The 64314-nt window shown below is 39.6% G+C and overlaps 1 protein-coding gene across 2 annotated transcripts; it reads left to right on the top strand.

Annotated features, from left to right (window-relative positions):
* Positions 1–30028: 30028 nt before the first annotated feature.
* Positions 30029–63707, top strand: arhgap31 (Rho GTPase activating protein 31). Of its 2 annotated transcripts, none has more exons than XM_066699138.1 (12): positions 30029–30659; positions 47999–48101; positions 49550–49694; positions 52930–53012; positions 54147–54254; positions 54620–54780; positions 55105–55306; positions 55611–55732; positions 55823–55882; positions 56113–56835; positions 57055–57311; positions 57621–63707. In XM_066699138.1, exons 1-12 carry the CDS (start codon positions 30560–30562, stop codon positions 59934–59936), a joined length of 4380 nt encoding a protein of 1459 aa, XP_066555235.1. In that variant the 5' UTR covers positions 30029–30559; the 3' UTR covers positions 59937–63707. The 2 variants fall into 2 exon arrangements, with proteins under 2 accessions (XP_066555235.1, XP_066555234.1); XM_066699137.1 differs by having other exon boundaries at positions 55608–55732.
* Positions 63708–64314: the final 607 nt, after the last annotated feature.

The following is a 64314-nucleotide window of genomic DNA, read 5'->3' as shown; positions in this document are numbered from 1 at the left end:
GAACAATCCTGTACAAACAAACTAACACAAAAACAAAAAACAAAGCAAAATACCTTACTTGGAGTGTAAAAAGCCATTCCAAGGTGCAGGAGTATTACAGATACATAGAATATGAATTAATTAGTTCGACCAAATGCCTTATAATATAGTGTATCTGTCCCTGTAACTTATGATTTCATCAATTCACTGAGGCCATTTGGTGTTCAGTTGAACAGTTTGCAACTCAGCCTGACAATGAATCAATTATAGTCTAATTGCAGAGCCCTTGGAGCTTCCGTTTTTTCCATGAAACATCAAGTCATTCAGATGTCTCAGAAAGAGAAACTGAGTATAATTTCCTATGAAGACAATCAACTCATTTACCCATTTGAACAACAACAGTAATTTGCCATTTGCTTCCCAACTGGGATATTTGCTTCCCAACTGCTTCCCAACTGGGATATGGCGATAAACCATGAAAACTCCAAGATAAAATAATAAGTTGATAATTTTAAGTAATATTTTTTCTCTCATTAATAGAGTTCACACTGATTACAGTACATATATTTTGCACTGCAAGACCTGTTTTGAATATTATAATATTAATTTCAACATTTCATATAATTCAATTTTGATTTGTTTTGATGTCAGCTTTAGCTTTGGGTGTTGAAGATGAACATTTGATAGTAGCTCCCTCAGGCAGAGCAATTTGGTAACCCTAGTTATTGACCAGTATCACTACTGAAGTACGACCACAATACAATACCTACAGTACATTAGAGACCATTGGTTATCATGGCATCTCATGAGAATTAAAAACCACCTGTGAGTGGAAGTGGATCCCCAAGTTGGAAACATTTGGGAACCTCTGCGTCTGCACCTACTAGAATGTACTTTTTACTGTTGGTTTCCTTGATTATAAAGAAAATGTATCAGCCTCAATTCAGGAACCAATGGTTCACATTTTCTGCCACCTAGCCTTTAATCAGATTCTGAACGAATGAATCAAACAATGATTTATTAGGATACAGCAATTCCGACAGTTTGGAAAGCAGTCCCAAAGGACTTAGAACCATTATGCTTTGGATATTAAAACAAATGACACCAATGACATGCTGGACTCCGATTAATATTAGATAAAGTATTTTACTTAACATACAAGAAAGGAATGTAATTTCATGAATACAAATCTAATAACAGTGATTATTAATACAACAGTTAACTGTTATTGTAATTACACACAGGAAAAGATCAAAGCAGATTTAGAATAGCTGTGAATAACAGTAAAATAATAATTACATATAGACAACTATGATATAATAATAATAATAATAATAATAATAATAATAATAATAATAATAATAATAATAATAATAATAATAATAATAATAATGAATGGTTCCACCAAAAGTACATTAATAAACTCACAGTTTTTATGGAGACTAAATAAACAATTCTTATATAAAAATGACTGCTATAATTTGCAAGTAATATATTGCATTATATAATACTTTTATGCACCTTTGTTATTTGTTATAAGATGATATCAAAACAGGTGAATAAATGGAAACTGTCATTGAAAGCGATCCAGTGCTTGTGATAGCAGTTCATTGAAAGTGCCTTTCAATTAACATGTCAGTCATTTGCAAAATTTGTGCCACTGTATTTATGATATAACCCCATGGAGCTGAATCAGTGGGAGCATAATAAAAGAGAAGGATTTAATGTGCTGTCTACTCCTAAAATGGGATGATAGTGGTTATGACTGCAAATGAAATGTAAGTTCTTTCCCTTGGGATAGGAAATGTGTCAAGATGGGCAGTCATGCCATCAGCGTGGTAAAGGAGAAGCTGAAAACCAGGCAGCTCTTTATTCCTCTCCATGAGAAAAACAGGTGTAAAGCCCCTTGGATTCACAAGAGTCCTGATAACTATTACAGGATTACAGGAATGCACGCAAACGTTTTAAAATACCACAATAGTACACTTTTAATTTGAAGTACATTAGTTTTTAATGGCCTTGTGCTGCAGAAATCTATCAGCCAAGTTTTTTATCTGAGAATAATTTGACCGTTTGGAATCTGTGCAAAACACCATTACATTACAAAGTCTAACCTTTTAAGAGTACCATCGTATAATCCTTGAAATAAATCCATAACTGGGTGGCATTTTTCTATCAATATCTCTCCTAATTAACTAAAGAATTCTGCTGGCAGAGATTTAATTGCATCAATAAATCAGCCTGAAAACACAAATACTGTTCCTACCATAGTATAATGTGGGTAATTCAAGATGACACATAATCTTTTCATTTGCGGCCTGTGAGAATTCTGATGGTGCAACATTGCAGAGGATGTCACTGGATTTAGAAATGGAAAAATCCTGCTCTCACACACAGGTGTCATGGAGCTGACTATAACACTGCTGTGTCTTTTAAAAGTAGCAGACTTTCTGTTCTTGAACCAAACTATTAATACTTGTGGTTAAATTGACATGAAATGCAAATATTTTGGTGAAAAGTAAACACGTAGTAAAGTATAGTTTACCATGGAAAAAATATAGAATAATTGTGGTAAAAATTTGATAAAAATCATGGGGGAAATTCGGTAAAATCATGATAACAACACAGATTGTGGTTACTATGGAAGTAGATAATCCAGAGTACACTACATTTTACTGTGTTGATACCACAGTATATCACACCGCACTTTACTCCAATTTTACCTTGGTAAACTAAACTATATTGAATGTGCTTTTACCACACATCACCAAACAACTTTTTCCTAGGTTTTTATCACAGTACATCACAACTACAGGTCTCATTGCATAATAATAATAATAATAATAATAATAATAATAATAATAATAATAATAATAATAATAATATATTTTTTTAGGAGTGTTTATTATTAGTAGTAGTAATCATAATTGTAGCAGTAATAGTAGTAGTAAATAAGTGTTAATGGAATACGGATAAGGATTAGTATAAAGAAAGGAGCCTACGTGTCTGACAAAGTTTCATAGCACAAAAGCTGAGAAAGGAGTGATTTTTGGAAGTAATAATAATAATAAAAGTGTTTAGGTGCATTTATGATTATTATGAGTATGATTATAATTTGATATAGTAGTTGTAATAGATATACTTGTAGTAGTAGTGGTACAGCAGTAAAAATGAACACAATTGTGCTGTTGTGTGTTCAGCCCCCACAAATAGTGTTTAAGTTTGGTAATTCTGAGCTAAATAACCATAAATAACCAATTTTAACATATATATATATATATATATATATATATATATATATATATATATATATTTAGAAGCACTTTTACTTCTGATAATAATGATCTTGCAGGAGAACAAGACTGCATGTTCTCTCAATGAAATCTCGTTGTGTTCTGCACTGTTAACCCCATCCCTTCATGCTGCTGTGCCGTGTTCTCTACAGTATAGGCAGGGTGGAATTTGTTGTTGCTCAAACATTTCTAGGATTCAGGGACTGGATCTGGACAATATCTTGCATACAGTGAGCTCAGGGATTGTCAGTTTCTTTCACATCACAAAATAGAACTGCAATTCTGCATTACTGGAAATGTCAGAAATGGACTGAATACAACAAGTTTTGTTGGAGGATAAGAACAGTGTGGATTTTTTGACAGGAGTTGTCTGTGCCCTGGCTCTGTGCCTCAAATTAAGACCTTACTTTTGCTCCTCACATTCACATCCATTATAACCATTAGCTGCACTTTAAAGTATCATATCACAGTAAACAGACCAACGCTTTCTTGGTTATTAAGTGGACTCTGTGTACTTTATCAATGTGCAAATTTAGGATACAAATGTTTCCTTTGCCAAGGAGAGATTCATGGCATTAGTTTCCCAAGACATCTGCAAACACCTCCGCCAGCTAAATGAAGTGTTTAATAGTGTTACGATCGTCTCCTTCCTAAATAAATGTCAGACAACCATATTAAATTCTATTTAAATGTCAACAGTCTGTCTTGTTACATGTTGATGATGGATTATTAAACTATGAGAAAGTGAAAGATTAAAGAGCATAGTCATAAAAAATGTCATCTCACCAAGATGCTAAAAGCAACCCCTTAAACATGTTCTGTAGCAGTAGAGAGATCAGGAAAAAACAGCAATATAAAAACAAACACAAAACATGAAGTGAATATCAAGCTACAAATGAAGAAAAGCAATGCTTTGTTTTTAAATAAAATGAAAGAGGACGGTTAATCAAAAAAGTAATTGCTGTGTAATTGAATTTCTGTGAATGATATTGATCGTGGATTCACTCAGCTCTTAAATATCACATTCAGTCAACCCTATCTCATTCCAATGAGAAAGATGAAGGCTTAAACCAGAAGGACTGAATCCCTAATCACTGCCATGCATGTCTTCAACTCTGACAGTCTGTATCTTTTTATAAAGTTTGTATTCATTCATAGAAACGTGATGTCCGCCACTCTATGCCGCTGTGATGGAGTTGCTTGACAATAGCTCTTGACAACAACAAAACGGGTTGAGGTGTTTGTTTGGGGAACTTTTAAATAACCTCATAAACTTATTCAGACATAAAACAGACACAGACAGTGCAGTCATTTGCTCTTATCTTTTTCTTTTTAAAGGAACATGACACAATTTCACTGTTAGACACACACCACTAACCTCGGCCAGCAACTGCATACTGTTAAGTAATAATTTAAGCTCAAAGTCTTTAAGGTGAGATGTTTAATTAACCCAAATCAACACCTTTCATGCTCTCAGAAAGAAGGTTTGAAATAATTGCATTGGGTGCCTCAGGGCTATTAATATTCAAGATGCAAGTAAGGAGAAAAGATAAAGATTCCAAACAAAAATCTATGAAAACAGTAATCATGCAATGGGGTAGTGCAGAAGTGTACCATAGCAGTTGAGATTTTACTAGCTGTACTATGTGTAGTTGTATGGATTGTAATCATATTGTAATACCTTTGTAACTGCTGTATAATAAACCATTGTAATAATTATGTAACTGCGGTGTAATAAACCATTCCTTTACGTTACATATGCAGTTTGCCTTTTTAATCTTGCATTGAGGGTTAAATTTAAGGGATGTCTAGTAGTCATGTGCCTACTGCTGTCAATCACTTAGTCAGTTTTAAAACAGTTTAAATTATATTCTCTGTAAGTGTCCCAGTGGTATTTTGTACATGCATGTCTCAAATCTCTACGTGTAACCAATACGACCAATAGCTGCTGGTATGTGAAATATTTTTTATGAGGATTAGACGTATTTGTTTTTGCTGCATTGCACTTTTCTGGCCTCCCAGCTGCAATTATTCACAGAGACATCAAGAGGCAGTCCCGACACAGATTAATTAGTCATAGGTGTGCATGCAGGGGTGAGGAAGGGGGCAATGTGTGATGTGAGGGGAATTAAAATAATACAATACAGAAAATAAATGGAACGTGGGTTGTCAAGAAGATATTGAAAGACAGAAAGAAAGGGAAATAACAATAAAAGGCAAGATACAGGCTTCAGCATTTATCTCTACCTCAAGGTCGCTTCTGTGTGTGCGGAAGTGCCTAGAGATTGCTCATATTTCTTCCTGGTGACAAGAGGGCTGGCTATCTGGCAGAGAACACCAAGTCAATAGCTTTTCATGCCTGTAAGCTCTGGAGCCTGTGGTTAAGACCCAGTCTGCAGCAGGAATTGAATGAGCCTGATGTTCCTGACTTTGCCCCCAAAGGAAAAATTAGTGCAACTTCCATTTTCAAGACAATTAGAGCATCTCTGCTTTCAGAGATCGCACTGCAGACTACTGTGCAGGTTGGATGCTCCCACACGCCATCTGAGTGCGGCTCCCACTGTATCTGGTGGAGGAGAATGCAAAATGAGCAGTGAAGAGTGGTCGGACCGGGCTAGGTAACGGAGCACTGTAGCGACACAGAGTCTGTGGAAATATAACCTCAAAGTCACGGCCCTGGTACTGGACATGCAGGGTTAACTTACTTTGGGGTAAACTTGTTGGTTGTGTATCTCTCCAAATCATGCATTTTGCAAATCTCAAGAAAAAGCAATATTTTTACAAAATTGCAGCCTTCAGAAGATGAAAATGAGTGTTAGATAGAGAGGAATATATTTATATAATTGGAAACATAAATGCTTAAATGTAAATGGGTAAGAGCTGGAAAGCATAGTTTTTACTTATTGATGCACAGAATGGCATTCTCTGAGCTGCAGTGTGGAGGCTTCCTCCCAGCTGAGCGTGCCGTAGTCAGTGAAGCCAGTAAAATGGATTGAATTCTTACAGCCTTTCCACTCTTCAATGCTTTCAAGGCTTTTGTTAAAATTGGCTTGAATTCCTGCACACAGCAGGCTCAGTTCTGCTCACCTTCGTCCCGCACCCTCGAAAAAGCACCAGCTCGACAGCCCCCTCAAGGGAATCTCTTTCATTCAAATTCCTGAAGCAAAACAACATTTCAGTCTCTGTGAATCCCGCGGAGAGAGTCACCTGTTCCAGTCTTATTACGGCACTTTAGAAACTGGCAGGATTTTTGGGATTAAATGTTCTGCCTGTGAATGCCTAACATCTGCACTTTATGTACTTTACCAAAGTGTAATTCAATAAATAAATTGAACATCAAAGCCGAAATGTGAACGTATGGGTTATACTATTAATCTCTTGTGCTGTTCACTTAGAGATGTCTATTATTTAATTTAATGATTGTAATCCCAAATTATTAATACTATATATAGAGAGATTGGTGGATATTCATACAAATAGAGAGGTAGATACATAGACAGACAAGTAGACAATTTATTGGCATGAAAGTGTTACTGTAACACATGCAACATATACTGTAGCTCTCAAAAACCTGAATTAGGCTGTTCGATGTCTGGAGTTATGTCACAAACAAATGGGTTGTGGAGGATATCCATTAACACTGAGCAAAAACCTTGAAAAGCCTCCCCCGATTGCTGTTTTTGTCAGTCCTCTTGCTACTAAACCATTGCAATCTGCGGCCCACTTGTTTTTCAATGTGAACTTACATGATTATAATTGTTTTCCCAGGGTGGCAGAAGAGTAGGAGGTCTGAGCCAGTGGGGCGAGAGCCTGAGTGAGCGCTGGTTTGCTGGTGCAGCCTTGCTGAGGAAGAGCCTTCCCTGGACTCTTACAGAACAACGCCTCTGGCTCAGAGAACTGGAAGAGCTTCTTGTGAATAATAACTAGCAGATGAAACTGAAGTCTTGCACAAGGTGAGACAGAATGTTCTTTTTGTCGAGCTCAGGTGTCACGTGACAACTGGTTCGATGTTGAGATACTGTTTGGGCACTGAAACTGCACCTACTCATTCAAAGCACACAGACTTCACATGGCACACTCACATTCATGTGAAACAGCTTCAAAATAATCTTAATCACTGACCCCAGTGATTATTCAGACATATATCTCTAGGTCACACCTGCAAAGTATAAATATATATATATATATATATATATATATTGAATTTGACTCTCATTTGTTTCATTGTTCCATTGTTCCACTTCATTTTATGTTTTTCCTCTGCTTCATTATAAATTGAAGAGGGTAATTCCATCCTCAATCTGTTCAACCCCTTCATTAATTATAGATGAGAAGTCTCTAATTATCTGTAACATAACTTTTTTTTGTTGCTGTTTTTGATAGTCATTATGTTGCCTGTGCTAAGGCCAATATGATAAACTCCTTTTGGGTTTAATTATTCATCCCAGAATGGAGCACTCGCTACAGTAACAGGACTCGGTGGGGAATGCAGGTGTTGCTCCAACTGTTGTTTTGGATAGCTATGAAAAACAACAGCACAACAAATTATTTGCTGAGAGATCAATATTTCAGTGTTGGATCCGTTTACAGTAATTGTGTGTTGACAGTTTGATATGTTTTCTATTTGACAAGAGACGGATGGGACAGATGCCTGATTTATGTGTGTCATGCAACAGCACTCCATCACTATTCTGAGTTAAGGTCTACAAGAAAACAAATATGAAAAATGTTAAAAGCAGTGGCTTGGGGCTGAGGAGGACACTTCCACCTCTCAATGCAAGTCCCTCTTGTTCTTTAAGCTGGCGGCCAACACCGCTTCAATCCAAGTCTTCTGTTATGTTGATATAACAACATTGCAATGGAGTTATGATGCAAGTTTGATATAAGTTGTTATAAGAATATATATGAGTTCACGAGTTTCAGAATAATAATTGCAGCTTGTTTCTTTGCAGGGATATTAATGATCAGATGCCAGATACAAATAGGGGTGAGGAGGCAAGACCACAGCTGTCTTTCCTAAGGGTTTAAACACCAATACCTCCACACAGATGGCCTGATATCTCAGCAGTGTTGTTCAGAAACAGTCCACTCTTTTACCCCTTTCTGGGGTAACCAGACGTCATAGACCTTATATTTCCATGGCAATTGAAAGGTTACACATCACCACTTAGTTTGCAACCCCACAGCTATGTAATCCCAGCTTCCATCCAGACACCGTTGTATCTCACTGAATGAACAGACACTGAATTAGCCTGGTATGAGACGAAATCAGACGAAAGACTTTTGATGAATCATTCGGATACTCAGGTTTCATAGAACATTTTCATAGCGGTGGTAATTTAGAAAGCCTGCTCTCTACTCCTATGTTTTTTTTTATTTCTTTCTGCCCTGATGTAAAGCATTACTGCGATACTATCAACAGATGTGTAATCATGTGCACAACAGCAGTAGATGTGTAGCGCTAGGGAGACACTTTGATTGCTGGTGGCTTTCCCTGTGGTGGTGTGTCAGGTCTCGCTGGTGAGAGCAGAGTTTACGTAGACGTAGCAAGCAAAGATTAATCATGACAACAATATCCAGCACCTCTACGTGGGAGGTGAGGGCATTGGAGACAGATGTAGAGAGGTTGAGATTGGTATTTGGTATATTTGGCATTTATCTTGACATATGACTCCCACACTCTAAGAACGCCATCGAGTACCATAATGCTCTGTAATGAACTCCCCAGCTATCGAGTGCCGTATCGGTGTTCCTGTCACTGCAGGCGCAGAGCCTCGCTTTTTCTTGTAACCCTGACAGCATGACTAGAAACAGGCAAAACCAATACTCACTCTCAGCCTTAGATACAAAGCTAATAAGCTGCTATATGATACAGTTTGTCACTCGTGGAACACATGGAAATCTGTTCATTTTTCTGTTTTGTTTTTATTTTGGAACAAGAGCAATGGACAGTTTGTGAAATCATGCTCATTTTTGCATCTTTGATCTTTTTAACCAGTAATTATCCTGCCTTTCCCACTTAGGAAGGTACAGGGACAAATTACTGAGAGAGAAGTGAGTGTATGCCTAAGAGATGCAAGGGGATGAGCAATGCTGACTACCCACAATAAAGCCTTTTGCATTATGTATGATTAACATATCTATGTATTATGTATTTTTCATAAATTGCACTACGCTGAAGCACTGATCTGTGAATTGCAAAAACCATCAGAGCAGAAACAATAGGAGATCAACCCCCCCTTTCACATTTCCTCCTCAGTGACGCCCCTGGTTCATATAAATTAGCTGTATAATTATTTATACATTTCCTATGAAGCCTAAACCTATAAACAGTGCTGAATATGACTGTATTTCCACAGCGGCTGGAACTACACTCACTCATAGCAGAAGATCACATGCCGAACAAATCTCCATCTCCCCATCATTGGGTCACCTCATCACACAAATTACGGAGGAATGTAATAGTTACAGCATCTAGCTGCAGAGGGGATTAGATTTATTGATGAGTCAAATGATTACTTGCATGGGTTTTGTGTATTCTGCACAGGGATGCTAAGGATTAGGGTTACTTCAACTATTTTGATTGCTTTGAAGCACAGACACGTCTCATGTGCACAGTTAAATACAGATCTAATAGTGATCTGGAGCAACACTAGTAACAAGATGGGATTGAGGAGAAGGACTTCATGAAAACAGTTTTCATGGTGAATAGAATTATAATTCACCGATTATAACCAGCATCAATCGAACAGATGATGCGCATCACATTTTAAAACAACAACAACATGAAAACAAGTTTAATGACTGGCAACAAAATCCCTTTGTTTTAAGGTTTGTAACAATTCAAGCAGTTTAATGAGCATGCTTTGACAGATATTGCCCGTGCGCACACCATTTGTGCTAAATGGCTCATGTAGCATTCTCTCCCCATCAGAACAGGGAGGTAATTGGCCGGTTGTGATCACATTACCATGACTGTCTGAAACCTTCTACAAGGGACATGAAAATGTAATATTTTATTCAAGGACAAGATTTTACCATTAGAAATGAATGATTTAGGTACGTTAACAATTTATTTTCCTATTTAATTGTCATCTCCTATTATATTCCAGCTATTATCTTCCACTGTTAAGGTCATTTTTAAAAGAGGAACGAATGGGTCTTTTGTCCTGGACATGAAGGACTCTTCAACAGAAGATTTAATTGAAACACAAACACAGATACACCTCAGCACACATGGATTATATGTAGCTCAATAATAAATACATGTTTTCTTATAATTAGATTGCTGTGTTTTTTTTTACTTTTTCTATAGCTTAAGGAGACAAACAATTTGTTAAAAATACTTTTGGCAATCTTATAATTAACAGTTAATTTTGTGGCTCTTGTTTGCTCAGAGGGGGACAGAGAAAGAGAGACAAAGAGGGGGGTTCCTCAGAGCATCTCAGTGGTATGTTCTTGCTGTGTTATCTTTGTGTTACATCCTGCCCATTTCTTCTTACCGTTGTTCCCTTGGATACTGCTGGGAAAGTCTGTGGGCGGTGCAGTGCTGCTGTGGCATCATCGGGGGGTGGTGGGGTGGAGAGGGGTTTGGGGGGATTCCAGGAGTGGGGAAAGTACGGTGGCGCCTGGAGAATTTTACAGAACAGTGCAATCAAAGTTGTTTTGGATTAATGGAGGAGCCATGCCAAGCGCTTCACTGGCACATGCTGAAGCACACGTTTAATACTAACTTCCCTCTTCCCCACCTTTATCTAAACCCGCCAGAAAATCCAGAGGTCACTATTTAAACATGAATTTCTTGAATTTGCAATATCTGGGAACATTATTTTTTTCCCCTTTCCACACATGACAGTTGCTTGAACAACCCCAACTACTAAAGACAACAAAGTCGCTACATGGCATGTTTACTTTTGTCTGACTTTAATAAATCAAAATTGTATTTCCCTCCTTCAAGGGGTTTAGGATTGCTGACAGGAGCAACCTTGTTCTTTTGTAATTAAAGTATAGTGCTTCATCCTGCTAAAACAGGGAAACTCCATTAGGAACACATTGATCTGGGTCTTAACTAGATCCCGATGGAGGCATGGTTCTGATGTATTTCTGTTCACAGACACTTGCACTGACAGCACGGTAACATCAGGGGCTCCACGGAGCAGGTTTTATGTGTGCTATTAATGCCACTGTCTTCACAACCTTGCACTCTAACTTCTGAATTCATTATGGGATGAAAATAAATATTAATATAAATATACATTTAATGATACAGAAAGTGCATGGGAATAACCAACTCATCCAGAAGATCATTACAGCAAAACTTGGATATTGCTTTTATAAATGAAAATATAACACTATGCTCCTTCCATGTTGATTTTCGCTGTAGGCCTTCACTGCCTACACAAGTAAAGCTCTATGCACATAACAACCACAATCACACTTCAAGAGCCTTCTTTTGTTTTAGATAACACAACAAAACAAAACAAAATCTCATTTATGAAACGGTAACAGTGTACTGGCACGTATACACAGTGGAAAACCAACAAGAGCTTAAACCGTGCTTGTCATGTCAATAATCCTGACCGCCAGCACAGACAGTCTGGGTTTGCACATTTCGTGCTGGCAGTAGGTGAAGGAAATAGGCTAATTCTGTTTAAGCATTCTGCAAGAAAGGTGACATACAGTACATATGCTTGAGAGAGGAATGCATGCCGTTTCTAGGCAGTTCAAGGCAGGACATGCATACATACAATTTATTTACGCGATAAAAGACATAAATGCTCATGCTACCATTTTAGGACTGTCAGACTCTCATTGTCATGTCAATCACATTGGCCATGCTACATTTGAACTACATCAGACGCTGTAAATTGATTTGTTCTGGCAATTTTTTTTTTTGCTAATGTACTATTGGTAGAACTTTGATGGTCTATACTAATACATGTATAAAAATATCCTGGTGAATCCATAACATCCATTAGGTTGTTCTTTAGCAATTTCTTATATAACAAAATTCACAATTATCCAAGTCATTCAATTCGTTTTTTAATTATTGATGATGATGGTAACATCAACAACAACCACCATTATAATCATAAAATGAATTAAAACAAACAGTAAAGAGACGTTAGCTTAGCCTAGCTAGAACAGGTCCACTATCCTGACGAACGTAATTTAACAAACTCCCTCTCGAGCCTGTGTAATACTGATGGCATTTCAGAAAGGCGATACTGATAAATGGGATTAATAACCAACAACCTAACAATAAGCTCCCTGGGGTGTCTTACTGTGTGGATGCAAATTCCACAATAAATGTAGTTTGGTTCAGTTTCTGGATGATTGTGTGAGGAGGCTTTATTCATATTTGTAGTGGCTTCAAAGAAATGATTATGAGACCTGCACTCCTGGTTTTAATGAATACAGGCATGAGTAACGAAGGTAGAAAACATTGTTCAATAACGGCTGCTTAAACGAGTTCAGGTCATATGCTTTCTTACATATGAGCATTTTGGTGAGTGATTTGTCATCATTAAACAAATGGAAATCAATGTCCATTTTTGTTTCCCTTTTTTGTGTGCATCATCTACCTACCTCTCTTTTTTTAGTTAAAACACTGTCCCCTCATTTTTTATAAATCTATTCCAGGGGGTGACTGTATTGGAAGCATCTTTGCTGTTCTTGGTACTTTTTGCAGTCTTTTGCAGATTTATGCAATTTAAAGCTGTGATAAATGTGACACATTATCAAGACATTTTTTAAATCCCTGTTAGTCTGCCATTCTCAAAAAGAAAAAAGGAAAAGGAGAATTGTAATGTTGGAATCAGCAAAGCTCTGAAGTTTTCCAGATTAGTAATGTGAACACACAGAGGAGTATTCAGAGACAAGCTGAAAGTTATTTCAGATCACCACTACAAAATTTGAAGATAATTACCGTAAATTACTTTATTTATTTATTTTTCATTTCATCTAAGTTCTTTTAAATGCTAATGATCTTGTATGTGACCAGACAGTATTGTCCAGAGTATCAGTGAAGCTAGACTAATGCCCCTGTTGTGCACTCAGAGCGAGTCACTAAGGGCCGAGGTTTTCACTGAGAGATGCTAATATTCAATACTCGAGTGAGAAATCGCCTCCCTCGCCCTGCATTGCATTGTGCAAAACAGTTCATAAGGCAGTCTAATTAGTGACCTTATTTAAACAAGCAACACTTCTGTTTTTGTAAAGCATAAGTTATACACACAACAACAAAGTGAAAGGTTTTATTTTAAATTATCTCTGCACTAATTAGATGTGTTTTTGTTTTATGTCTTGATACTGATAAACACACACACAGCTTCATATTACTAGTATACACACACAAACTCACACACACATACATACACACATATATATATATAGGCCTATTTGTTTGTCCTGCTGGGTTGTGGATTGTAGCAACATTAAAATGATGAACTGTAGTCATCCAACTGTATCTTGCTTTGTTTGTTGTTTTTTTTGTCTTTGGCTGGGCTTGTCAGCAGTGTTTGTTCTTTAATTTAATTTATTGAGGAGCAATTGCAGATGGTCGATTTGCCCTGACCTGGCTCTAGTTCTGTGTCAGCACTTTCCCCTCCTATTAACTAGGTCAGTCAGTGGGAACAGTGGGAGAAAACACACAAATAAAATGGACGTGCCCTGTACACTGCTCCAAATATTTTAGCCAATAATAATAATAATAATAATAATAATAATAATAATAATAATAATAATAATAATAATTTAAAAGTTCAGTAATAAAGTTTGTTTTATAACACACACTTGTTGTAAAACTGTAACATCTACAGTAACTCAGATCTTTAGGTCCACGAAAAATGTGTTTTATAGTAATGGAAGGGAAAGCTACTCTGGAAAGCACTGTTTACTGGAATCCTAGTGTAAAGCCCATAGATGTTATTGGTAGGTTAGTTTATCAATCAATTTTGATGTTTGGTTTTCTCCAATAGACTCAGTTGCAATCTGTAGATCTGGAGGTACAATGACCTTTCGAGTCTCAGATGTGGGCTGGCCTTTTGGCAGTGCTGTGTCCACTGAACTGAGAAGACACTCCTGCCTCTCCCTGATTCTCTGAAGGCCTCTGCGATCCAGGCTGCTCCAGGTTGGAGCCTGCCCTGTCCACCACTGCCACAGCTGTGTGGCTGCAGGCTTGTGCGACAGACTCCAGCTTCCTGAGAGCGCACAGCGTTTCTCTCAGAATAGATATCAGAGGCAGCAGAGTCAAGGAGCAGGGAAAGAGAATCGGAGTGCAGTGTCCATGTCCGCCGTTCCAACACTAGTTTGAGGGTTGGGTGTTTCACACGTCTTGTGTCGGTTATTGTGTCTGTTATAACTATAGCTCAAGGTCTTGGGTGCAGTGGTTAGTGAAATGTAGATGGATACAAGAGACTTGGTTCTGCCCCAGAGTCCTGTGAACTAGTCTTTATCTTTACACTTCACAAGCTCTTGTACCTTTACTTAATACTGATACCTTCCTGAACGAGAGTACGCATTTCTGTTACAATATAATTGATTCACATTGGGAAATGCTTCAATCCAGCTGGAGGTATCAAGAAAGATGGACAGAATTAAAAATATGAACCACCGTGCCTTGAGGAACAAATGACTCACCTGTGTGCTGTCCACAAACACGGGACTCAGTCCAACACACATCATATTTGCATTCTAGCATGACATTAATCTGAAGATCTGTCTCCAATCATTAAAATAATTTTCACAGAACCTACGGGAAGGCTGCTGATATCCGTTTACTGCTGTCAAAACAGGAGCATTTTAATTAACACTCCCGCCACGTCTCTGTTGACAATCTTGGTTTGCGTGGCAAGTGTGGAAGGGAGGGCCAGCTATAAATCAGCGCATCCCCAGGGGGTCCCTTGGACGCACCGGGTGATCCATCAACTCCCCCTTTTATGACTTTGTTCTGTCTGCCACTTTGAGATTCTTATGTCACTTTGTATACTGTCTTTTTTGGTTTTAATTAAATTAACAAGCAGCTGTTAATGATTCCAAACAGGCTTGATTTAAGTCGATCAGAAAACTGGAACCAGAACCCTTCAAGACTACAGAATCTTGGCAGAATGTGAGATTCCTGCAATTAGTAAGTGATGATGCAGGAAAGCTTCTGTTATAACCTGTATGGGACACTTTGTGTGACTTTCAATCTGGGAAATACCTTTCAAGCTTCAGGCCATATCAGACTGAACACTTCAGGGAGTATTTCAAATATCTTTCAACCAAAACGAAACAACTCTGTTTGATTCCAAGACTTAATATCAAAGGAGGATGCTGTATCAACATTTTGACAGAGTTGAGATTGGAGCAGCGTGTGTGTCTGTGTCTGCAGGATATATTTTGTTGACATGGGTGCTTTGAAAAGTTGTGGCAAAGCAACTAATTAGTGGAAAACAAACAGTTGAGGGTCTTGTTGGAGGATATGGCAGGCAGGGTCCCAGAGCAGACATCTACTGGATAACTGACAGGATTTTGCTTTGTTAAAGAAACTTTACAATCTGCGCATAGAAAACTCAATTCGCTGAACAAGATATTAATAAACCAGTGGGCATTGTTTTCTTCAGGCCAGCAAATCAGTTGTGATGTTCTATCAGGGATAACACAGACAGTGTTTTCAAGGTTCTCATGAGCTCCAGTACTGTGGAAATCATAAAAAATCCATGAAAGAGCAATAGTGTAACTGTAATTGTAATGGGTGAATGAACATATAACTAAAGTAAATTCTAGTTTAATTTTCATATAAGCAATCAAGTTCCTGGAATACTAAGCTCCTATTACTCTGCCCCCATACAAAAATAAACACAAGAATGCAATATCTTAGTGTATTCATTGAAACAGAACATTACATTTTAAAGTCTATGATGAATCACCCCCGAGAAAAAGCTGGTAGGCTTCCATGTATGAGTCTGGTGTTACATTTCACAGTGGTACAAACTAAATAAGAAAAGCTAAATATGAGAAGTATGAAATTCTACAGAGTCTTGGGCTTTATGAAATTAAACAAATTGGTCGGACGACACTATGGTAAGAAAATTAAAAAGCAAAGCAGAGTAGTTGTTACAGTATGCGAAATCCATCGAATTCAAGTCGCTTACCTGGTACTCCTGCCTGTACATACTGCAGACCGAAATGGGAGTGAAGAATAATCAACTGAAAAATTGCAAATTAAATAGTGGAGAGGGAGGGTGGGAACTATTTTAATCCTCATTAAGAGTTTTAAAATCAACCACATTTAATAAGCTTGCAATTATTATTTAGATTTTCTGTGGATTTGTCCATGACACTTAATTTAACACCCCTACTCTTCGGGAAAAATGCCATGGGACCATCTCATTTAGGAGACATTGCATTCCACAGCACTGTACCACCTGGCATGTCTGAGAGGAAGTGTGCCACCTACTGGTGGTCTTCCAGCATCAACCAGAATGTCCTTCAATGAAACCTTAGCCAAGGACTAACAATGCCAAGCCTTGCTTCACTTCTAAGATGTTCTAAGTGTTGTAGCAGAAAGTATCCAAGTGGATTGTTGGCTAAAGCTCTATAAACTTTGATTGAATGCCATGTAGCTGTTGATCATTCACTTTCTTGAACAGCAGTAAGTGATCAAGCACTGAAGGTACAATGTGGTGACTGGCAGGTCATCATAAAGATTCCTCTAAACAGTGTAGGTCGAGTGAGACGCACAACAGAGTGGTCTATGGCTCAGGAACCTGCCATTCGAGATAAAACTGATCCATCCCATCCTGGCAAATCGAAGACAAATTAAACCCAAGGTTGCAAATTCATAAAAGCAAAAGTGTCTCAAAGCCAGAGATTTGAAACTCTCAGTAGTGGTGTTCCGAATCTAGAGAGTTCCTTGAATGGAAAAAAGCGGAAGGAGCGAACAAAACCATCACATCAACGCAATTAATGATGAATGAGATAAGGTTTCCTCTTTTTGCCTGGTTGAATGGCTCAATGAATAAGAGTGTATAGTGCACAGTACTGTAAGAGACACTATCTGCTTGCTGTGTAGATTATAGCATTTTATTCAGACTCAATCCCATTTTAAGTGCAGTTGATATATGATGTTGATGATACAGATTTGAAAAGTGGAGCTGCACCCTTATTTATCAAATAAAGCCAAATTATATATTACGCTGTTGTCCACAATTACGTTCAGATTTCTCCACAGAACTGTTTCCTACATTATTATCCAGTAGTCTTACCTTGTAAGTCTTCACATGCACTGCGATTAAATATTAAGATTAAAATAGTGTATTTCCTTTGATGGAGATACAGGATTAGAGCAGGTCAAGGACAAATGGCAAAGCCAAACGATTCAACCACACTTAGCAAACGTGGGAATGTTGCATCAACTGATAAGGTTATTTCACACTGCAAAGTGTTCTGTTGGCTCGGATTTATGATTGTTTTCAGGGGATATTGATTAAATGACCACCAGGGTGAGCCAATCCATCTGGAACAAGAATAACCTAAAGGTTAACATACTGTCCAGCTCTTACAGCTGCCCATTTCCCAGACTTATACTGTAAGTGAGATCGATTGTTTATTGTGCTTTGAATAGTCTGCCCGCTCCTTTTTAGTTTAATTAACTGAATCCATTCAAGACCTGCACCACTCTGAACAGAAAGACCTTTCCAGTCAGAGACACAAAGCCCAAGAGACCACCCTAGTACAATTAGAATATGATTTTTAATGCAGTCTGCCCTCATCCTGTAGAGAGACAGACACGCTTCAGTGTGCTTTAACAGTGGAAATCCACCGTTTAATTGTTTCTTCAGAAAGCAGCGTCTGCCATGAATATAGCTGAGGTACATGAATTGTATTTCAAGTGTAATAGTGAGTTTAATCCTATACAATCGGTGAGTATTTTGATTCTTCAACTCTTTTGAATCAATAGCCATTGTGGAGTTGACTGATCTAACCTCATGCACATGTTGTGATGCAAATCAAGAGTTGTGCACAGCTGGTTAAAATGCATCAAACTGACTGAGACACTTTTAATCAAAACTTAAATTAGATCAGCATTAGTGTTTAAATTGTTCAACATTAAGTTGCATCAAGTGGTGGAAGTGGGAGCAGTACTTAAAAGAGTGTGACCTGCAATTCTCCAGAGCATATAAACACACACACTGTTCACACTTCTGCTTAACTAAACTAATGGTTCTCTGTCCAAAGAAAGTGTCATTTTCACGGAAGATGATGTGGCAGCTGCCAGCCCCTGGGCAGCACCAGAAAGGGAGGAGTCAAGCCCTCACATCTGTGCTCCAGCAGGGCCATTCACCGCACACGAGCCCCAGACAACATGCGTGGGCTGTCCTCCCCAGACCTCGGTGCCATTGCCCCAGCAAACCCCTTTAGAGAAGTATACGTGGATGCAGTTATGCTAGCTGTGTCTTTTCAATGCCTTTAATCTATGTCATTCAGCAGCCACCAGAGGGGAGTCATCAGCCACCAGAGTGAAGTGCTGATCTGATGGCTGAGAGGGCGGCTCAGAGCCAGAGGACGGCAGGTCCGGTGTCAGTGCAGCAGGCTGGGCACCCTCCCCAGCTGGTGCACCTGGGTGCCTGGGCTCTGCAGAAGGATGTGTGTAACAGTGGTCTCATCTGTTCTGCAGACTCAGTGTCCCTGGAGGGCAGTGGTCAGAGAGCAGCAGGGCCCCATCGCTCCGGGTTTCAGACCCTGCTTTACATGACAGCAACATGCACTCTGTGCACAGAAAGCTGACCTGAATAGAAAAACACCTCAGAGGGTCGGAGTCGCCAGTGAGGGGAATGATAAAATCACAGGTAAAATGTCAAACTGCAGTTAGGATACATTGGCAGGAGTTTCATACAAACTTTAAGAGGTGTATTTTTATTATCATTATTTCATTTTCTTTCCTTTTTATTTTACTGTGCAACCGTTTAATTAAATCTCTTTATCAGCACTGACTGACCCTCGAACCAACATCCATTGTAAAGCTTTGGCAGATCCTTTATTGAAGTCATTGCTCAAGCCCTTGCAACTTTAAGTGTTGTCTTGTCTCAGAGAGGTCACAGAGAAAGTGCTCCTGTGTTAGACTGACGATGATGCAGCAGCAAAGCATTTATCTACAAGATCAACCATGTTTGTCTGAATTTGTATTTGACCCTTGAATGACTCACTTCAGCAGACTATTCACATCAGTGTATGAACGAGAAATTAGTAAAATGATTGGCAGTTGTGTTTGCAGTTATAGGAAAAGCCACACACAACTGTATGTTTCACCCCCTGAGCATTCGAAGTAAAAGCAATTTAGAGATGAATGTACATCAAGAGAAAAACTTGTGGAAAAGAGAAATGAGAGAGAGAGAGAGAGAGAGGATATGATAACCCACAGTAAGGGTTTGTCAGGATCTGAAACACAAATCACTGCTCACAGGACTGTGCTAGAAACACAGGAAGCAGCTGACGTCTTCCTGTTGTGTTTGAGTGTTGTTTCACAGAGACTATCCTCTCCCATGGTTAGCCTTCCTCTTTCCGCAGAGGGCCAGGGTGTAGCTCGCACCCCCCCTGCGTGGCATCCCTAGCAGGCAGAATTCGCATTTGGAGGCAGCCTGAGTTTTGCGTGAGGAGCTATCAGACCATCTCCCACATCTTCCTGCCTGCCAGATCTGTATCATGGTTGGGTGGATACAGAGTGGCATTGACAGGTGAAACACACAGATTACTCGTCTCTATAAATAAACATGAAGGGATTCGAACAGTGAAGTACAGTATCTTTTTTAGACTTGCTGTCTTCTTGGCCTGACAGTCCGGGAATGAGGTCTGTAGTGAATTAAGTATAAGGGCAGCTTTGACAGAGTTGCATTCAATTTTTAGACTCAATAAATACGAGTTATCTTTTTTTCCAGATGTATGTGCAAGCACAGGGGAGCACAACTTGTATTGTATCACAGGAGAAGATCTTTAAAAGCTTGAAACCTTGGTAATTTGACAGTAACATAATGCAGCCTTTCACACAAATGCTAAGGTTTGTATAAAGCAAGCATGACTAATTTCTCTTTCTCACTTAGATGCAACAATTTCCTAGAGGAAAGGGTATATGCATAATTCCTGATACATTTTATATTTTTTTAACACTCTCACACATGTGTTTCTAAACATGCACAGACACTGCACTGGAACGGCAATGCTCACAGAAAAACAACACATTCCTAGAGACTGACATTGAACAAATTAAATGTTTTTTATTATTATTTGTATAATGTATAATACAAATAATGTAATATGGATCTCCTCTAATCCTCTACTAAATAATTCTGACTTGATTATCACGCATGCCTACATTGTTTATCAAAGTTTATCAAAGCTTTAAAATTTGTCTCTGTAGATTTAAAAACATGTTTTTTCTCCATTCATCCACTAGATGGACATTTGAAACAGTATATACTTTGACTGAAAGATGCAAATTAAAACAAAATATAAGTATACATTTTAAAACTCAAATATATACAGTAAAATGCCATACTGCACAGTATTATTTTGCCTCAAATGAACATGGTTCTTATACAAAAAGCAATATGTTTCGCACGAAAGTAGAATTGAATTAAATAAAATTTCTACTAAGGCTGTCACCTATGCCTGCAGATACGCTGACCTCCCCCTATGAGAAACCATGATCATCGTTTCACGCACAGATATAGATTACAAACAGACTGTGACACATACAGGTTTCTGTGTTTTCCCCGTAATTAATGGGCTATTAACTTATGGGTTAAGACCACGGGGGAAGAATGTAATGAGCTACCGATCCAATGAGAAAGACTTAGCTGTCAAATGCGTAACCTTAAACTCCCACGTCTGTCTCTCAAAAAGATGGGCAGGTAATGCTGCTGAATCCTGAATAAATCACGAGAGGAACTGGTTCCAATTAGAGGACTAATTATCAAACCACTCCTCTCAACTGACCATGCATTGCATTATTTCATAACTTCTCAACCCTTAGGAGATTTGTCAGCTTGTGGTTAATAGTATAGGGGTGGACATTCCATAAAAAATAGCCCACCTTTTGCTTAAAAGTGGACCCTTACACTGCTCAAATGAGGAGGCCCAATGCAGAAATCCACATTGAACTTTGCCTTAAAAGCTCCTCTGTGTCACTGAGACAAGGTTTTCAAATTATTGTACAGCCCTCCCAGTGAGGCTGAGTGTATGGTTCCCTGCCTGCCAAGACATTTATCTTACAAAATGCAGAGATGGTTCGTGTTCTTGGCCTGAGAAATAAACCCCCTTTTATGTACGGATCTGCATTGATTTAAATTCTGCCTCTCAATGCAAGTGAGCTTGAATGAATTTCCCATCGTCTGTTGCGAAATCAGCCCGGAAATCCAAAACCACAGAAATCCACGTCTCAGGCCAATTGGATCATTATATATATCGGTCAGCTGATGCACACACACACTCACCCTTTCACCGTGGGATGTTTTACCTGCAGTTTGAAAACAAATGGGCATAATATATCATATAGCATAATATAAGTGGACATAGTGGAGCTTTTGATAGGTGCAAATCTTCACACAAATATGTGTATAATTAAGTTCCGATGCAAAAACCCAGGCTGCACTACTTTGGAGGGAACTGAATTCTGCTTCATTTGCAGTGTTTTGCAGAGTGTGGTGGTTTCATTACACCACACCGAAGACTAAGGTAGAGCAGAGTATATTTCTTTAGTTTCAGTGATACAGTACCTGCTTTATACTGTTTTTTTAAATGCCCCCAAATTTGTGTTGTTGCTATGCACAATTTAAAGTATAAAGTTTTGTTTCACAACCTCCTGTGAATGTGAACTATATTTTAAAATATGTTGTATATGTTGTATATATATATATATATATATATATATATATAGATAAGTTGGCTACAAGAACATTAGCAATTCTAATGTAAACATTTATGTTTCTGTGTTTAAAAACCATGCTACCCTTTTGAATTGAGTAAAGCAAGACTAACATTTATTTGTGATTTTACATGGAAGCTTTCATCTCGACTGTCCCGTTTAAATATTTGGCAATTAATATAGTGGGAGTCCTGTCAACACCGATCCCTCTGAGGAAGTGCTGGAACCCATTGCAGCAGTTGGATGTCAGTAATTTTGGATGCACAGACAATTTCAGCTTTGAGCCTTTAAGTCTAATGTTGTTGCAGTTCATCATTCATATGGAACAATGTTTTACAGTTGCATATGTGTACCTTCTGGAGCTTTATGCAAAGTCAGTGGTTTCACAAAATGTTATTTTCTGGCAAGTCTTTCTGTATAGACAGTACAGCTACTGACCAAAGAGACACACTGGATTTTTGCAGGCATGTCTGTTTATTCTTAAGTGTACATTTGCAGCAGCTTGACCACAAACACATTACTAGTCTAATGAACGTGAACTACAGCATTCTGAGCCGAATCAGATTTAATAAAATACATGTCACAGTGTTTTAGTATGCTGGGTATTTAGGAACACAAAGTTCTCAAAGCTGTACAAACTGACATGTATTAATCAGGAGAACCCAGAACTCATCTTTCAAAAGCTTGCCAAAAATGCAGGATGGCAGGCTGGATGGTAGAGAATGGTGTGTGGTGCATACATATAGACGTCAGGGTCTGAATACACAACACGCTTCAGAAGGCTTGGCAACCCTCCTGGAAGTAGAGACTAATCACCAGGACAATGCTGAGGGCAACCCAATAAACATTTGGAGAATCAATCTAGATGACTAGAGTGAATAGTGGTTTAGATGCATCATAATATTTGCTTTTGACAATTTTCCCGTGTTATTAGGGTTACACTTCAAGTTGGTGCTATTGTTAGGGCCATGTCCTTCCTTAACCCTCACATTAAAGACACACTTATTTCAGAACCTGGATCTCAAAAGTCTGGACCACGTCCTACTTGACTAGAGAACAAAAATGTCACATTACTGACATAATTCAACCAACATCTGGGGGAGGATGGGGGTGTTCACTTCAAACACGCTGCAAATAATAGTTTTCCTGACAGGGATAATGTGCTTTTAAATAAACTTTTTCAAGTAACTCAGTCTTTTATATTCCTTTGTTGCCACTGACTGTTTATCACAGATTCGTTATAATTGAAAAAAGAGTTCTCTTTTGCTTTCTGCTGATTACAGCACTCTGGGCTCAGGAGGAATATTGATTAGTTTTATACTCTGCGATTTGATGTCTGAAAAGGACCCATTGGGCCTCCTTTTATTGGGCTTTAATCAAACTCAGAGGATATTAACTTGACAAAAAGGCCAATCCATTTCTTGTTAGCTTGAACAAACACTAATTAAAAGAACAGGTCTTGGGCAGTTATTAGGAGGGTCTGGTATTTAAATGAATGCTGTGTCATCATCTTTTCATAGATTATGTTTTCTCTTCTTTTCTTTCATTTTGCTTCTGCTCAGATAGGCAAGTTATCTACAGTGTACCTCCATTAATTCCGCCTTTTCCACCTTATTTACGTGCTTGACATTGTTTTTTTCAGGAACAATTAAAGCAGGAAACATTAGTACATTATTTCAACTGTTTGCATCTTATTCTTTGTTTTTTTAAATACATTTAGTATCAACTGAATTCTGTATTAAATGGAGACACTAATCTCATTTTTACTGAAAAACAAATGATTCCCAGACCCTGATGCAGACTGTTGAATCTCATTTGCATGGAAAGACAGACAGTGGTCTCAGATTGTCCGTCCTTCACCCAGAACTGTAGATGATGACCTGGGGGTTGCCAAGGGGTCCACATGATGGTCCAATGGAGTGCAAGGTAAGTCCTACTCCTAAAGGCTGGATGAAACCACCCATGGTCACTCCTGTGGCTTCTCAGGTGCCCGCAGGTTCAGGGTGTTGGCTGATCCAACAGCATTCGTATCACAAGATGTGCGCTGTGTCTCATTCCTTGTAAAGCAGTGTTGAAGATGTAGCCATGAGTCAATTCCAAACTGGGGTGAAGAAGTGTGAAAAATAATTGGAGATTCAAAATGCATTAATAACAAAGAATTTCTTAACAACCTGACTTACTGGAAATAATGAGGGGACAATCCTTATGTATTTCATAGTTACACTGTAAAGTGCAAGAAAGACAATTTTTCAAACCTACTCAGAAAGCACACTGAATGTAATATTAATGTGTGCCCTTTCTTACTTAATTTTTTACACGTGTACAGGTAATTTGAAAACTAAGGGTCTTTGTCCAAGAGCTGCCTGGCAGCCCAGCACAGTAATCTGTATTAAACAAGTGGCAAAGGTGTCAGGCTTCCTATTACTGCAAAGTGCCTTTTCACATCCTATTAGCTTATTTGAACAGAAATAAAATATGATGAGCGAGACGGGGCCTTTGGCTTGTCCTCTAATTAAAGCAGAACATGGTTGAATTATCTTTTCAAGACGACACAACTTTTCCTTTAATTAACTGTCACCCATGAAGAAAAGACAATGATCGTTTACTTCTTTTAATGATCTTAAAATGGCCTATTTGGAGAAGCCCAAAGAATTAATTTCCCTCTCGAGGAGCTTCGGGCTTCTCTGCTTACGTGGCACATTTTTGGTGTCAGTCAGCTTCCCAGAGGTCTCTCTTTTTTCTCCTTTTTTCTGTTTATTTTGGCCAGTCTGATCGTAATACTCTGGACACGTTGTGTATATGAATCCGTTATTCTCCTGAGATTTAAAGATTTCACAAAGCACACGCTTGAGACTGGCCTTTTGTTGCAGTGGTCTAGTTTGGGTCTGCGCTGGCAGGCTGGGTCTAAGATTCAACTGTATACACTATGTATACATGTAGAGAGAGATAGCGATCACTGGCCAGGTGAATCCTCTTGAGAAAATCATAGTACAGCTGTGTTTAATTATGGCATAGACAAAATTCTAATATTGTTTCTTTCTATATATATATATATATATATATTTTTTTTTTTTCTGCAATAGAACAGACTAAAGCAAATACAGACAGATCCTTGTTTAATAACTTCACTTTAACTTAATATTATACAATTGTCAGTTCCCTTCACTTTCTCACTGCAATATGTGATAGAGATGGGCTTGTGAATAGTTACAGATCAGATAAGAAAGGCATGTTCTTTTGCCTATTTATAGTCACAAGACCCTTTCTATCAGACAAATGCAATATTGTTAATCAGGAACATGAGAACGATTTTCTTTGCCTTGATCTGTTTACTTATATTACTGTTGCTAATATGTCCTCAGCAATGAATTAACTGGCTTATGAAACTGTTTCTCTGTATGTATATATAAAGTTAAAAGTAGGAGATCAAATGTTTTCCTGTTGTTAACTGCACAAGAGATCCAACAAAACATGCTGAGGCCTAGTCATGCTTTCAATGGGCATACTGGAATTTAGGAATATGTACATTTCAAGATGACATAAGATGCTTACTACAATATCTATGCTTTTATTTGGCTCTAGAAAATGCACATGCCTATTTTTGCCACAGCGTGTGAGCAGAATCTAACAGGCTTGATAACAAGGAAGTGACATGGGATTCTCTAAACAGTCAGACTGCAATCCTGCACTGTTACAGAGCAAACAACTCAAGGCAAGATCTCTCAAGGATGAATTGGGAAAGTGAAGTTCACACTTAACCTGTGTGTGTGTTTCAGAAGAGAGTGTGATACAGCCGTCTCGAACACAAGGACAATGGGCCATATTCATAAAACTAATTGCCCCTTTTTAATAGAGTGCTGGTGGCCATTAATGCTCCAGTTTTACTGACGTCTTCATAAAAAAAGTGAGTTAATTTAGCTTAACAGGCTCATAACCCGCGGAAGCCCCATTATCGTAAATACCTCAGCATTGTAAACCACTTGTATGATGTTAATCAGTGCCTTCTTTAGTATCATTTACAGCTCAGAAAAGTAGAAAAATGTACCTTTTCCGAAAGTTACCACTACCTCTTAGGTAATGCCACCTGAATCTTATTACAGGAACATTTTATCTGAGTAATTGGCCTAAAACTGTTATAGGGAAACACTGTTTACCTTTTTAGTCTCACTTCTCAAATGTGAATATTATACAACTGAGTAATAATTATTGTGTTCTCCTCACTTCTCTTTTTTGGTTCATCTTTATTATTTTTTCCACACGCTAAGTGCATGAAAAGAGAACTCTTCTACTCCTGAAATCTATTAAAATACAATCACAATATCTCATCAAATGCACCAGATTCTGAAATTGAACTTGAAAAACCCAGACTGAAATTTAGAATCCTTGCAAATTTGACCCTTTTCTAGTGTCTCACAAGCACCAATATTATGTTACACAATATGCTTTGATACTTCTGTGTATTATTTTGACAACAACAATCTGCTCTTCCAGTCATTTAAGAGGTATTTTTTTACAATGATTCCTCATGTGATTTTCCCTAGAACTAGTGTAATGATTTCGGAGCTCAGCAGTACAGTCTCTGTTGTAAGCGAAAGAGAATACAGTTTGCATCTCTGAGAGAGGTGTTCGCCATCTGTTAGCGGGATACTCCTGTGCTTAAAGCAACCTTGCCCTGAAAAAAAAGAAACAAAAAAGAAAAAAAGAACAGATATCTATTTTTAGAGACCCGATATTACAGCGAGTACCCTTTGTGTGCTGTGCTAGGCGCCTGGCAGCTTGTCGGTTTCCAGAAAGTTAATTATGAAAACAATATCGGAGAGGAAGCCATAAAAACAATGAGGAGCAATGGGCAAGGGAGGGGTCCTTCCTAAAAATAACTTCTCTAGGACGCCTCAGAAGCTGCAGCCTTCTCTAAAAAGGCTCGGTGATAAGGCTGGATACAACTGTGACCTGTCTATCTGAGGTTTATCAGTCCGCTACTCTATCACTGCTGTGATGGGAAGAATGTGCAAAAAGAATGTCTTCCTTCGCCGTGCTATTTTAAAACTCACACCGGCAAAGACAAAAACAGACCCGACTCAAGAGTTTCTTTTCACAGCTAGGGAACCACTATTGAAGCCCACTGGATTAAACCTTCTCTGATCCATAAGCGTCCAAAAACAAAATAAAAAATCTATAAAAACAAAATGAAGGCAGTTGTGTTTCATTCTATTGAATCAACCAAAAACAAAAACAAAAACAAAGCCCCCCCAGACAAGCACTTGAATTCCTAGGTTGTTTTATATGTATACAGGTTGGGCACACCATCTAATAAAACAGCATGCTTGGAATGTTACAAATCTCCTCTTAGGCTGGGCTTTTTGTGTTTTCTTGAGTTCCCAGATGCAGTGCCAGAGACACCGAGGAAGATGAGGGGTTACTGCAGTAACAACAGTCACGATGGCTTTGTTTTACCTGCATCATTTACAAACACAACTGGCTTCACCGGAGGCACTAACGGGTCGCAATGAAATGTGGAAGACATTTTTACAGCGGCAGAGACTGGAGTAGTGTGAGATACTGCAGAGGGCACGTTCTCCCACATGTTCGACACATTTGCCGTTTTGCCCCTGTTGACCTCCGCATGAAGAGAAAGACCTGTCACAGGGTGGCCTTGATAAGATCCATTAGTGCTGCGCTCTGACAACAACTGGGGCTTCAAGCGATGTCCTTCAGCGCTCACAATGGGAGGATCATGTGACTCTACAGGAACACAGGGTTGGTCTGCCACAGTGATCTTTTGATGCATTACAGAGTATGCATGCTAAATTAAGCCTATTATCGAGGCCTATAATTAAGATCATATTATTTGTGTTGCCATTAATGTATTAGATGTATGTCTTTATCCAAGGCACCTTGCATTCAGGAAATGTAATATATTTCAAAGTGCTGAGGTTGTGTATCACACAGTGGATTACAGATGACAGAGAACAACACAACATAATATATGATACTCACTCATGCAGGCTGACAACACTATCTGTAATTCAATGGGCTTATCCGAGGCAAACGCCAGTTATCCAGCAAGTGACGATCATTACGACAGGCTGGGGCTTAAATTGACTTTGCAGATTGTGGAACCTTTAAATTAGAACCATTTTTTGGTACTTTTAGAGACTAGGACAAAGGCAAAAAGCAGGAATGTGTCCAATGGATTTCCTCTTGTGTGGGTCAGGGAAGCAGAGGCTTTTATCTTTCTGTTCTCTCCCTCGAAGAGTTTTCTTTGCTCAGATACACAATTGGACAGGGCTTCTTATTGCTTATCAGAAAGACATCGTTCTCAGAGTGTGCTGCCAGCGTGACGGCTAAACAGGAAGGCTGCAAGGGAAAACCCGGGTCAGGACGCTGGGCACTGTTTGCACATAGCCGGAGAATGCCTTCTTTAGAGACAAAATCTCTCCCTCCCTCTTTGACAAGCATTCCAGTGTGCAGAAGGAAGGACCCTCAGCTCGAGGCGTTTTGTTTTCGCTCGAATGTTTGGAAAACAGCAGAGGTGTGCAAATGAACCTGGCATTTCACTGTGTGCTGATAAACAATCGCACGGCATAATGCTCTGCCTGCGTAAGTAGAAAAGCAAAAGGCAGGGAAGAGAAAGGTGAGCTCTGTTCCTCAATATTGCACGGTCCTCTTTTTATCTAGGTACTTTTTTACATCTTGCTCAAAGTGTATGTGAATTCACTATCCTTTTACAGTTGACGTCTCTCTGGAAGCCTTTTTTAAAACAAAGGAAAGAATACATTTCCTTTATGTAACATTTACAGAAATTACTATATGATCCACACCAATAAGAATCAGAAGGCTTCAATGTCAGGAAGATATTTGTGGAAATTCTTGCAAAAGTCCTAGAAAACATCACCTCCTGAACTATTTTAAAATCATATTTCAAAAAATCTATTCCAAAGTGTTTAATTAGTAGCAGTTTTACAGTGATCTCCTGTGATCAACAGTGTGTTGCCCTGTACGGTGAGCATACAAGATACATTCAGAGTAGATATTGTGTGTCACAGTAGCTTCCTCTATACACTTTGTGGTGAAATATCTTCACCTAAGAAATAGCAAGTCAATGCTACATGTGTCCCTGTGTTCACACTCCAACAAAGCCTTATTGTTTGAAGCAAATTAGTTCACAGAATGAATTAAGAAAGTACAACAGGGGTTCTGGCCTAATCCCTGGATGTAAAAAAGAGAACTTGCCAAGAAAAGTCTTAGACCTTCAAGGGGAGTGTGAGCAATGCTGGAGCTCTGGTCAGTCTGTCTATCTTTCAAACAGAAAGAGAGAGGAAAAAATAGTCAGCGAGAAAGCAGTTAACAAGAACCATACGTTTTAACTTTTTTTTTTCTCCCTCCAAACCCCCCTCTATGTCTCCTCCCTGGTTTTCTCCAATCGGCCCAGGCCTTTCTGAAACAAGGCTCTTTGTGGTACAGGAAATTCTGTAGTTCGGGAGCACTGGGGTAGGCTGTGAACAGATTTCCTGTCAGGGCCATTGCTAAGAAAAAAGCAGGGTCAGTTATCTCCAAACTAGAGGAGTCGCAGCAACCAGCCCCCTCCTCTGTTTTCCCTCCCCTTCAGAAGTCTGACATCTCAGACCTCACCACCAGCCGGCCAGCACCACCACGGCCAGAAACCTTCAACAGAACTGGCTAGCTGTGGAAACAACAACAATAAGGAAAGAAAAAAAAAAGAAAAACCCGTCCCTTTACCTCACTTCCTCTGTTTCCTGAACCACAAGGCTGGAGACCAGGGAGATGGTGAAGAGAAGAGAAAGAGAGGAAGAGAAAAAGGCAAAGCGGAGTGAGTAGGAAAAAAAAAGAAAAAAGAAGAGGAAACTAACTCATTTGGCTGCTGCTGCTGCTCCAGCCAGAGCCAGGTCCTAAATCTTGCCGGGCTCGTTTTTCTTTCCCAACACCGTTAAAGAGTTCCAGAGCGTTACAGAACTCACTGTCACCTTGTGCTACTTTATACACCTATCAGCCGCCAAGGAGGGAGAAGAAAATAATTGATCAGGACACTGTCAAATGGCAATGTTGGGATGTTTTACCCAGGCTTTGTTTTACTCTCCGAAGACTTGTTGGCTGTTCTATGTTTCTGTCAGGATGTGAAGTCTGTTTTCTCTCTGGAAATGAGGTGGATTTTCTGATTTTATTTTGTTTTATTGTAGTTTTGGCTGTTATTATTATTATTATTATTATTATTATAATTATTATTATAATAATTATTAATTTTGAGTTCAGTTCTTTTCCTGCTCTCCCTTACCCGAGGACTTTCTGGAGACCAATGGTTGTGGATTTGAGGCTCCTGTTGTTTTGAACTGAAGTGTACAGCTGGAGATTTCAGGGATCCCCAATGAAGAACAAGGCAGCAAAGCAGAAATCTAAAAGGAAAGGGAGTCTCAGTGCTTTTGGCTGCGACCTGACTGAATACCTACAGACCTCAGGACAAGATGGTAAAACCCTTTCATTTCTCTTCCCTCCCTCCATTCTGTGATCTTTTTTTCCTTTTCTTTTTCATTTCTGACATTTCCTTTTTGTTTTCTCCACAACTTTAAAAATGTCATCCCAGCTGGGCATTTAGTGGGTCAAATCAAAAGTTATACAGAGGAACCTTGAACTTGCTGTTGTTTATTCTTCTTCTTCTCTTACCCTCTCTACCTTTCTAAAATCAGTGGCAGTTAAATTGAAAAGAAAAGAAAAGAAACATTGTATTAGCATCTCCTTCTATGATCTGTTTCTTGGCTGTAAAAATAATCATTTAGACCTGGTTCTAATTTATACACAGCCATTTGTAGAATATAAGTAAAGCTGACCTTGAGATATGGCAAAGTTTTGTTGTATAAAGAGAGAGCATCAAATAATCCCTGCCTTTCTGGTTTGATGAACGCTAACCGGTTTCCACTGAATTGTTCCTCTGTCACACAGTTTGGCACTAAAGCATGTCTTCTTTGAGGTCTAAATGTAACTCATAATCTAAATAGTTGCTGTATTTTAAGACCATTGTTTTTTTTTTGGTTTATTTTTATACAACAGACAGCCGGGTCTGGGAACATATTTGACTTCATAAATGACTTATTTAAATGCAAGTGTGAAATATTCAGGCTGGATAAGAACATATTTCCAAATATAAGCAAATATATTCTGCAATCTTTGTGAATGAAGGAGCCCTTGTGAAACCTTGGGAGCTCAAAAAGTCCACCAAAAAAAAATCCAGAATGAAAATGTTATTCAATGCATATTTTTCAACAATAAAAGTATCAGCGTGCCATAATAATTAATGACCTGTGAACACTTCAAAGGCCTTGGGTGTTCAGTCAGAAAAAAAAAAATAAGGAACCTCGGGAGCTAATTCTGGAAAAAAAAAAAAGGGCTTATATTAAACAGTTATATATAACAGGCACTGGAATGAGTAATAATATCCCTTGCTGTGAGTTATGACAAGAAGGCCCTCTGCAGATACTGAATCATATTAGTTTAAAAGTAGGAATTTGCTCAGCTAATTTTATTCAAATGAATGTTTTCAAGCTGGATGGTGATTTGGTCAGGTTCACAGGGAGATAAGGATATGCTTTTTTACAGTGCAAGTTCTGCTGTCGGTGTCCATTGTTCACAAGGAACAATGCCTTTCTTCAGCGGCAGAAAAAAGCTAATCGGGGAAGTTGGTTCCCCCTTATTGCATCTGATATAGAATCTCTTTGAAAACTCTTAGAAGCAAATGCATGCGCTTTAGCACTGTTTACAGTATAACGGCCCGCATCACACAATCACATGTCCGCGGAAAGACAGCGTAGCTTTGTTGTCCCAACGAAGTGCAGGAAAGGGCAGTTAAGACTGACGCAAATCATTGTCTGCTCCTCTTTTCATACCTAACGTTGCCCATTCCCCAAAGCTCCTGGTCGAGCCAAGAGATACACAGGTTGTGTATCTGTAAATGAGACAGGAGCTATCCCTAGAGAAGATGCACTAGCTGAAAGTTTTCCAAGGCTTTTTTGTTCTTTTCCGCTTCATCCCTGTTGTTTTTATAAGGATAATTGATTTATCAGATCAGTTTCAGGCTTCATGTGGAATAGAATGTGGATGACTTTGATGTTTAAGATTTTAAAACTCACGGAAAACAAAATATGCATCGTAGTATGAAACCTTAGGGTATTTACTGTGAAGTCCTACACTAGGCAACTGCGATTCTACCACTGAGCCCTCTCTGCTGTTTTAATTGCATGGCATGAAGTGCTACATCAGGTTATGGAAAATCGCCTTCTGGCTTCCAGGTTGCATTTAGGTGACAAGCAGCCACACACACTGGACCTCTCTCTTGTCACATCTATAAGACCATGTCCTGCGGTGTGTCAGTCCTAATTCATCTGTGCACTCCTGTACAGTCCCAGGCCTCTGTGTGAACCTGTGCAGCAGGTTGACCCTGTGAGAGAGGTGTATTGCTGAGCAGGAACTCTCAGGAGGTAACGCGAAACACATGTAGCTCTGACTTGTGTGAGGCCTATGTTTTCTGAATGATTCTGGGATACATTCTCTGGCAGTGGTGTGTGTATGACAGAAAGGAGATGCATCTCTCTGTTGCCAATATAGAAGGATGCACCTCCAACCTGTCATGCACACATAACTGCCACAGGGCAGTCATGCTGCGACTGTGGCTCCTTGGCAGCGTTAACAGGATGCACTGGTTTGTTCCCATGACAAAAGGAGAAGTCACTAATGCCTTATTTTCATAACATGGTTTGTTGGATTTTCACTAGTGTGCTGGCAATTGGTCAGTAACAGAAGGGAATTAAATAAAGTGAAGCCAAAGTGGGAATCCTGCAGCAACAGCTGTTTGCATTCATATGGTATTCCCATCAAATGTTTTTGTTTTAAAAAACAGAACCAGTTGTTCTGGGATATGTATTTGAGGATTTACGTCCACGTTATTAAAGGAATTGACATATTATATCCATTCTCAAATTTGATTAAAAGTTGGTCACCTACTTTAATTCCCAAACCAATTTAGGAAAGGAATTTCGAGGATTTGTGAGCAGGGTCTGAAACTACCTTATCATGAGAGTGTGGCCCAGCTCCACTTTGTCTCGGCCTGTACAATTAGCATGCCTGGAGCAAACTGATAAACACCAGCTGCCTTGCAGAGGTCATGTCTGCTGGTGTTTGTGTGAGATCCAAACCAAATACAGTCCAAAACAAAATAAAAAATTGTACAGCTTGACTTCAGTTTCCACTGAAGTTGGTTATGCGGTTACATTGTTTCCTCTCAACACAACTTTTGCTTTGTCCCAAACATTACGATTGTTCATTTACCAGCAAATAATTCCGCTGATTAAAAGAGAGAAAACATCTTCAATTGCTTGTGTTCAAACATTCTATTAGTTTTTTGTTATATATATATATATATATAATATTACATCTTTTGTTAGCAATTCCATTCAGTTCCATTTCCATTAATGTTGATTTCCTCACTTTATACAAAGTTTCAGGCAATTAAAACACATTGAGTCTGAATGAGATGCTCTACACCAGGAATATTTGATGTATTGTGTTTTGTAACTTTGTAAAGGAGTGCAAAGGAGGGGAATATCATTATTTGTACCTGGAAAAATATATTCATGCCCCACCTCACAACCTTTGTTATTTTATGTAATTACACAAGTAAATCTTTTCTTGTGTTTACAGAGGGTTGTAGGATTATTGCACTCTTTTATTGGCACTCTCTCAGCAAAGGGACAGATTTATAGAGATGAGTAATTAGTTAGTTAAAAGATCTAACACAAGATTGCAGTGTCTTAAACAGTGTCTCTTTAAATATAGTACACATAACCCTGCCAAGGTTTAGATCATGAATGACAGGCCTGCACAGTCAGATCGAGGTGGCTAGTGTTTGTGCTGAGCTTCGTCCAGCGAAGAGCACCAATCTTTTTCTGGCATTTGAAAGCAGAAGAAAAAAATTAAAATTAAAAAAAAAAATGAAGTAAATCTCAACCTGTTTACCAGATGTTAAGCTTGGCTCTGTGGTTCCTTATCCCCTCAGATGTGAATTTCAAAATACAGCATAGCAAGAAAACAGTGTTTGCTATCATAAAGCAACTATGGAAGGAATTTCTTATTGTTCACTTCTCCCTCAGATCCCTGCTTAAGTTTCCTAACTTAAAGGAAGGTGGTCCTGTGTGTTGGTTGGCTCACAGCTGGCCCAAAAGCCCAGTTCATGTTAGCCAAACACTGTGAACAAGCTGGCCATGGAGTGGTGTCTGGCTTGACTATATTATCTGCACAGCCCTGAACATGGTCACAAACTCCTCCTCTAGGCCCTTTCCAAAAAAACAAACAAACACACCAACAACAACACAGCTGCATACAAACAACGCATTAGGAATTCAATGTCACTTGCAAAAGTCATTACAAATTCAAATTAAATCAAGAACTATAAAATATGTAACCGCATGTGTTTATACTGTGTTTAAACAAAGTGTAGGTACCGATAATGATCTCCTGGTGCTATGGTAACAACATGATCCAGCGCTCCTAACTCTCCAGTAACGCAGTGATGTGATGTTGTTCTGCCGTGTCTATAACACTTGCCCTACAGGTTCGTCTACCCTCTGTGCTCTGTATACTTCTCTTTTCTTGTGTATTTCCATGTGTGCGCTGTCTGTGGGGTTCTTTGTGCAATTTGACAATTTTCTCTTTTTTGTCTTCACTAATCAGCCCCAGATTGAAAGTGTGTAGTTAATCATGTTCCATTTACAAACCACACTTTAAATGTGTGTATTAAATACAGACAAAACTGAGGTATCAGTTATGTGCTACATATGTATAAGGATAGGTGTTATATAAGAACAGACACACAACAAAACAGTGACACTGGTTGGGATTTTATTACCCCGTTTTATAGCCACTCCTGGTGGAGGAGAGCTCTGGGCAGATGCTGCTGGCTGATAAGATCCACAAGCTCTAGCTTCCTCTATGAGGTCCCAAGTATTTACAGTGATGTCACTCAGCTGGATTAAGTGACTGAAGCCTCTGTCTTTCACAAGAAAGTGAAATTATTCAAGTCTGTCCCAGGGCCGTGGCAATTAAGCCGATTGACATAATCATGTATTGTTGCTCAACAGAGAGTCAATTCATTGTTTGAACACTGTTCATTTATTCCCCCCACCCCCCCCTCCACTCCTCCCAACTCAATTTCTTCTTCATGCCCTGCTGGTATTAGGGATTTGGCAGAGACAGCCGATGTTCAGAGCCAGATAATTCCTTTCCCTGGGCTCACCCCTGTGTTATAATGTCAGCACAGGGTTCGGAGGAGAGGGAGGGCGGGCGAGGGAGCAGTTGACTTTTTGGAAGTTTTGACACAGTGCATTCCTCAGATTAGTGATGTCGTTTATGGCCCATGCCTTTGTCATTCACAAAGCTGCACTCAAGTTACACTACAGGGCCGACTGTGAATAAATCACATGCAAAACAGTCTGCTCTAATTAGCAGTAAAGCATCCGTGGAAAGCAAATTGTGGTCCCTGTCTTCCTATGAAGTGTGACCTTGTATTCTAGAACCTGGAAGTTTAGGTTGACTGACACTATTAACACTATTAAGCTCAGCTAGACAACTTCTAACTAAAATGTGATGCTTTTTTGTTGAAACTTAAGCATGAACTAACTCAATTCCAAGCAGGGAAGCATTATTTTAATGATGAAATATAACACATTTGAGATGGGAATTGATTTGCTAACCACATAAAAACAACAATGGGAACGCTTTACCCATAGAAGAAAAAGCTCTGCCGAGAACTTAAAAATATATTTCCTTTAAAAATATTTATTCTGTTCTGTAGACCTACTAGATGTAATGGCATAGTTATGAAGTCAATCAGACAAACTGTATCAGAGTCATGCACTTCCACCCCCCCACCCCCACACACGCACAACATCAGTTGAAGTGGAAATTATGTCATGAACTTGTTTCATCAACGCAACAGGGTGTGTTGTTGAGTAGAATATTCATTGTCCTTTTGTTAATAAAACTCAATAGGAAACTGAGTCACTTTTCTGACAAAGGATATACACAAATTTGACTGGATTCTTTGTTAGAAATTCTTTAATTTTAAAGGAGTCGGCTCCACTGTGAAGCAGGTAGGAGTGAAAACAAGATAACAAGGTCTCTTGTATTTATCTCACTGTACAATCCTATTCTGGTTCCACTGTACCTGTACATGGACATAAAGGACAACATGCATTGCATTGACATGTATTTCGCTCATATTATACATTATGTTATATAAATGTGTGGTAAAAATATGACATAGGTGCAATTAACTGAAACAAAGACATAACCTTTCAGTACACCTTCATGAAAGCACTGCAAATTCTATACATTTTTAAACTGAATTCACCAAGACAAGTTTTATTTCCCAATTGCAACATAGTAGAACCAAATGTTTTCATACAATGATGACAGCATAATAAATAATTATGGATAGTTTTAGCAGCTCATTTGTAGCTGTACATGTTGATTCATCTTCCTTAAATTCAGTCTGTCACCAAGCATGTGGCTTGTTTACAAATGTTTTTACTTATATTTGTACTATTCTTCTTTGATTGCTGGTCTTGTTAGTCAGAAATCCATGCCAAGGAATTCTCCGATTTGAAGTTTTCACGATTTTGGTCATGTGATACTGCTGGCTTAAAGGGTGATGTGGTTTGTGGTTTCTCATAGAGTAAGGCGAAAACTGTGTTGGGTCTTCTGTCTACCCTGCAGCACCAGTCCTCAAAAATATCCCTTTGATATGTTTTCATAATCCCATTATAGGATAAACCCCAAAAATCATATTCTTATGCAAAATGTGGGAACAATGAATATCTGGAATAACAATCGAGAGTATTATGTAAAGCGCAGTTGTCTCCTGTTGGGGGTCTCATGAAGTTCTGATTCACTGATTTAACTTGTCCTGGCATACTTGTGTTCATCAAATTGATCAGGCATACTGAGATGCTTCTGGTGGTCACATATTCCACTTGGGTAAGGATCATTTACCAGGAAGCAGTTTACATGGACTGCGTGTGTTTCCCTGAACGATGAGCAAAGAACAAATGCATGCAGATCATGCAAGCAGATCTCTCATGGTTTGCCACTACCAGAACATTTAACTGAATTAGCACTTAAACTACACACACACACACACACACACGCACACACGCACACACGCACACACGCACACACACAAACTATTATCTCTATTCTCCACCACGCTGACAAAACACTACCAACCTCTGCAGAATGCATGGAAAGATTTACAGCGTCAGAACAGCAACAACAGCCAGTCCTTGTTAATTTGACACACTGCAGACAGAGAGCCAGCTGGCAGGGCTGCAGAGGGTATGTGGCAGGCAGGCAGGCTCGTGACGTGTGGGGTGCGAGATGCCAGCTGTTGACCCCCCTAACTGCCGTCACTCTGCCCGTGATGGAGACGGCGCAGCCAGAGCCACATGGGCCCAGTCTGTCAGCAGCACATCCTCAGGAACTGATGACTGGAGGCCTTCCCGCACACATCCACATGGGACCCCGTCTCCCACTGAGAGGCAGGGCAGGGGAACACAGATGATTCAGAGTTTGGGCTTGATCGTATAACAAGGAACGGTGACCGGAACCACATCATTTTCAATTACATGAGCTGCTTACACAACTTGGTGTCAGAGTCATAAAAGGCTGTGTAAACATGTGTACATTTACAGGGCACGAGTGACTTCCCATAACAGATGAAGTGCCAATCTTGTTTGTCCATGGGTCCATTCTGTGTGTGGGGGCACCTAATTGGTGCAACAGTCCTTAATAGGACATCCTAAGAGGAACCTGCGACCAGGGGGGTTTCCGTGAAAGATCCGTGCCTTCTCTCTGACTCTCAACAGCACCAATGCAAAGACCAAATGCTGAAGTTTTCAAAGATGAAGGAAATGTCTCAGACTGATATTGTCCTATGTTCTGCCGATTATTTTCGTTCAGTTCCCCAATGGCAAAACACGCACCCGCAAGCATAATTACCTTTGCACATGGTGAACACTACCACTCTGTTCACCTGCTCTCATCGTTGTTTTCCACAGTGAGAAGTAGCACTTGTGGCAGGTCATTCAAGGGCACAATGTGAGACTAGCCTCATGTCCTACACGATTAACATTCTCTTCTTCTAGCAAGGTACTCATTAAAGACAGTATATATCCTGTCAGATGTCAGGAAAGAGGAGGCCGGTGCACACTATTCCTTTGCAATTCTTTGTTCCATTCTTGTCTTACAGCAGCGCACTATTGCAGTATCAGAGGCCTGTTAGTGCAATCTTAAGATTGTTTACTCTGTGTCTCTGTGTCTGATAGGCTTCCTCTCCTCTACAGCTGCCTCTTGTCCAGGCATGGGATACGGCTCAGCAGGCTACAGAGCAGGACCGTGTGTAAACACGAGCCTTACAATTGAAGTGTTGTTAGCTTGGAGGGATTCAGCCTTGGATATTTGCATTGTATTGAAAAAGGCAACGACTGACTTCCTCAGCTCACTGCACAGATTTCATGGCAAAAATAGACAGACAGTTTATTATGACTATTAGTAGTAGAGTTCAAAGAGAGAGAGAGAGAGAGAGAGAGAGAGATTGGAAAAAGGAGATCCTCTGCTGTTTGTGACAACCAACATTATCTTTAGATTGTTACTTTATGTGTAATCCTTTGCCTTACATTGGTACGTCTTTATTACATATCATTGATATGAAAACTAGCTGACAAAATATGAAGTTTCCACTCATTTCCCTCCACATAATGATCAACAGTAACCTACACCAAGCTTTAGCTATCACATGGAACTGCTATTGCCAGGCAGCTGAAAATATCTAGGTGAGCAAAGAGCACAAGATACCCCAGCAGTCCAGCAAATGGTCTGAACAAACGAGGCGCTCCTCGTGCACAGCAGTGAGTTTAGAAACTGGCCTGACTGGTAAGTGAGCAAAAAACAGAGAACTATTGTTTACGTTCCATTCCCACACATTTCTTCCTTTTTGGGAAGCTGATTTAAAGTGCGTATGATGAATATTGCTTATTTTATTCTTTGGTTCCTCTCAGAATACCTCACAAACATTATTAAGAAAGGGAGGAAAGGGGCAGATGTGTTTATATATATATATATATATATATATATATATATATATATATATATATATATATAAAGCTCAGTGAAGCTCTTTTTTATATTTTATATACAATGTGAAACCACTTTTTATGGTACACACAGATAGGCAGGTAGACACAATTCGAGTTCTGTTAAACTCTAACATTTTAATTAGCAAAATTATGAATTATATTCATTGATTAATTATATTAATTGTGACCCACTGTTTCCCTGTAGGAGCATCAAATTAAAATCCTAATTTAGGCAAAACTAATAAGAATTTCTCATACAATTTTAACGTTACCTTATTTGTGAACCTACATTGTGCAGTACGGGGGAGAGAAAAAAACAACAGAATATCTCTCTTGAAACAAGCATGTTGGACAAACATGGATCAGTGACAGTTCTGAATAATAAACTAAGGATTTTCATGTTAATGGAGTTGCTTATTTACGTATAACGTATCAAAAGCCAGATTACTGTCAGTAAGCAAGCGTTACGTGCAGTCCAAGAAGGCAGCAGTTATGAGCCTGATGAAAGAAGGACTTTGGTTTACAAGACTTGTCAGACATTTCCTTTCAGACAGGACTGTGGGATTATTATTATTATTTTCTCAGAGAACACCACAGACAAGTGTGGTCATGGGAGGTCTTTTTCTGTGATTACTCAGGATAGGGGATGTGGCCAAGAGTGTTCTGCTATAACCAGATAAGTGACCACACTGCGCATTCACTGGGGGTTTTATGGGTAAATCATTCATCTCTGCAAAGAGAAGAGTCTTTGCAGAATACATGATTTGTGTCAAAAGGAAATTCTGTAATTAAGCAGTATTATCAATTATTGTGGGAGCACAAATACAGAGCTTTACAAAAACATATATAAGTTTTATAAAATAAATAATAAAATTTCTCCACTGCAGTTTGCATGCACTTACGTATATATCTGTTAGCTAGCTTTACTGTCTTGATTGGTTCCTGTCTAAGCAAATGCCTAGAACGAGACTATTTTACTTATAGGAATGAAAGAATCAATATGTTTCATAGAAGTCTGGTGCTCACAAATGCACAAATACATCTGTGTTTCATCACAGTTGAGATTTTGTTATTTTCTTAATCAATTAACTCTGGTGGTCTAAGGAAGAACGCATAACCAATAACAAATTCATGACCATACAGTAAAGAGGTATGGGTTTGAAATTATATTACTTTTTTATGTCTACGAGCTTTCATTAATGTGTTTTTTAAGAAATTAGAGATAACATAAGTTAAATAGAAATGTAAGTAATAACTTAAGCTTAGTATATAAGCAAGCATTTAAAAATATTATTATATTAATAGTATAAATAGTAGCTATAGTAAAATCAGTATTTACTTTCAAAAGTAAGACAATAAATAAGTAAATAAGTAAGTAAGTAAGTGAATAAATAAATAACACACCAAGGTTTATAGCACTGTGGTAGTTAATGGGACTCAGTAAACTGTAAACTGCCAGTCAAAATGTATTTTTCCAGAACCCCTGGAGTGCACATGCAGATGTAATTTGGCACACTGGACATGTTTTGTACTTTCCTCAAAGTGTTTACAAGCTGTGTGTGAGTGTAACTGTGCAGCCCACCAGGAGCTACTGCACACTGCGCCCTGCCAGCCCTCGCCTGGCGTCCGTGGCTCTTGAAATTCTCAGAGATTGATACTCATGTGGGGAGGAAGCATTTCATCTTCAAGAGACAGGGGCTCTTCCCTCTGAAAGGAAGTCAGTTTTCATTAAATGTAGAGCACTTTCTAATTTGTACACAATTTATAAATAGCCTTCGACAAATATCATTTTTGAATCACCTTGATTTTAAAAGTTCTGAAAATCCATTTCCATACATAATCTGAACATGCTTGTGAACATGTTTTTAAACGCTCACATTTGACAAGAAAGGATGTGAAAGGAACTTGGATAAAAGAGAATAAATGGATCATGATTCTTTGCAGCAACAGCATCAAATTTGAAATGTTTTATTGCATAAGATGGTTAATTTCAAACAGGAGTGCCACTGCTGACTGCTACTACTACTGAGTAAGAGCCTTGATAGAATTCCATGTAGAAAAAAGAAACGGTCTTTATTGTTTTTACAGTATTCATAAGTGACTTGAATACAACCCCACGTTGCCTGAGCGCCGTGCTCTGTTCTACATTGTATATCGTTGTGCCTTCGCCTAATGGAAAAAGCCTGCAAGCAGGAAGTCGAACAGTTTTGCAGGAAGTGACTGCCGACATCAACAGGATGGACTGTGTTACGACCACTGCTGCCACCTTTACAATGCCGAGTTATGAAAGATGTCAACAGAATTGGACAAATGTGTGTGTGTATAACGTGTGTGTGTGTGTTTACATATACATATATATGTGTGTGTAAGAGTTTTTCCCCAAACTGCTGTTAGATGTTTTAGCAATACTTCTAAACACACATGAACTCATATTTTAGTTCCACACTAGAGTACTTAAAAAAATCATTACATGCTTGAAAAAAAAAAAGAAGAAACTAGCATATATGTAGTGGTTTTAAAACAAGACCTTAAAGTAATTAGAAGAAATACAATTTGCGTTTTCTTTTTCATCTCAAATTATAATACTTAATTAACTGATTAAACCCAATTCAGGTTCAACATTATTTAACAGAATGAAAAAAAATGTTTTTCCTGAAGAATGGATGCAACTAATTTAAACTAAAAAGTATTTTATGTAATTCGCAATAACACTTTTGAGTTATTGGTTAAGGACATCTTGAAAATAGACTCATATTCTATCCCAGTCATTGCAGTGTCAATGCCCTCTGTGTTCTTGATTATACACATAAACTTGTGAAGAATCGTGGCATTAGCAGCAGCTTCAGAGCCAATGGCAGCGTCTCAATGAGTCTCAAAGGGCGTTATTATCCATAGTAAGGCTTTAGCAGCAATGATAACATCTGAGCAAGACTTTCCTGTGGATCACTTAAAAGAGTATCATAAACCCATCAGTCTTATCATAGGATGCAGCAATTCTACAAAAATGAAACACTCTTATGCTCTTATTGAACACAGAATTCCCAATAACATATTGCAAAGTCAAAAGGCAAGGTACCTACCAAAGGCATGTAGCATAACTAATACTGCCAGAGAAATTGCATTTCCAGACACATGCAGAGATATTGGACGGGAAGGGACACTGAACATTAAGATGTTCACAACATCAAATGTCCATTAGCTAAACCTTTTTATAGACCTATTTCATGTAATATTTACAAACCTGACATGCTGGTGTTGAGGCGCTAACATGGCATGTCTTTTCACATTTTACATTCCCTTTGTAAAATGATCTCCAACAGATGTCGAGTAGGTAGGCATGTAAGACAAAAGAGTGTACAAAGAGGCAGGGCTCTGAGGCGATGTTTAGAAAGCAGTCTTGTTTCTTTTTGTCTAACATTGAATACATATCCTTATGCAATTTAGATTGGATCATTAAAAAGTATGTTTTGCTAGATTTGGAAGTTCCCTGTTGGACATTTTATTTTCCAAGGCAGAAATGAGAGGAGGAAAAGTATGTAATTACTGTGCTCCAAGTGGCGATTTCTCGGTACTCTCTCCTCCGTTCACACTGCACCTCAAACCTCAAATCGTTCAAATTAAAGACAGGCTTAGAACACCCGCATTAAAGAGTATGTTTAGAAAGTGATAAAACACAGGGTGGTAACCTCCCAAAAGCCATTTTCTATAAGAGGAAGTTTGGTGCGGGAGAGTCTCTAAGTAATACCAGCTGCAAGGAATGGGTGTGTCGACCTTCCCCTGAAACAAACAAACCGTTTTTAACTTCCTGTGAACTTCTGCCTTCCTGCAGTGTGGAGTTCACAGCCAGTGTTGGCCAAAGAATGGCCTACTGTGTGAAGGCACAGCAGTGAACCAACACCGAATCTCTACTAGACATGATCGCTGTCAATTGTCAGCTTGCGCTGTAAAATAGCAATATAGTCTATGGATGAAGCATGTCTTTGTTGTTGGATTGTTTGGTTTTCCTTTCCAATCTCAGATAGCTACCAAACTGAATTACATGCATCTTTCAAATATGTAATTTGTAACTGTGGAGTAGTGGTTTCTCTGGACTCATGACCTAGAAGGTTGTGGCTTCAAATCCCAGGTGAGGCAGTACTGTTGTACCCTTGAGCAAGGTACTTCACTTAGATTGCTCCAGTTAAAAATGCCCTGCTGTACAAATGTAAGTCACCCTGGATAAGAGCGTCTGCTAAATGACAAGTAATGTAACTTGCATAGTAATGTTTGGAAAGCTAAATATCCTTCAGATGCTTTTAAAAATGATGAAAGGGCAATGAGAATATTAATATACTACTAATAGTATTAATTAATTAATAATTATATTTTGTAAATGTAAGCATAAGCATGACATACACAGTCAGAGCCAGGTAACAAGAAGCTGGCACACCAAACACGGTGAAGATAAAGACCCCCTTTTACCAGGGGTCTGGAAATCAGCTTAGAGAAGTAGACAAAATGTAGTCCTTGGACGCTAGCCATATGTAAACAGGATCAGTGAATGATGGTTTTGGGATGGAAAAGAGCAGCAGCTGGAAGGAGCCAGGCCTTTGCGTGGCCCACTGCTCCCCGTGCGTGCCTTGGATTGCATGTGAGTGTGTCAGACAGTGATCCTGACCCACATTGTAGCTGCACCTGCAATGCTGTCAGGGTGAGCTGTATCTGTCCACCTTCGGATGCTATAGCTCTGCTGTTTGCATTGTGGGAAGAAGGGTTTGGCAGTGCACACTTTGAAACACACCTGCTAGCTGCCTACATCATTCCTGCACGAGTACAAGAATTACAGTAGTGTGTCAAGTTGATTAAGAAAACTGAAACTCCACTTTTGTGGGATACACACACACACACACACACTATTGATGTCTAAAAGTGTCCAGAAATTGTTCAAAACTGCAGCTCTCCTTATTAGAAGTGTTCCGCACAAATTGACCTTTTCCCCATTAATCCCTTGGAGTGAAGCTGAGGGACCCGGATGTCAGGGAGTCCCAGTGCAGTCTTCCTCTTCAGCAAGTTAACCGCCCTCCAAATTTCCCAAGGAACTGCATGCAGAATGAGTGGTCAGAGAGGACTGAGAAATTATGAAATCTCCCTGAGATGCTGGCAACAACAGCACCATGGGAATCCTGGTTGAGTTGTTATCTTTGAAAGGGGCCTTATGGAAATCATGTAAATGTGATTGGATGTGAAAGCCACAGTGCACAAATGTACTGTTGCCCTGAGGCTTTGGATGTTTCTGAGAGTGTTTTTTACAGTTAAGCCTTAAGGCAAAGCCAGCTGTAGGGAAACAATTAATTGAACTAAAATCCTTGCAGACTCTTAAGTGGTTAGGCACTGCTCGATGCTGATAAAAATAGCCAAGGTCAATCATAATACAATGAAAACTAAATATCTGAATATTGATTTCACTGACTTGAAATAAAACATTTAAATAATCTGTTTAAAATGGTATCTTGGTATGTTTTCAGCAGAAACCAATCAACCAATACAAAAATATATAAACTCTGAAAACTGGTTTAGTCTTGAAAGGATTGAAATGACAGCTTTTTGGAAATTCAAATTATGCTTAATTTGGTATTATTTTCATCACTCTTGGATCAGTAGAATTTACTTCAAGAATTATGAACCAACCACAATGTATAAACCAATCTTAATACAATGGATCGGTTATTTTTAAAATCGGGTGAAACAAATCAAGTGCTGGTTTCCTTTAGTATCACAGAGAAGTAACTGTAATACAGGTGCAGATGGAATAAGGAACTAAGAAAGATATCTGTTGAGATAAAGAGATTCTTTGTTAATCTGGACAGGAAAACAACACCCATTTCAGACATTAGGCAGCTCTTTCCTTTACTGAAGTGAGCATTCCTCTCTTTTTCTACAACTGAGAACCGAAAGAGTTATCAAAAGGGACTGAAAATCATGTGAGCTCATGCTGCTATCCTCACCCCTGAATGAAAGATCATTTTATGAATGTTTTACTGTGATTGTGTGAAGGAGGATACTGACACAAGCTTAAAGCTACACTTAATGTCAGCATAAAGCGAGGCCGCAAACAAGACCGAAAACAGAGGCCTTTGATAGTCCCACGCTGTTTTTCTTGTCGGTGCATCTGGACTGTGTGAGAACTTTTATACTCCAGCGTCTTTGCTTTGGGAGAAAAGCTGAGAGGTCAGTAGATGCAGGAGGGGGTTAAGTCCATAATGGGCCTCCAAGGGCTGGAGCTTCTCAGAGAACGGAGGCACACTGAAGCACAGTTCGCCAACCATGTGTCAGCTGGTTTAGCATAAAAAAAGAAACGCAGAAGAAAATAAAAACAACAGATGAAGACTTCCTTTAAGGCAGGAAGGAAGCCACATAGAAATAGGTTTGGGGAAGATTTTTTTTAATTTTTTTGTTATATTCATCGTCTGCAATACCAGATGAGGCAGAAACTCAGAAGTCAACATGTGAAAGCTACAAAGGGACTATTCATGTGACCAGGAAGCTAACCACACTTGTATAATATTAATCTGGAGCTTCAATGTGGGCACAATGTTTTTCAAGAGCTGTTAAAACCAATAAATAAAAAAGAAAACATCAAAGAAGCTCCAGTCACAAAGCTCAGATTCATGAGTGGATAAAATTATTGAAGATCACCGTTTTACCACCCTTTTTAATTTGGATATCTCTTATCTCTAAAGTTAGTTAGCTCTACTGCTCTTGAACGCCATACAAGAGTATTTATAGGGATCATGAAGTGATTGTGTTTGTATGTTTACCGATGTTTTGTGTCTGTACATTTATTTATTTTTTTACTTTTTAATTAATGCTTCCTTACATTAATATTTACAGAGAATCTAAAACATCTGTACATTTCTGTGAACATGTATGGCCTTTAAGGGCTTTATACACAAATACAGTCTTCAGCTGCACATCAACACTTAACAAGTAGGCAGGTATGTTACACTGACATTAAACACAGTATAATGATGTTGGAGACTTGGTGAAAACTGTAAACAACATCCTAAAATAGTGGATGTGTGAAAGCTAGAGTATGACCATGGGTTTGACGAATAAAGACCCTTTGGCCAAAGCCTCTGGAAACAGTATCCCAGATCAAACCAGTCTACAGGACTGTATCTGAAGTTCACAGGGCATGGGATGAAGGGGTTAATGATGACTCTGCTTCCTCCTCAGTCTCCCAGCCGGTCTACTGGCCTACGCACAGCTGCAGCCTCACTGATTACCCTCAAAAGACGATTTCCTCATTCCTCAACATGATCTGCACACACAGTCAGTGCAATGCAATCCACACAGGACTACAATCATTACCACAGAGACTGCACATTCTAGCTGAGAACCGGATAAACACTTAGCTTTATATATTAAACAAATAATAATTATAATCCCCTCCCCATGATGTGCAGAGTTGAGAAATAAGACCCAATTTAATACATTAATAGGAATACACTAATTGCGTGGAGTATTGCAGGCAGGGCTCAAGTGTAAAGCACCTCATCCTGGAAGACAAAACCAGATAACTTGCAACCCAGACAGCTGCGGCAGAATGCCCTTTTCGAAGCACTGCCCCCTCACAAGACCGTTTAAATGGGAGATGGGCATCATCAAAGTTATTTCCGTGAGTCTTCGTAATTGAGTTAATTAGATCTGTCCTCAACTGAGAGCCACACAAAGCACAGAGTAATGGAATCTTCCTGTTCTTGTTGCACTGGAGTGATTCTTCAACTGAACCCTCGCCGACCGCATGACATCTGTGAGGCGCGTTGGGGGGGAGGAGGAGGGCTGTTGGGGTTGAGGACTGTAATATCTTGTGATGTTTTTGTTGGTCAGCAATTCAGAATGTTTCACACAGTTTTCACCTTTTGGATTGCAGAAGCATTACTGAAGAAGCAGTCAGACTAGATTTGTCGGTGCACAGTTAATGATTGTTACACAGAATAAAGAGTTGTTGTTTTCTTTTGTTTTATTTATTTATAGTTTTCTCAGCCAATACCTCCTTACTTACTTGAATGTATACCTAATTTTTTTTACCAGGTTGGTACTGTATGCTTGCATTCAAGTGTATATGTTTGAGTACATTCACAAAACCAAGCAGTAAAATCACAATCAAATCAACCCAACTGGCTACTGAGATCTTATTTCAGAAGAGCTTATCTGCAAAGTGTTCTGGAGAATTTCCTATCTGGATAAGTTCATCGAGTAAAGAACAAATCTCAAAGGAAGACACGAGAGTGGAAGAAACAGTGTGTAAATGTTTTCCAGTTACGACAGGAAGCACTGATTTTGTTACCTTGCAGAATTTCCTGCAGAATTTAATTCCATAGTTTCTGAACTGGCATCAGACGGATTAAACCTCTCAGGGTCAGAGAGAGATTTCAAACTGTTAGCAAGGCACTTAAACGTTCAATAAATATACAATAGTGTAAATAAATACCAATAGTCAACTGTTCTGTTCTGTAACCTCTGTTTAATACATGTTTTAGTGGTGGAAACACGAATATCAGAGGCAGCCCATTGTAGATTTAGTTTATTTAGAAAAAAATCATGATGTTCTTCGCTATTTAATTTGTATTATTTTTTCCCCCCAGTTCCCCACGTTCTCAAGAGCTGTGCAGAGTTCATTGAAGAGCATGGCATTGTGGATGGGATATACAGGCTCTCAGGGATCACGTCCAACATCCAAAGACTCAGGTAACAAACCCCTGAATGAAATAAACATAGTTGGGGTTGTGAGAGTACAATTAACAATGCAAAGTATTGATATTAACAAATGAACACTGCCACATATCTCTTATGTTTCTGTACAGTAAATAAGTCAGACAGAATTAAGTTTTAAGGATCTTGCTTTAAAAAAAGGATTTGGAAGTGTTTTTGGTAGCAGACCTCGATTTGTGGTATTTTCATCCGGGGCTTGGATCAGCCCGGTGCAGAGAAGTATATCAAAGTACTTCATCCTCTCAGTCATATGTCCGCAGAGTCCAGCCACACAGCTCCCACTGAAGTGGGTTCCCTTGCACGGTGCGATTAGGGATAATCCCCTTTGCAGAACCGTTCAAATAAACAAAATGGGCTCACTGTTCCTTTCCAGGGGCTCTCGGTGCAATCTTGGCTTTTGTGAGCTTCTCTGAGAGGAAATATCTGAGGCGAATGTGAGGTGGGTTTCATTACCTCAGACTGAAAGATTACGTCGCAGACCTTTTATGCCATATTGATTTTCAAGAATCGTACAGTAATCAGGTTAGAGCAGAGGACCACCAGTCAAGCACCGCTGTGATGAACACACAGTTCAGTAGAGACACAGTGCGGCACAAAGCCTCCTGCACAATAAATCAGCATGCGTTTATCCTGGCCCTAGATACTTAAAGTATTAGTACCCGGCATGACTGGATTTTGGACGATAACCGAGTACAGTGAAACAGAGTTAAAGGGTCTGAAGTAAATGGGTCAGCCACCCGACATAAGGTGCAGACTGAACCTTGAGCAAATGCCATGGTGATCTGGCTTAGGTGGCGATGAAAAGATTTTAAAACATTGTCTAGCTTCTAGCATTGCCATCGGTTGCTTCTAAAACTAGGACACTGTGGGTCCTTTCTTCCTTAAGATTTCCTTCAGCAATCCTAATCTTGCGTCTCATAACAAGCGCAGTGCAAGGGTGTCATGCTGCATTTACATGAATGGAAACTTACTTTCCAGTAGATTTTGTACAGGGCTTTTCGTAGTAGCGTGAAGACTCTCCAATACATACCCCGCATTCATTGTAGATTGCTGTGATGTAATAGTGGCAGCAGTTGTGCCCAGATATGATTGCAAAAGACATTACAAACCCCTGTCCCGGAGTCGTACGAAGGCCAGGTGGTCCAGAGGGCTCAGCTAAAGGGATTGCTACCAGGAGGTTCACTCCCTAGCTCTCCCCCCGTCTGTCTTATTTTGTCACTCTTGAACCACACATTTAACCTCCTTGTGATCTATGAAACCAAAGTCTGTTTGCAAATGATGATGCAGATGCTATTGATGCCCAACTCAAGTCCTAACTTAAGTCGCTTTGGATAAAAGATGTTTGCCAGGGTATGATTATTGCGAACTCGGTTTCTACCTCCAGGGCTGGCCTTGCTGCTAATCATTGACATGTGTGCTTCCAGGCAGGAGTTTGGCACAGACCCATGCCCAGACCTGACGAGGGAGGTGTATCTGCAGGATATTCACTGCGTGGGGTCCCTCTGCAAGCTCTACTTCAGAGAGCTGCCAAACCCGCTGCTCACCTACGACCTTTACAAGAAATTCACGGTAAGATACCCAGTCGGTCTCACTGGCGGGAGGCCAAGTGCAGCCAAGTGCAGCCAAATGCTGGACCTCAAAGCAGTGACAAATGAGGTCTCAGTCTCCGGAGACAGTCGGAGCTCCTGCAGAAGATTAAAAAGAGTAGACTTCTGTTCCCCACCGTCTGCAGGGGACACTTACCCATCTGACAGCTGATGGATGAAATGGTCACGGTTACCTTCAGCAGTATCAGAGGCTCGGGTTGTTGAATACTGTGTTTGATTACCCAGAGGATGGTGCAGTTAGCATGGCAGGGGGGGCACAGTTTGGGGACCTCAGAGAATCCAACCTGCCAGTTGAGAATTAAAAATGGTGTCAGTTCATAGTAATTCCAGGCCAATACTCTCGAGACTGGTACAAGGGTTAAAGAAAATGACCCGATGGGCTTACACCTCTGAAGACAGTAACAGGGCAGTAATAATAAAAATGATGTATGCTCTTCAAAGGAGAGGAAAGGTAATAGATTTGAGATTCAACGTACTCTTCAATTTTTCATTGCAGAAAATAATGACACTGCAGTGATCCCCTTGGTAACACAATGGCATTACAATGGTGCAAAGAAAAACTTTTAAAAAGTGTCATGAGGTGAAGAAATTCCTCAGCTTTTGTTTATAAGAGGATATGAAAGACAATAAATAGGCAGGGAAAGGCAAAGGGAATGGCTCCATGGAGAGCCCAGTATTTTCACAATAAAACAAAGACAAACATAGACAAAATAACAACAGCAATAATTCTATTACTATTGGTACAACAAATATTACTATTTATCATAAATCTTAATGATGCATGCTTGAGTTTCTATTCGGCGTCAGGTTGAAACTAGTTCTTAATAACTCCCATGGCATTAAGAGATAGTGATTTCCTTAAAAAGAAACCATGGCATTAAGATGCAGTGATTTTCTTTATGAGAAACCATGGCATTTGCATTTTGTTGGAGCTGTACGACTCAGTATTACTCAGTTTCGCCGCCACTTCCCACGTTTCCGCACATTTCCATGGAAAGAACAGGACTAATGTGAAACACATGTGAGTGGTGAGAGTGGGTAAAGGAAAACATGAATTACTTTAATTCAAGTCCTAATTTCATAATAAAGCAAATTTCATTTCAAGCTCAGTCTTTTGAAAATAAATTCAAAATAATTTTCCCAGAGTGGGGGGGTTGTGAGGAGGTCATGTTGCAGACATGTCTTTGAGGAAATTATGTTTGCTTTTGAGTAACCTTTTATTTTAATGAATCTGAGGAAATGGAGATTTCTTTGAAAATCTGGAGTGTTATGCACTGTAGCCACTTATCATACAGACAGGCACTACTCCTGTTCCCAAAAGACACATCATGCAGAAACCGCTCTGTAAGAAGCACCAAATCCAACATAAGGATAGCAAGGACCCGGTAACAACTCAGACAACATGAAAGCATCACACAGGAATAAAGCCTTTTGCTTCCCCTGTGATGTTAGTGCTCCCTATGAATGCTGAACTCCTTATCATTATAGAAGGGAAGAGATCAGCTCATTAGTGAGGCATTGTGGGGCTGAGGAAGTTTGGGGTAAGAGGCGGTTGTGTTGGATGACGAAGATCAGTGCGGTTTGGGATCCGCCAAAGCACAGAAACTTTATTAAACCACTAATCTCTGGGAAGCTGATTTACAGTGGTATCGGCACAAACAGTTTTACAGCTAATTAAAATCATGAAAAGACAGTGATGCTGGGTGGCAGCTGACAGAGCCAGAGGAGTTTAGAACAGAAAACAACAAAAACAGAAAACACTTTGTCTGGAATGCAAACCACAGAACCAAACTTGTCAGAAGAAAGCAAGAGAAAGAGAAAATAAAAGAAGAAGAAATACATTCACAGTCTGCAGACTCAGATGCTCAAATACAGGGTGGTAAGGAAAGCATCAGATGCAGATGTTTAATAGTGTGTCCTTCTTCTGATGAGTGAACAGCAAGCCCATCAACGGTCTGTTTCTGCATTCAGGGATGCTTGTATTACATTGTGTCCCAGTGATGCTCAGTCACATAGCCAGCTTTGAATTTCTGCAGTTAATAGCCTGCCAGGCCTGGGCTGTGTGACTCAATCACTCCACAGTAACAGGGCAGCACCGTAAAGTGCTGGTTTAGCATCTTCTGACTATTTTAATAAGCACTGTTCGCCCTGAGTGGCAGTCCAGTCACCCTGAACCACATTTCAAGTAAACATTTCCTCGCTGGAAAAGAGAAATACAGGGGGTTTCTAGAACTGGGAAAAAAGTCATCAGCTGAGTCTTTTTCCATTTCTGTCCCCAACAGATGATCTTGTGGCAACAAAACAGACAACAAACTTCCAAACACTGTTATTTCAAAACTCTTGAGTCATTGTATTCTTAAAAACAGATGAGGCAAGGTGTTTCAGGAAACATTACTATCACATGAATATCTCAGTCACAATTTGCACAGGAGACTGATGTGTTGTTTTGCTGGACTTTTTAAATATTAAATCAGCCTTTTCTGTGCGTGTATAGTAATGACGTCTGTTTTACATATTTAACTTATTTCTTGTGTATCTATTACATGCCATGTTTTACATGCACAATGCATCACTACAATGAAAGTATGTTTCTTCTGAAGAAAATAAAATAAAATAAAACCATAACCTTTTTTATACATAGAAAAGAACATTTAATGAATTCACCTCAGAATGGCTGTCCACCTTTCAAAATCTATTAGTGTGGCTAGTTACCCTTTAGAAGTCAAATGTCTGTTATTCAGCACAAAACCAAAGTGGTGGGGAGACTACAGTTAGTAATATACACATAAACCTGTAGTTAGCCATTTCAGGCTGGTCTTGGGCTGCTTTCTCTGAACCGCTGCACAATACTGCGAGGACTTCTAGTGGCGGACCTGGGAAATTCCTCTTTAGCACACACATCATGCTGAAGCAGGTGTATTTATAGTTTTGTTTTGCAGTGGGCATTAGTCTTGACAACGCATGTATTTAAATCCATGTATAGTAGGCCGTATTAAAGGATGATCCAACACCCACTACTCCCATGGGCTTATCTGATAACAGGCTAAAATCCTATTCAAGATTGCAATTATAAACAGACAAAAATGAATACATGTAAATAAATACATTAATAGTATTGTGGTTATGGATGTGTGTGGGACAAAACTGTGTGCTGATTGAAACTCACGTTGTCTCTGGGAACATTGTTTTCTCCCCAGGATGCAGTGTCGGCCAAGAATGAGCATGAACAGTTGCAGCGAATTCAGGATGTCATCAAGGAGCTTCCTGCTTCTCACTACAGGTGAGCATTGCACACCATGTCCTGGCTATCAATGTGCACTACACCCCTGCACATATGCACCCTATTGGCCATGACCTGAGGCTTTTATACTTTATACTTATATACTCATCGAGCACTGATAACAGACATGACAGTAGAAAAGTGCTGGCAACTAATAGTTTTAACTCAGATGTATTACTCTGAAGGATATTAGCAATGGCACTCTGGATGGCTTCTTATAAGGTGCATGTGAAGTTCTGAAGTCATGATGTAACTTTGCATCTTGTGCTTCCAGAGCTGAACGCAGTCACTAGGTTTTTATTTTGCTTCCTAGTCCGCACACAGCAGTGATTGACAGCTTGAGTAAAAATGAGCTCCAGTCTGTCTCAAAGTCCATAAATTATGATGGTAGTGAGCGCTATCTAATTAGCATCCCTCCAAGGCGCTGCAGTACCGGAACAGTTTTGGTGTAGTAAATAATTTATTCTGTCCATCTGGAGGAGTGGATTAAGTGGATTTTTCACCCTGGAAATTTTCACTGCTGTTGCCTTGAAAGTAAAACGTAGAACCATTAGTTTGAGAGTTTAAATGACTGCGCTTTTCCCCAGCAGTTTGGCACTGCGCTTCCTTTAAACTTAACTTACATTTGCAAAGTTTTCTCCTCTCTCATACACTCACTTTCTAACAATGATGTTCAAATGAATGCAAGTATGGTGCATGTAATGATGGCTGCAATTATAATAGGATCACATTGTATATGCATTTTGAGTGCAGTTTAATTGCAGTCAGTCCACTGATATGAAAAACACATCAGTGTTCAAGTTTGAGATCAGGTATGTTAAAGAATTCAAAAGTGTGCAAAGCAAAATTAAAACTGCAGCTGAACTAAAATGGTTTTAATATTTTTTCATAGTATGACTGTATTTCTGCTGCATATGTACACTTTGGGAATGAGTTGTGTTTAGTGAAGTCTTAACTGCAGCAAAGTCTAACAAAGACTGACAAACATCACGCACAAGTCTCCATATTCATATGACACTAGATGTATGAAAAGATCTGTGCAGTGGAAACCTTTAAAGAAATTGTAATTGTCAGTGACTTGATATTATCTGGCGGTGCCTCTGCAGAGACTCAATGCTGTGTTTCTCCCTTTAGGACCCTGGAATATCTCACCAAGCACCTCAGACATCTGGCCTCTTACAGCACCGAGACCAACATGCATGCAAGGAACCTGGCCTTGGTGTGGGCTCCCAACTTGCTCCGGTGAGAAGGAATGCCCACACGCCTCGCACACGAACAGGACATGTTCCAGAACCTTTCAAGGAAAAACTTTTTTATCCCCTAGGTCACACATGCCACTTTGTCAGTGCAGGAAAGAGCATCCAAACAGAGTTACTAGCTTCTCAGGAATATATTTGTGTATTTGTATTGCTGTTATATTTTGTAAGTCGCCCTGCTAATAAATAAATAATAATAATAATAATTTAAAAAAAACAACAACCATCCCAATGATGTGCTGTAGGTTGAGGCCATTTTCCTTCTCTGCCTCCTTCCCGAGATACTTAGGATTTAGTTTACAGACGGGACCCCTTACCTCTCATAGCATTACAGAAGCCGTCTCCCCACAGGTCCAAGGAGATCGAGGTGTCCAAGTGCAATGGGGACGCGGCCTTCATGGAAGTGCGGGTCCAGCAGACGGTGGTGGAGTTCATCTTGAACCACATGGAGCAGATCTTCAGCATCAGTGGCTGCACCAGCAGCAGCAGTCCTCCTAAAGTAGAGAATGATGGTACATTTGCGCAGGGCCCACTCCATGCCAGCACGCATTGCCTAAGAGAGAGACTTTATTTTGGATACTTTTTTATACTACAACTACATCTGCTGCTTTTACAACTACTATGTAATTAATAATAATGATGATCTTTAAATAAATATAGAGTCTCCCATGACTCTCCTGAATTGCAGAGCAATGTGCACTGGTTTAATGTATCCCAGTAACTGAATGTGCCTCCCATCCTACTACCACTAATATGAACACTTTAGCAAAGCACCCTGACACCGTGATGTCCAGCTGGGCTCCCTGCTGACTGTGCTGCACTGTCCTTGCTTGCAGAGCGCAGCCTGGAGGGTGGGTGCCCAGCTCTCCTGGTCAGCAGCCAGTGTGCGCCCATGAAGCTAGTGAGCCTGGAGGAGGCGCAGGCACGCTCGCTCAGCCCCAACCACCCGGCACGCCGAGAGCGACAGAGAGAGAACAGCCTGCCAGATGCCAGCACTACCACCCTGTACCACACCGTTATCGACCTCCCCGACAGCAAGTACGAGCCTGGCCGACACACTCCAGCTGCTCCATCACCAAACTAGTCGAACTGAAATGCCTAAATTTCCTTTCTCTCTCTCTCTCTCTCTCTCTCTCTCTCTCTCTCTCTCTCTCTTTTCTTTCTTTCCTTCTTTAATTTTGCTTTCTTTAATTTATTTCAAAATTCTGAGTTTCCATTCATGTTTCGAAAGGTAAATGCACATTCATTAGGTGACAAAGCTAATAGAGAAGTGATCAACCCTTGACCAGAAGGTTACCTGTTTCTCATGCAAACTATGTCATGTTACGCTTTGTTTCAGAAGAAAGTTCTCAGGAAAATCCAAGAAGTGGAAGTCCATATTTAACCTGGGGAGGACCATGACTGAGACAAAGGGTAAACTGAGCCGGAATGGCAGCGTGTTTGTGAGAGGCCAGAAACTCTCGGGTGAGTGGAAGTTATGGTCTTTTATTTTGGCAGCATGACTTTTGGGGGAGAGCGTGTTATTAGATACTCATATTTTAATCTCATCAACAGAAAAAGCCACAATCCGGCCTGCCAAAAGCATGGATTCACTGTGTTCTCTGCCCACAGAAGGTAAGAAAGAATCTCAATTTTTTTAGCTTTGGGCACTAAAGCACAATATAGAGAAAACCAGTGAGTACTGAACACTGATTTTGACTTGCTATGCGAGTTTACAAAAAAAAAAAATATATATATATATATATATATATATATATATATATATATCTGCAAAAAAATATCATATAAACACCCCTGCAGCGTGGGTTTCTTATTTGATAATGTTGTCTCTTCATTCTCTCCAGACGACGACAAGGACAGCGAGTTCAAGCGGCCTGCTGGGACTGGCGGATTCATCATGCCAGCATTCAAGTCGCGCACCCTGGGCTCCGGCAGCACCTTCGACCTGAGCAAGAGGGATCATGAGTGGGACTATGAGCTGGAGCGGTCATCTGGTGCCATGGGAGGAGGATCGCCGGGAAGTCATGGTCAGAGCGAGGCTAGAGTGGGATCGAGGAGCTCGACGCCACAGCAGAAACAGCTGCCGGAGCAGCTGAAGGTGTTCAAAGGTGACGACCTGGGCCGCTGTGAGCCCACCTCCCCCAAGACTAGGAGGATGTTCTACTCCACAAGTGCCAGTGATGGCAGCACCAAGCCCACCTTCCCTGGCAGCCTCTTCCCACTGGAATCCTCACCGCGACACCAGCGCAAGGCTCTCAACATCTCTGAGCCCTTCGCAGTGTCCGTGCCTCTGCGTGTGTCGGCTGTCATCAGCTCCAACAGTACCCCCTGCAGAGCACCAGGCAAGGACAAGCAGGACAAGCAGAGTCTGCCCTCTGTCAGCGAGGTGGCCTTACTCAGGTCCGGTAACGAGGGCACGCTGTCAGAGCAGGGCCGCAGTGGGAGCAGCAGCAGCGGCTGCAGCAGCGCCAGCAGCAACAGCTCAGTTTCCCTAAAGAAGGACGAGAAGTCAGTGATGGTCACAAACAGTGGGGAAGAGGTCAACACCAGTATGGATGTAGCAGAAGGTGAACATTTGTTTCTAAACCTTTCTCTTTACTCTGCCCTGCTGTGGCCTTATTTTAAAAACAAACAGTCAAACTGCAACAACAACTCCATTATCTGCACAACCCCTTTTTTATTTGATTGTGCTGTTCTTTATTGATTACTTCTGCTAACGCTGTATTCCAAATGTGTCACTTTGGAAGTGCTTTTTAAAAATGTTTTCCCTCCCCCTTTAATTCAAGGACATAATCCAGAGCCGAGGGAAGGCCGCACACGAGAAGATATAGAGAAATCACCCCCCGTCAGAGTTCAGCAGCCTCCTTCTCTACCCACACTGCACCCTGTCTCACCCGTCCTAAGCACAGACTCAGCCGTTAGAGGGGAACCTCTGCCCATGGCAAAACCTAGTGGTCTGCTGGTGACGGATCTGGTCAAACCCGAGACCCAACTGGACAACCTAATGAAGCAAAATCAGAAGCTCAGCAGGTTGAGCGAACTGGTAGGCTTGAAGTATATTCATCTCCTCTTTTGTTTGTTACATTAAGATCATTAATCTTGCCTTTCTAGCACTCTTATGAGTTTTTTTTGTAATCTGATTATATTTGAATGAATTCTCAAATCTTTCAATGTTATTTGCCTACACTCTGAAACAAATACTACTACCTTTCCTGCCTTTTTATGTTAAATACTGCATTCACAATTGAACATACACTGCACTGTCCAAGCTACTATCAGTAGGCAACCAGGAGCGCTTAAAGGATTGTATATTTTAGTATAGTTATAATCTGTGTTCTTTTCATTTCAACAGGATGAGGAATCAACGACTAATGCTGCGATGGATGAGCTGTGGCCTGACATTCATCTCGAGCTAAAAATAGTTGAGCCTGATGTTGATATTATTGATGATAAATTTGAGTCAGTCCCACTCTTCACTCACAACACCAAGGATGAAGTACAGCAAAAGCCAGACCCACATGCGAAACGACGCAGCAGTTTCCCCACCTATCCTTTGTTAAGCTGTGGACAGGTTTCACTAGCAGAAAAAGCACTCAAGACAGACCCCCATAATGGCAGTGCCAGTTTTGGGGGCATTTCAGACAGAAGACTTTCATTTGATACCAGTTTCAATCCAAAGGCAGATGTCAGGAAACAAAAAGCGGGCACTGAATATAAAGTTTCCACAAAACCTATGGATGGCACAGGAAATGAACTACCTGTACAGCCCAAGGATACAGAGAAAATACTCTGTCCTTCTACTGAGTTGCCCCCAGCTGTAATATGTGGAGCCTCAGCTACAAGGAGGAGGGGTTCAGAGCCTGGTCCAGAAGGTATATCCAAGGTGGGAGAAATGAATGTTTTGATTAAGCCCTCAAGTCCAAAAGACATAGCAGGAAAATGTGAGAAACAGAAGGAGGCTCCTAGATTACCCCAAACTGGTGAGAGTAAGGACTTCTCTGTTGAACTCAGGAGGAGTATTTTTAGGCTTTCTAAGCAAATGGAAGAGCGTCCGCAATCCCTTGATCTTAATGAGAGGGATGAGGAGGACATGTGGGGGGACAATGCGGGGGCTTTAGAGTTGGTGGAGCCGTGGGAAGACTACAGCACAACCAAACAATGGGTAACCAGTCCCCTGCATTCTCCAAAAGGAATAGATTTCCTACAGATGCCCGAGGGAGTGCCTTCATGTGAAAACAGGGAAAATATCTTCTTCAACAAACCTCAAAACTCAGGGGCCTCTGCTCCTGGCAAAGAAGGTTTGAAGGAATTGTGCCTAACTGGTGTCAAAAAGGATTCGACTGATGACTCATCTCCAGGAAATATTGATCTGCAGGACTGTAAGCCAACTTCCATAATCAGTGTGCAAGCTGAGGAGCCCTTATTACCACCCATTGCTTCTCCACACCAGGTTGATGTCCAGAAACATAATGGAATGCAACCAGAAAAAAAACAGCTTGCAACTTCCAAGGACCATCTAACCTTTGAAAAGCCTGCAAAACCCGAATCAGAAAACAAAGAATCTTTAAAACAGGAAATCACCACAACTTCTCAGAGGCCTAACTTAAAGGAGATGCACAAATTGAAATCCCTAGATGGTTTAGAGTCTGACACACAGAAAGAAAACGTGGTTCTAAAACACAGGCCTTCCTCGCTCAACTTGGACTTGGCAAGTCCCTTTGGTAATACCTACGTGAAAGATGGATCAGATAATCCTTTTAAATGGAGCACTGACGTTTTCTCGGCCGAAACTGCATTGGCCAAGCGAGGTTCAGTGACTCCGTCCGAGACAAAGACCTCAGAAGAATCAGTTGGCAAGATCAAATACAGCACTTCATCTATAGAGCTCGACATGTTCCTGACCGACCGACAAGCTCCGGTGAGAAGGAACTCAGCTCCGGTGAGTGTCTCCTCCGTTAGGACCTCTTTCATGATCAAGACATGTCAAGCCAAGGCGGTCCCAGTGATACCCCCAAAGATCCAGTACACTCAGATACCTCAGCCTCTGCAGGTGAAGAACTCTGAGAGCCTGTCAGAGAAAGACCCAGAGAAACCGTCAAGCAACTCCAAAAAAGAACAAGATCCTCCCCAGTCTCCTCCCTTCACAAGGGATCCCAAGGATTCAGAGAAGGAGAACAACGAACCGTCCCCCAAAACCTCCAGGCAGGCTGGGAGTTATGCTTCCGTGGAGATGCCTCTGTCGAAGTCCACGACCCCAACAGATCCTCCTGTGCTGAGGAGGAAGCGCAGTTCCAATGGAGAGGCCTTCCTGGACTCCAGACTGGACAGATCTCCAGGCCTGCAGAAGCCCTCCTACCGTGCCAGGCCTACTCGGCCACAAAGCCTTATTCTGTTCAGCCCCCCCTTCCCTATCATGGATTACCCGTCGACGGGAGAGGGTGGCAAGTTACTCCTGTCCCCCATCAAGAGCCCCACAGACACAGCAGTCCTGGATAGCTTGTGCAAGGAACTGCCCGAGAACCTGAAGACTCCTGAGGGGGTGACCTTGAGGAGTAAAATGAGCATGCCCAAAAGTGGACAGAGACTAGAAACGTCAACGAGTTGCTTCTACCAGCCTCAGAGGAGGTCCATGATATTTGACAGCAGAAGCAGCAGGCAAATTGAATGAACTGCATCTTTAAGTTCAACAAAAAGAAATGCTAAGGAACACTTTTGTACTAGGCCAAAAACCTCTACATTTTCCTGCCTTTACTAAAGTATACTATAGTAATGTTTTTACTATGGTATTTGAAATGAAAAAAAAGAGGTGTCATCTTTTTAAGATGTTAACATTGTGTATGTAACGCAGTGCATCTGGCATTTAAATACTTTGTTTAATCTCTTTTGCTGTGGTTATATGTTTACCTGATGGTGTGCTACAACTGAAAAACTGAACATATATATATATATATATATATATATATATATCAAATTATATAAAAAAATATAAAATATTTTCTTCGGCATTTTCTTTCAGATTCCGGAATTTCAGCAATATATTCCTAAGGAATAATTCTAATAGGAAAACTGTGTGATCTCCTATCAAATAACCTCTATGATATCAGCCTTATGTTGGTAAAACTGGAAATATCAGCCTTGTTGGTCTCTGCAACTGGTGCTATGTGCAGTCAGGTTAAAATCATATGTTACTGTGTTAGACTTGACACTTGACAGTACTGTGAAATGAACTGGATATTTAGAAACAATCACAGTTTCAGCACAGTTAATGAACTTGTTTAGCTTATCTAAGCTAAATGAGAGTGCAGGGCACAAAACTAAATTTTAAGAAGCCAAAAGAAAGTTATCTGCAGGAGAACTACACAAGTCTTACACTGTACTGTAGCTGGGCTGACTGGACTTTACATGCACGGCAGAAGGTGATGCCATAGGCGGCCCATACAAGATTGATTACCTGCAAGGTAACAGTTGCACCATTGTTTAAATAAATATTTTCTAATTTTTAAAACTGGCAAAGAACATAAGACAGTAGAGATGTGGATATAAGAGGATATGTACTATAAGCTTTTTTCTTTATTTTGTTTAGTTTTTTGAACTTCACAGAATTGGTACCAATTTGGGCAAACATCTTCATATTCAGGCCTATAGGGTCTCGTAAGACAAATATACATATTTTAAATGTAAAGCCATATATATATATATATATATATATATATATATATATATATATATATATATATATTGTCCTGCTCTAAATTAATACAGAATAGCATTTCCGCTAGGTGTGTTATGGGATAAATATGATATAATTACAAGAAACAAAGATCATGAAGGTCAGAGAAATAATGAATTATTATGCAACTCAGATCATAACATTACTTGACAAGCATGAAGCTGGAAGACATTGCACATGTGTCAGACACTTAGGACTGTGCACAAGGAGGTCAGAGGAACTGACACATTGGGGCTAAACATTCCAGACCAGTCTTAAACACAGCAGAACTACTCAATGTTTGCCACATCAGACGTGATTGTTAATTTTACTTTTGCCTCTGTTTACTGTTATTTCCTGCTAGTGTTTGTATTATGTAATGATATATTTTTTGTTTTATATTCCCAATCTGGCAGCAATGCCCTTCTGTATTAATATGACTTTTCTGTATTTTATTATTATAATTATTATTATTTTGTATTTACATAGTTTTATGGATAGTGACATCTGCTGGGAAGGTGCACTAGCGTGGTCTGGAACTGAAGTGTTGTGAGAACTCAGCACCGACGGAGTTTCCACAGCGACCGCTTACAGAGTTTATCACACACAAAGCTTTCTGTCCCCTGCTTCCTCTTTTCAAACCAGATGTGCGCGACAAAGAAATGAGTTAGCTTAACATAATTTCCCCGAAAGCATCAATCATGTTCTTAAATGAACTCTATTTGCTTGTTTGACTACATTTTTGCTCTAAATCCATATGTAGGGGACTGGGCAACTGGACCTCTGTTTTAAGGAAGACAGTAGCTATTGGCTAAGTGGGATTGCAGTTAACAGGAAGTATATATATTTTCACTGGGCAGGTGTGGTGGTGGGATGAATAGTGATGGAAGATGGGAATTTGAGAAAAAGGTCGTAAGCCAAGGGTTCAGAAGTCAAAACAAGGTCACTCTGCACCCACAGGCTGTTGTAGAAATGGCAAACAATGAGGACATGCATAAGTAAAGGCCTGAATAGGAACAACTTTGAAGTAAACAGACCAAGAACAGTTAAATTCAAAGCCTTACAGGTTGATGTTTTACCTGGTGTGTGGATACTGCCCCCTGTTGGCCAATACTGCAAACCGTTGTTGGTATAAACAAGATAAAGCAGAGTGGGGTGATTTTAAGGATGGAGTTTCGAGTGTGTGTATGAGTTATGTGTGTATATATTGAGGAGATTGAAAGTGTGATGTAGATACAAGTAGATTATAATTGAAAGTTCATTTGCCCATGATAATTGGATACAGAATTAAGAAGTGAATAAAATATATAACATAAAAGTTTTCAGTTACTGTCCCAACAATTGTTTGTGTTGATATTATAGTCTAATGTTGTACTACTGCACAATAGATCAATTTGTAGTCAGCGAGCAATGGGTGTGTTTTACTGTAAGCCTGTTACAATGGGGTTTTGTAAAATCACAGAATAATAGCTATATATAGATTGCATAGCAAGGATGGTCAACGCAAAGCACTTTAAAGCTCAAGTATTTCCAGGAAGCTTAAACACTCACAATTACAATTCACAAGTTTCTTGGAAAGGTTACAGAACATGTATATAGGAAAGAATATCAGAATGGCAGGACTATGTGTAGAAGATTAAGGGAAAGCCAGGGAATGTATGTATCTTCAGATTCAGATTTAATTTGAACACGGAGATGGCAGGGGCCTGTCTGACACTCGGCGTGATGGCGTAAGATACTAGAAGTAGTTTCGAGACAGAAAGGGTCTAAAGCCAAAGGATCTCCATTGGCACAGAGGAACAAAGTGATTGTGTATTTCTTTTATTATAATTATATATTTTTTTACTGGTCTTTCAGGGTGGGGTTACATTATGCTGATTGGAAGCAATTTAGCACTTCAATTAAAGAACAGCTGCTTGAAATTATGCTGATTGTCCTGCGTAGGTGTTCTCAGTAGGTCATGCAAATTCTCCAATTATTTAATTCAAATCTGAGGTAGGCAATTTTAATTAAAAAAAAAAAAACTGTTACGAAGCTTATTTAAATTACAAGATCATTAAAAAAAAACATGTTTAAATGTGATTAATAACAACAACAAAAAGGACTGTGCGGAATGAAGGAGAAGTGAATGTTTTATGGGAAGTTGAAGTGTTTCCTCATTTCTTTTTCAGACGGGGGATGTAGTGAAGATTGAAGCAGACTTTAAATCTGACCCCCTTCCACAAAGTTCCCTATGAATAAGCGAATCATGCACTGCGACCCAGGCTGTTCAAAAGCGATCAGAATCTGACTGATAGTCTTGGGTTTGTCTGTTGAGATTTTGTTTCTTTGTTTAGGCTGTGCCAAGGCTAAAGGCTTTATGGAAATCTTGTGCAAAGCAGCGGAAATGTACTTACTGCTGTAAACGACCCTGAAACAGGCCCATCATGTGTAACAGGAATTTGTAATACTTTTTTTTTTTTTTTTTGCTTTGTTTTCTTTCAGCCAAATGTATCTTTGGCTATTTCAACAAAAAAACTGTATATTAATATTGGAATCTGAATAGGTTTTACTGCTGTGTAATCATGTCTTGTGTGTTTATGAAGGTTTCTCAATTGTAAAAACAAAATGTTAATATTGTAATCATTAACATTTTTTGGTGCCTCAAAGTGGAGTCTATTTGCAGTAACTGTATGCACCCGCTGTAAGCCTTTACAAAAAATTAAATAAAGGATTACTTTTTGCATTTTACTCTGTTTTAATACACAAATGTTTCAGGCTTGTAGAAGGGTCTAACAAAAGGCATTATAAAACAATACTTTTTTTTAAATAGCTTCTGAACATACACTGCACTGTTAGCATCAATTCAGTATATAAGGCTTCAGTATATAGACCTTCTGAAAAGTAAAATCTTAAACAAATACAAAATTCTGCTAATTATCATAACAAAACAAATCATTTATATCAGTAGTTCAATATGTATTTACACATTACAATAATAACCAGCATCATAGTTGAGCCTGAAATACCAGATACCAAGATTCGAAATATACTATCTCTACTGATTGTATTTTATTAGTTGAGATGAAGAGATTGACTAAATTACAAAAGATTAAAACATTCTACTCATATGTCACACAGTGCCACCCTTGGGATAATTTTGCCCTCTTTTGTGTCGGTGACCAATGCGAAGGGTCATCGCTGACCTTTTTTCCCTTTTTTAAAAAAATAGGTGGACTGAGTAATGAAATTAAGAGGAAAGGCAGCCATTATCCTAATTCTTTCATGAGGAGAAAGACTGCTTCATCTCATGGAAAATTTAATTCGGGGTGGCAGCCTTCAGCAGAGTCCTTTTGTT

Source organism: Amia ocellicauda, chromosome 3, assembly GCF_036373705.1.
Source record: "Amia ocellicauda isolate fAmiCal2 chromosome 3, fAmiCal2.hap1, whole genome shotgun sequence".
Classification (NCBI taxonomy): domain Eukaryota; kingdom Metazoa; phylum Chordata; class Actinopteri; order Amiiformes; family Amiidae; genus Amia; species Amia ocellicauda.
The sequence above is the reverse complement of the archived record's forward strand: the minus strand, read 5'-3'. Positions and strand labels throughout refer to the sequence as shown.

Coding starts and splice junctions, on each gene's coding strand:
- arhgap31 (XM_066699137.1), top strand. CDS start 30,560: ATGAAGAACAAGGCAGCAAAGCAGAAATCTAAAAGGAAAGGGAGTCTC. Junction 49,695..52,929: donor ACCTTTACAAGAAATTCACG/GTAAGATACCCA, acceptor TTTTCTCCCCAG/GATGCAGTGTCGGCCAAGAA. Junction 53,013..54,146: donor CTTCCTGCTTCTCACTACAG/GTGAGCATTGCA, acceptor TTCTCCCTTTAG/GACCCTGGAATATCTCACCA.